The sequence below is a fragment of the Callionymus lyra genome, chromosome 1 (genome assembly GCF_982586985.1).
Source record: "Callionymus lyra chromosome 1, fCalLyr1.hap1.1, whole genome shotgun sequence".
NCBI classification, from domain to species: domain Eukaryota; kingdom Metazoa; phylum Chordata; class Actinopteri; order Syngnathiformes; family Callionymidae; genus Callionymus; species Callionymus lyra.
This window is the reverse complement of record NC_141818.1, coordinates 12,123,212-12,195,300: the sequence shown is the minus strand read 5'-3', so window position 1 is coordinate 12,195,300 and position 72,089 is coordinate 12,123,212. Positions and strand designations below refer to the sequence as shown.

General features: G+C 41.9%; 3 protein-coding genes across 3 annotated transcripts in view; 1 reads left to right on the top strand and 2 right to left on the bottom strand.

Annotated features, from left to right (window-relative positions):
• serinc5 (serine incorporator 5) overlaps positions 1 to 11,845 on the bottom strand; it is a 13,454-nt gene extending 1,609 nt beyond the window's left edge. Inside the window, exons 1-11 of the mRNA XM_087793987.1 lie at positions 11,667 to 11,845; positions 4,917 to 5,084; positions 3,233 to 3,408; positions 3,066 to 3,148; positions 2,913 to 3,006; positions 2,613 to 2,824; positions 1,171 to 1,263; positions 940 to 1,066; positions 671 to 740; positions 563 to 599; positions 88 to 232 (exon numbers count right to left, since the gene is read on the bottom strand). Of these exons, the coding sequence (XP_087650113.1) occupies positions 88 to 232; positions 563 to 599; positions 671 to 740; positions 940 to 1,066; positions 1,171 to 1,263; positions 2,613 to 2,824; positions 2,913 to 3,006; positions 3,066 to 3,148; positions 3,233 to 3,408; positions 4,917 to 5,084; positions 11,667 to 11,696 (1,235 nt within the window). The 5' untranslated portion in view covers positions 11,697 to 11,845. The remainder of the gene's footprint in view (positions 1 to 87; positions 233 to 562; positions 600 to 670; positions 741 to 939; positions 1,067 to 1,170; positions 1,264 to 2,612; positions 2,825 to 2,912; positions 3,007 to 3,065; positions 3,149 to 3,232; positions 3,409 to 4,916; positions 5,085 to 11,666) is intronic.
• Positions 11,846 to 13,424: 1,579 nt separating this feature from the next.
• Positions 13,425 to 19,016, bottom strand: cdk7 (cyclin-dependent kinase 7). Its single transcript, XM_087801781.1, has 12 exons — positions 18,911 to 19,016; positions 18,649 to 18,708; positions 18,542 to 18,575; positions 18,211 to 18,278; positions 18,075 to 18,143; positions 17,155 to 17,265; positions 16,932 to 17,050; positions 16,255 to 16,354; positions 16,087 to 16,173; positions 15,860 to 16,009; positions 15,259 to 15,397; positions 13,425 to 13,743 (listed from the first exon to the last, which is right to left on the bottom strand). Exons 1-12 carry the CDS (start codon positions 18,968 to 18,970, stop codon positions 13,715 to 13,717), a joined length of 1,026 nt encoding a protein of 341 aa, XP_087657907.1. The 5' UTR covers positions 18,971 to 19,016; the 3' UTR covers positions 13,425 to 13,714.
• Positions 19,017 to 34,039: 15,023 nt separating this feature from the next.
• setbp1 (SET binding protein 1) lies at positions 34,040 to 70,425 on the top strand. The gene is made up of 7 exons (XM_087793960.1): positions 34,040 to 34,281; positions 41,858 to 42,457; positions 59,071 to 59,492; positions 59,606 to 61,507; positions 61,592 to 61,799; positions 61,876 to 62,935; positions 66,214 to 70,425. The coding sequence occupies exons 2-7, from the start codon at positions 42,023 to 42,025 to the stop codon at positions 66,714 to 66,716; spliced, it is 4,530 nt and encodes a 1,509-aa protein (XP_087650086.1). The 5' UTR covers positions 34,040 to 34,281; positions 41,858 to 42,022; the 3' UTR covers positions 66,717 to 70,425.
• Positions 70,426 to 72,089: the final 1,664 nt, after the last annotated feature.

Here is a 72,089-nt window from a genome sequence, read left to right as displayed (position 1 = left end):
ACTACTGCAGCTCTTCAACAAGTTGTAGATGCTGAAGGTAAACTGTTGATCATCATGATCTCGAGGATGTGTTTCTGAAGGACTCACTGGAACCAGTTGGTGACGGTCATCATGACGTAGAGCGAGCCCAGGAAGAAGACGAAGTGGAAGTAGGCGTAGCCGTAGATGGTTCCTTCCCGCTCGTCGTGGATCACGTTCTGGCCTCCGCTCCTCTTCTCCTCGTCGGCATCGTCTGGACGCAAAAACCGGGTCAGTACAGGGGAATTTATGGGCGAGAGTGTGGTCATAATGTTCTGCTATGATGGTGTATCGCAGCGATAACGTTTACAAATAATATTCTCATGACAATTTAAGACTTCCGCTCATCTCCAGCAGGGGGCAGTGTGGCGCCAGCATGGACCCAGCAGCTGCTCTGGTCCACTAACCTCCTAGTAACAGTGACATCATCCGTGTTTGCTGACCAATACTTCCTCGCTCCCGTCAGCGGTGAGCGAGGAATACCAATGAGCTGCTCATGGGTGAGGGGGGGGTGGGGAGAAGATGTTGAGGAATAACTTCTCACCTGAGTCGTCTCCGCAACAGAAGCAGCAGCGAGCTCTCTGGAGGGACAAGAAGAAGACGCGGTTACAGCAGGTGAAGACACGACGGAGTGTTTTTTCGTCGTCCTCACCTCGGTCTCCGGCTCGCTGTTCCTGTAGACGCGCAGCGCCGCGGAGCTCCTCCTGGTGGTGGACGTCAGGCTGCAGAGAGTCAGTGGCGTCCAATTATTTATTTTTTAATGGAAAGTCCCGGAACAAGACACGAGGGCTGGACTCAATGAGAACCACATGCGGGTCTCGTCTCAAGACGATCTCCCGGCGGCGGCCAATCAGAGCGCAGCAACACGGCCGTAAAAACGCATAAACAGTAACGATATGAAGTGTGAGGTCCATAAAGTACCATGAGTAGAGGATGCAGGCGAACAGCAGAGTCGTTCCCAGGATCTTCACGATACGATTGTCACTCTCCATCCCAGAGTTGAAGGGAAACACACACACCGTCTGGTTGACGCCGTCCACCTCCACCACTGCGCGCACACACACACACACACACACACACATAGAGGGAATCATGAGTTGAAGCGCACACACACACAACATTAATGACGTGAAGTGATGATGTCACACTGACTTTCTTTGGGTTTGCTGGAGAAGGCGGAGAAGGTCAGATACATGACGTAGACGCTGATGACTCCGGGCTGAAGCAGACCCGACTGAGGCTGCACTGAGGACCACAAACACACACACGTGATCCTGCTGCACAATACATACCACAACACACAACATTTACTCATTCTCTCGTTTCACATGTGACCTCGTTGTTACACTTTACCTTTTATTATGCATTTACTATGTTTTTATAACTTAGTCTTAGTAGTATTTATATTATTAGTCGTGGGATTTTAACACAAGTTTTACTAGTAGTAGTAGTAGTAGTATTATAACAATAGTAGTACTACTTGTAGTATTAATCGTAATAATTGCTGTATTGGTGGTAGAAGAACTTAATATTAATATCAACATAATATTTGAAGTAGTTATTTATTGGTAATAGTAGTACTTTTAGTATAAGTAGTACTAGTACTTGTAGAAGTAGTACTTGTAGTATTAGTATTAATAGTTGTATAGTATTAGTAGAATTAGAACTTGTGGAATTGGTGGTATTAGTATGTGTATTATTGTTGGTAATAGAACAACTTGTAGTAGTAGTAGTATTTGTACTTGCAGTATTGTTGGTAGTATTACTTCTAATGTTTGTAGTATTGGAAGTATTACAACTTGGAGTACAAGTAGTAGTAATTATTGCAGTATTGTTGGTAATTATACTTCTATTTTTCATAATATTGGAGATAGTACAACGTGTAGTAAAAGTAGAGTTAGTAGTAGTTACACTTTTGGTATTGGTGGTAGTAGTACCTGTAGTATTAGAAGTAGAAGTATTGGTATAAGAAGGGCTTGTGGAATTAGTGGTAATAGTACTTGTTATATTGTTGGTATTACTAGTTGTAGTATTAGCAAGTTGTACTTGTGGTATAAGTAGTAGTACTTGCAAGAATGGTAGTAATACTTGCAAGATTAGTAGTAGTACTTGTAGTAGCAGTATATACACAGAGGGAGGGTAGTATTTGATAGGAATGTGATAATAAAGAAGTTAGATCTATAGTTAGTCATTATATAAGTCATACATGTTCATTATTTACACAATTTCAAGTAAGTATGTAATGATGACGTAATAATCCATGTGACATCTAAACACTTATGATCATGAATATGTTCGGCCGCTACAAGAAAAGCTGATCCATGAATGTCATAAACAGAAGAAAACCTTCATGATACGTGTAGTAATAATGTGTAAAGATACAACAGTAGTATTTGACACTTGTAGTAATAATGTGTAAAGATACAACAGTAGTATTTGACACTTGTAGTAATAATGTGTAAAGATACAACAGTAGTAATAGATACTTGTAGTCGTGGCAGCAGCAGTTTTCTGAATCAGAATATTAGTGGATATTATCATCGTATTATGATATTATCTCAGTGTTTTGGTGCACTCTGGCAGTGGAACCTCACGTTTTTGTATCCAGGGTGAGATGGCGAGCAGAGAGATGACGAGGCAGAGGCTTCCGTTGACGCCGAGGAACAGCTTGTTGTAGAAACACACTTCAGGGTGAGTGTAGAACATGGCCATGAAGACCACGGCGCCCACCGCGATGCTGAACAGCACCAGCGTCACCAGGGCCAGAGCTGCGTACCAGCCTCGGTTGTACTTCACCCCCGAGGTCCTGGGACCGGAACGACACGTGTCATGATGTGGACCTTCAAGACCTCGCAGGAAGTGAATGGTTCAGAAACAGGAAATGCCTCCCTCACCAGTTGGTGTTCCACCTGTGAGCGAACTCCACCAGCAGTCGCAGCTGGATCACCAGGAAGAAGAACCCTCCTACGGCGCCGATGTAGAGCCAGACTGTGGATGCACGGGGGACGGTCAACACGGGTGCGAGTACGAGTCTGGACGGGCCTCACCTTGCAGGAAGGTTTTCTCCTCGGGCAGGAAGAAGCCCCCGGCACAGCAGGCCACCAGCATGATGAACTTCAGCAGCCAGAACCTCCAGACACACCGGATCGTTCGTGTTAAAATGGAAGGGTTTTTGTCGACCATAAGTGTCGATAAAGTTTTGTTCGACTCTTACCCGTTGTGAATGGCCGCCCTGCAGCCCGTGCTGTTGCTGATGCGGATGGTGAGGAGGGAGAAGAAGAGGAAGAAGCCGGCCATGCCGAAGCAGACCTTGTAGACGGCGGAGTAGCCCACCAGGGTTTCACACTTCGCCCCCGCATTGATCTTCTCGCACATGTGGTAGAAGGGGACCTGACACACACACACACACACACACACACAAAGCACGTCAGGCTGGGACACGGTAAGCTCCGCCCCCTCCTGTCATCCCGGCACTAAAGACGCCGGTGGTGTCTTTTCAGGGCTGCCAGTGACAACAAGCTCCATCCCTCCCTGACTCTTTCCTTTCATCCCTTGTTCCCTGCAGCCTGTTAGCAAGGCATTACAAGCAACCGTCAGTGTAACACAAACAAAAGACCAGCATGAATAGATTAGCAGTTTTCATGAGCCGAGTATGGAAGTATTTCAGGGCCATCATAATATTGAACTGTTGAATTTTACATTAAAAAACCTTGTTTTGTTTTGTTTTTAACCATTTATAGTTTGAATGAAATGATATTTTAATTTAAAAAAAATGAAAATATGTTTGTTAAATGTAATATTTTTTAACGTGTAGCATTTTTTAATTCAATATAAAAATGTTGGTTTGATATGTAATACGTGTAATAGTATATAATAGTATGTATTACTTGATTGAATGATTTAAGGTTGTCATGTGATCGTCTACGTGTAGCAAGATTAGCTGAAAAGTCAATCTTTTTTTTAATTGAATTTAAATGGCTACAGATTAAAAAATATAGAATTCAGAATTACTCTTTTACTATTTTCATTCATTATATTACAATACTCAACTATATATAAAACATTTTTTATATATATATACAGGTTTTAGAAATTCTTTCTTTCAAAAAGAAGAACGAATTCATCCTTTTTAATATAGATTATTGAATTATATTGTTCAACAAAACAATTTCACCCTTTCAATCCAGAATTAATTTAATTGAAATGGTTTCACAAGCAAAAACAGTCTAGAAGGTTAAATCCAACCATTCAATATTCTGATGCCACTAATAAACTTCCATATAAGAGCCTCTTTAATTCTTAAAAACCTATTAAAACGTTGTGCAACGATGCGTTCTGTAAGAAAGTTCAAACATCTACGTCACTGCCATCATCATCTCAGAGTCTCCTGCAGAGAAGAGTGAAGTGTATCAGCGAGAACATGGAGCTGAGATGAAAGCAGTCGTCACACTCTTGACTTGTTCACATGTCCCTCCCTAGAAAGACCACAACTCTGACCAGCACAATGGCTGCTCTCTTAGCACGGACCTCCCACTTGGAAGCGCGTTTTGCGTCTGGATGCGAGTGTAAGTGAGCAGAGTGGATCTTTCAGAGGCCATTTTGAGCCTGGATGAGATTTTTTTTCTCCTATAGTTCTCTGTTCTCTCCTCAACAGGAAGTGAGTCAACGCAGAAGTGGACCGACTAATACCCGTCCTTCTGATAAAACTGTTATCTCCCTTGTTTTGAGGCCAGACAAGTCGAGTGTTGTCGACACAATAACATCACTATAAGCATGTTCATATGTGTCATGTCCTTCATCTTTATCTGGTGTGTTTGTACCTCTATCCTTATCGACTCGTACGGTCTTAAGAGCTGTGGCTACGTCTCCCCTTTGACCCCAAACATCGGTGTACTTACAGCCTCATCCAGGGCCTCTCCCACCGTGGGGGACATCATGATGCAACAGACGATGGTGACCAGCAGGAAGTAGAAGGCGTACATGATCCTGGTCCCCGTGGACTGCTTGATCTTGGGGCAGCAGTTGCAGCAGCAGGAGCAGGCGGCCGAGCCGCAGCAGCAGGCCAGCTGGACGAAGACAGGACCAGGGTTAGAGTTACAAGCAAAACATGTCCAGACAACATGCAGAGACTCACGCCTGTGGGGTGAGAGCTTGACGAGAGCACTTCTACTCAGACATGGATCGGAAAATGAGTATTCCTCATGAGAGGCGAATTATCCCGTCTCTTACTGACAGGCTCTGAAAGATTATACTTAAGTGTTTTATCATTTAAGTGTTTTTTTCATTACACGAACTTTAAATAGTGCACTATACAATAACCTTTTACTGATCACAACTCTCTCTCCTCCTGCACACATGTTCTCTTCCTGTTTAGCTGCTAATAAAAGGAGAAGATTGAATCCATTTCAGAAAGTCTGATTATACGGTGTAACATCTGCGGGCGGGTAACACCCTGCTTTTATCTGATGCTGCGTGAGGAACACACACACGGCTGCAGTGTGAGGTGGGCTACAGTCAAGGTGTGGTGCCACTGAGAGGTTACTGACTGAGGGACTTCACAGGAAGTACAAGAATAATAATAACAAACCACATCTGCTGAACTCCACGTGACTTTTGAGCAACGTATTTTGCAGAAACGGCCTTTTCATGGAGGTGTGCTACACAAAAAAAAACAAGTGCTGGACGGTTTGAAGAGTTTCATGTTGATGTCAACATCATGAGTCTGTGAGGCGTTCGAACATTAACCTGTGACTCTTGACAGGTCAAGACGCTCGATTCAGTCGCCTGATGGTTAAAGAAACAAGTAAACGGTTCATAAAAATAATGTCAACATTAATAAACTGGTCCACGGTGAAAAAAATGTTGCTTCAATCTCACATTAAATGTACTCACAGATAACAAAATGTCACTTCACTTCTTGGTTTTGGAGATCAGGCGACAACACCAAATGTTAAAAAGATAATTGTTCGCATAAGAAAATTAAATCACAAGGAGTTTATTTTCATCCTAATAACACATTGATTGCAACTTTATAAGCACTTCTGTCACGTCAACGACCCAGTTCAACAGTGTGTATCCATAACATAATCTGACAAATTCTAGATTCCAGAACAAATCTTCTGCTAAATCATTTTCTTCAGATTTGTCATCTGTTCTTCAGCGGGATCACTTCAATTTGCCTCCCGGACCAGAAAGTAATCGGAGCCCCTCGGTCGCTCGGTGTGGACCTTAAGCCCGGGACTGTAACATGGCCAGAGCCTTAAGCCAGTGTGGAATATGGTCTGATTTGTGCGATTTGCTCCAGATGCCAAGTTTTTTTCAGGGCTTCAAGGGTGTAGATGTGGCTAATGGTGTCTCCTAGTCGATTCACCATAAATAGAATGGTTGAAAAATACCCATAAAATAAACAAAATTGCATTGAAAATTATATGATATACTATTTTACATGTTAATATACTAAAACTAAAAAAGATTATTCATGAAATTTCCCCTCAAAAAACCCATCATTCATTATCCCACATGTTAAATTCATGCATCTGCCCCGCGGTCAGCGCTCGCCTTCATGGAACAGAGCGAGATAATCTGTTTCTCTTGTTTGTGCTGCTCCCACACTTCTTCAGTGAGACTCTAATCGACCCCGAAAAAACCTCCCCAAATTAAGCTCTGAGGGTGTTTAGATTTCATTAGTTAGGGGTGTTTCACTGTCCGGCCACACACTTAAGGGGGTGGTGGGGGGGCAACAAACTTAACAGAGTGGATAAAAGAAGCAGGGGCAGCACATGGGATGGTGTAAAGGAATTCCGCTACACACACATGAACACACACAAAAAAAACGGTATCCCTGGTTACAGACCCTGAACCTACCCACTTGAACAACCCCCCCCCACACACACACACAAGCCACTCCACTTTTGGCTGCCACGACAACTTGTTGACAGGTGGCCAGCGTGTCTTTGGAACTCTGCTGGATCATGTTGTTCTCAGCGAATCAGAAGAAGTTTTTGGATGTTAAGACGAATTGGATCAAATTTGAGCATTTCTTAAGAAAAAGCATTACAACTCGGTAAAACGTCAAGATTTTATTTTTTCTGAGGTTAATTTATCTTCATTTGTAAATTTGTCTTTCTTCAAAAATGTTTAAAGTCATGTTTAATTCTTGATCAGTTCCATCTACTTGGTTTTCCACTGAACTTTGTGATCTTGGGACCACCTAAAGCAAATAGATGGTCTATTTTGAGCAGAATGTTGCTCAATGTTTGGATTCTCAACTTGTTCCATCTGAGGAAGAAAACTCCTGCCTGTGCAAAGGAAAACGCCTGCAGAAACAAAAAAAAAATCTGGAAAACCAATCCAAAGTTAATCAAAACCAATAACTCCAAGGAGACCCTGTATTGCATGTATTCATAACCACTGCTGCCAGGAACCTCCTGGATCAAACACTCCCACAACCCTCCTCAGCAGGCTTCACATTTCTCCACTATAAGAGCCTCTCCGGGGACAAAAGGTTGCCTCTTCCTTGTTCCGCCTGCAGCTTTCCATGCTCTTCATCTTGTTTCCCTCCGTCTCCTCCCGCCCATAAACTCAGAAGTAGGGAAGTGTCATCTCCTCCATATTTACACCCGACTCTTCTCGTCTTCCCTCTCTCCAGAAGAAGGATGGAGTGGTGATATATATTAGGTTACAAAGAGAAGATGAGGAAAGCAGGAGTACTCCCTCGACGGCGATAGGCGTCGCGGTTCAGCTCATCCACTCACTTTGACCTTGACTTAAAAGCAATTCCGACCTACATCTGCAAATCTTGACTAACGGATCCCAGTCATTTTTCCAGCTTCAAGGACTCGACTGTTCAATCACTCCTCCGTACCCCCACTGGCTTGTGATCCCGAAGCCAGGAGGATGAAAGGAACTTCAGTATCTGGGAAGCAGGAAGCAGTGGGAGCCGACTAAACCAAACACAGAGCGGTACTTGAACCACGCTTGCACAATGCAATCACGCTCAAAATTGGGTCACTATCTATGCAACAGCAGCAGGAGTATCAGGAGGGTAAACATCCAGAGGCACAGTCGAGTGTCGAGCCTGCCAACAGTCAATTCGGAGGCTTTGATGAAACGGGTCGAGGCGGCACAGGGTCAAACTACACCGACATTCAAGACCACAGCTGCCGGACCGAGGAAGAATGTGTCCTTATCATGTTCCTTTATGTTGAAAAATAAAGCAGAGCCTGGGAATTCTTTCCAGGGTGAAATGGGAGGGACGTGGAAAACAGGTTTCGGTGCAGAAATACAGAAGCTCAGTCAGACACTCATGACTCATGCATGAATTCTGCCAAAACAACATGAAGCACATGAAGCGCAACTATCAGCACTTCCAATTACAACACATTCATTACCGTACAGAACCGAGCCGGGGATCCCTGCTGTCTCACCATCTGTATTACTGACAAATTATAACATTTACTTTGGATTTTAAATACGACTTGGCAACAACGGTAGCTTTTGATTTATGTTTAAACTAGTTTTAACAGGGAATTGCTTTCAGATAATCAAATATCATACGCTTTATGCATGAAGTTTAATGCATTTTATTAAATATTTGTATACTACCTTCTTATCAAATGAGCACTGGAGCTACTGCTGTTTTCAACTACAGAGGGCTGATCAGAAAAATGGTGGACAAACTGTAAATTTCACCAACACACAAAATAAGAACTAACAAAGCAGATCTATCATCAATTACTGACAAGTATTAAAAAAAAAAAATTCATCCAGGGTTTTTCTGAAGTCTTTTTGTATATATCATTTTTTATTATGACTTAATCTTTATTTAACCAGATAAAAAACCCACTGAGATCAAGATCTCTTCCACAAGGGCGGCCTTGCCAAGAAAAGCAGAAGCAAACATCATAGTTGAACAAGACGAAGGCAACAAATACAAAACAAACACTGAAATACAAGAGTGCACTTAGATAAATCAGTGAGTGATCTAGATATCACCAGATATAACAATTACAAATGAGGACACATACATTTATGGATCTCCTGCCGAGATGATCCAGTAGAACCTTACAGTTTAAGTATCACTTACATTATCATTATTTTTAAAAAGAGAAGTGAGTTTACTATCGTTGTAATGTCAATTTTGTCACTTTCACTGAAACCTCTCCCGGCCCACTTGCTCCTTATTGGACCCCCAGGCTGGACATGCTACGACATAATTTTGTCTTATGGAACAACCTTGAGGTTTTGCTTGAGAATAATGATCAGTTAGAAAACTTAAAGACCGGTCTGCAGGAGCTTAATGACAGTGGTCGTCCAGTTTAGTTGACCACAGTCCGCCCTGATAGAGCCACGACTCAGATGAAACCGACACACCCTTTTAGCTCAAATTACAACAACGCTTTGTGTCTCCAGGCCGAAGGAAACTGTCCGACGGAGCCAAACGGAATGGAGACAAACATCACGGACAAAAGCAGGATCTCCTCTCACACAAGTGTGTTTGGCCCGGCCAACATGCCGACAGAGATGGGCTCTTTCCCCTTTTTATTGTGACGAATGGCCCCGCTATTGTCTTCATAGCTAGGCAGCTGTATACACACAGCAAAAATGTATCGCTGCTCTGTTGCCTGTACACAAAAGAAGCGACAGTTCCTTCTATCGCGGTCAACACGGTCCAAACAGCTAAAACAATTGATCTTATTAAAGATTCATGGTAGGAATACATCGCTGAGAGTATAAAGTCTATCACCATGTGTTCTCAGCTTTAGGAAAATCTAGCAAGACTGACATATTTTCAGCCACAACATAGGTCAGCCAACACTTTTCCCCATGTGGAAAAGTATTCCAAGTGGATTTTAGGCTTGCAAGACAGGAAAGGAATTAGTTTGGAGACACACGATGACATTTCCGAGGGAGAAAAGAAACAATCTCCCGCTGCTGTTGCTGCTGACTACAGTCAAATACCCACAGTGAAGCTGGGCATAGCTTCTCAGTGGGGTCTCGCTCGCTCTCATCATGTGACTGAACTGTAGCATTAGCGCCAGACAAATATGTAGTAATAATACCACGCTTACAGTACAGACTTGTTTATTAGTTGGAGCTTTCTGCCTGTGGGTTCAAACAGCTTTTGCGAAGAGAACCGACATAAATCCAATAAACCTCTATGCCGTTTTCAAGATCCAAATACATTTTACTGAGGCAGTAATGTGAACAAAAAATCCCAAAAGATAACTTCAGTATCTATTAAAAAATAAAAGGGAAAGCCCAAAGATTGGTGCAAAAATACTTATTAATAATCTATTCAAGTGTATATTCCCTTTAAAATGTATTCCTTTCCGTACAAATGGTGAAGCCATCATTAGTCTTGTTTGTTGACTCATTTAAGTCGATCCAATTACTTTCAACATCCATTTAGTTACTCGCTGCAAGTGATTTAGCGAACGATGTGTTGCTCACACTTATGGTTTCAATTCTACCCCAGGTTTCGCAGCCAAAGCACTTTGGCTGAAGGAACTCAGCGCTGGGCTGAAGCCGACCCCCCTATCTCATTACAAGATGGCTTCATCCCTTATCCCGTCGAGGAATTATGAGAACGCTGCTCCCACACCATGCCCACTGTGCTTCTTTAAATCCAACCCAAACAATCTCTAACCAAGCCTTCATTTCCTCCTGGCCTCAGAGGTGGAAATGAAGAGTCAACACGACCACTCGGGCGTCTCTATACATCCAGGGAGAGCAGATTAAAAACCATAATGACACTCGTGGAGTCGACACCGGAGACACCGGAGGGAGATCCTGGGATGTCAAAGAGCAGCATGAAGGGACCACCATTGACTTTGTCTCCAAGTATTAATCCCAAAAGTAAAGCTTTGTTCTCCTCTGGTGGTGACAGTCTGGTGTAAAACAATATCCGGGTGGTTAAGAAGATTAGTACACAGACAGTTAGAGAGTTAAAAAAAGAAAAGATATATATATATATATATATATATATATATATACATTTTCTTCTTTTTTTTAGTTTTTATAATTGTAATATCGGACGAATGTTGTTTGTAAGTTGTAAATCTAATCACACAAATGTTCCAAATCTGTTATCTTGTGTTTATACTGCAGTAAATGATCAACTAAATTAAAACAAACATGTTATGCTAACATGCTGCTCAAATTCTGGATGAAATGCATCGGTTAGCGTTAGTTTGCAAAACTTGGTTCAACTAAATAAAATGCGAGAAAAAAAAATAAAATAAAATAATAAACTGTAAATAACGATTATTTTTATTGCACGGAAATTAATACCACACCTTGTGGGTGTTAATGTGTGGTTAGTAAGATTTAAAACCAAGGTTGTGGTGTAGTTAGCATATAGCATATAGCTTGTGTATGTTTGTGATGTTTAGCTAGTTCCGCTGCCTCGTCTCGCTTTGTCTCCCGAACCTGAACGATGCACTTTCACGTCAGCAGGAAAAAAGCGAGAGAATTGCCAATATTTTTTCTATTATTTGAGCCAACAAAACACTCCTGCAGGACCACGGTATACAATTGTCACATTTTTTAACAGGTATTCTGCTGTAAAATAGTGAATAGTATCGCAAAAAAAAGAAGAAAAAAAAGAACAATCACAACAGAGCCGAACAACAGAAAATAGTCCTCACCTGGGAAAGACAGCACGACGGAGAACACATTCTGCCAGCAGAGAATAAATAAAAAGCAGATTGAAATGAGTCGAGCTTCTCCCAGACGCTTTTCTTCTTCCTTCACATGAGATTTCCACCGGTTCAGTAACCAGCACGTCTCCCTGTTCCAACTGTTCGTCCTTCCCTCCTCCTCCGCCTCCCTCCGCCGCTCCAGTCTCTCCTCCTACCGAGCATCTGCTCCACAGCATCTGCAACATGCATGTGACACTGGAGGATCAGATGAGTCTCTTACAGTCATTTAAAAACTGTTGGTGTTAAAAATAAGTGTGTGAGAGATTGTGTCAGGATTGGACTTGACATCCGGGTCCATCAGTCACTTTAAAATAAAGTTAGGTACTGATGTGGACCAGTCTCTCTAAAAATAGGATGTCGCTGGATAACGTCAAACTCTTTTCAAACTCTTTTTCCTCTAGTATAGAATAAATCAGAAACTTTTATTCTTGTAAACAAGAAGCACAGGATTTGTTTTGGTTTTGTGGTGGCGTTACAGAATCAAATAGTTCAATAATATAAATGAAATAAAATAAGTTTAATACAAATAAAAAATACTAAAAAGGAATAAATAAGAGATACAGTAACATAAAATGAACTATACATAATTAATACAAATAAATAAACTATAAGATAATGGGTTGATCTTAAATTAAAAAGTAACAAGCTCATGTTTTGATGCATTTCTTTCCCATTTTGGTGCCTGTATTGTTTTTCCTCCACTGCTGCTAAAAATATATATCAATTCATATTAGTACTTATATTCTTTTAACAGTAATGAACAATTAGTCACTCAAAATGAAAAAGGAAATCTATATCATATCATTTTTATTTATAAAAAATAATGAATACATGATGAAATCACAGCATATATATATAGTATATCTACAGTACAGCATCATGACATAATTATTACACTTTTGAAATATCCAACTATACCATCCTACTTTTCACGGCGCCATATGCTTTTTATCGCAAAGACTATAGTAAAGCAGTTTAATGTGGCCCTTACATAATAGGTTAAAGTAAATTATCAATAGTTGTTGGTGAAAATTACAACTTGATTGATACTCTATCAAAAATGCTTTATAATCAATTCCAAAAAAATAATAATAGTTGATTCATCCCAGAGTTTCAATAATTTCATTTTCATGCTCAGTATTTATTTTGTCAAACCCACTGATGCTTACACTGATAAGACGTCATGTGGATCAGATCCTCCTGCGCAGAAGGTCTGCAAAACATCTTCAACATGTTTATCTTCAAGAGCAATCATTTAACTGCAGAAGGCAGAGTTAAGGAAGTGATCTGAAGGTTCTTTAACATGCTACGATCCAGGCTCTTATGTTACATCATACTTCATAACTTGACAATTAGTGGGATTCGAACCTCCACCTTTCTCTTTAATAGACAAAACATGCAAGAACTCAAAATAAAAGCCGGTGCATGAAGGTTTTTAAAAGATAAGAAACACTCCACAGAAGGCTCAAGGTCTGTGGAAACCATCACAAGAGGCCTAAGATTAAAATGCAATGGTTGTGGCTCTTCACTATCAGACCTGTAACCCGACCCGGTCATCCAGAGAGAGCACGGTGTAGTCTTCATGCTCCATGACTTCAGGAACCACATCACGAGAAAAACATCTCAGTCCCAACGTTGTCCATCAATCAAGAGAAATGAAAGGCGAGGGAAGAGATATGTTGGCATCAAAACAAAAACACTAAAGAAGTTTGCGCTGCACCATTTATTGTTTTTTTTTACCATAGAAAAATAGTAAATGCATGAAATAAATCAGACCCGAGTACATTTGATAGGATTCAAGTCACAATATAAATAGTTCTCCAGAGTTCAGACGTCTTTGTTTTTAACAAAGAAAGACCAAACTCAAGTGCCTCATGGAACAGAAAGTCTCTACTGTTTGAACCCACGCAGCACGGCTGCACACGCGTCATGTGACCAAAGCAACTTGAAGACATGTAGTGTCCGATCACAGCCCGCTGGTTCCAGGATCTGGGTCAGAAAATCAACTTCTTCTTCATGGAATCTGAAAGAAAAAAAAAAGTAAAGTGTGTTAAGTAAGAATCATTCATGAGCCAAACTGTATTTTTTCTCAACTTTCCTCAAGTTAACTCAAATTTTCAAGTCCAAGTTGCCAAACAACAAGAAGGTCTTGGGTTCAACTCCCAGTGATTAAACACGACGACCCCGGTACATAGGAAAGTCACACAGTCGAACACAAACATTCAAACTGAACTTCATACGAGTTACACATGCAGCACCAGGAGCAGCTTCAACACTACAATCGTCCACAGTCGTCGATCTGTGATGTTAAGAAAAAAAAAGAAGCTACTTTTTAAAAAATAACTAATGTTATACAGAGAAGCATAAACATCACAGTTTCAAACCAGAGATCGTTAAAACCACAGACGCTTTTGAACCTCCCACTCACATCAGCTACTGCAGCTGAGCCCACAACACAGTACATGTGTGTGTCAGTATGTGGGTCTATGTCAATATGGGTGTGTGTCTGTACATGGGTGTGTTTCTGTATGTGTGTTTCTGTACGTGAGTGTGTGTCCGTATTGTTGTGTGAGTGTTTCTCTGTACTTGTGTGTGTTTCTGTATGTGTGTTTCTGTACGTGAGTGTGTCTGTATTGTTGTGCGAGTGTTTCTCTGTACTTGTGTGTGTGTCTGTACATGGGTGTGTGTTTCTGTACATGAGTGTGTGTCTGTATTGTTGTGTGAGTGTTTCTCTGTACTTGTGTGCGTGTCTGTACATGGGTGTGTGTTTCTGTATGTGTGTTTCTGTACGTGAGTGTGTGTCTGTATTGTTGTGTGAGTGTTTCTCTGTACTTGTGTGCGTGTCTGTACATGGGTGTGTGTTTCTGTATGTGTGTTTCTGTACGTGAGTGTGTGTCTGTATTGTTGTGTGAGTGTTTCTCTGTACTTGTGTGCGTGTCTGTACATGAGTGTGTGTTTCTGTATGCATGTTTTTCTGTACGTGAGTGTGTGTCTGTATTGTTTTGTGAGTGTTTCTCAGTACTTGTGTGTGTGTCTGTACATGTTCGTGTGTCTGTGAATAATTGTGTTTATGTGTCTGTACATGGGTGTGTGTTTCTGTATTGTTTTGTGAGTGTTTCTCAGTACTTGTGTGTGTGTCTGTACATGTTCGTGTGTCTGTGAATAATTGTGTTTATGTGTCTGTACATGGGTGTGTGTTTCTGTATTGTTGTGTGAGTGTTTCTCAGTACGTGTGTGTACGCGTGTGTGTGTGTGTGTGTGTGGTTTTCTTTACGTATGCGTGTACGTTGTGTGTGTGTGCGGGAGTATATGTGTGTGTGTGTGTGTGCATGTGTGCTGCTTCTTCATATGCTAAATGTTTCCTGGTGCAGCCGACACCCACTGGATTGCTACCTTCATCTATTCCGGGCTAAAGAGCAGAACTCCTATAAACATCCAGGGAATAGTAAAAATACACAACATGTGATTTGTGTGTTTCCAACATAAAAGTGAAACAAAAACTCAGAAATGTAGGAACCACAAAGTTTGTTTTTTTTACTTGTTTTTGAATCTTCTATTTTCCTCTTGAGCCCCAGTGTGTCCTTTTCTCTCAAGGCCTCCACGGAGCAGTTGGGTCGAGGCAGCTGGGGACCAGGAGTGGGACCCGGTCGGTTACTGAAGTACCTCATCTTCAGAGCCTGAGAGGATGAGACTCGAATAAGCAGGAGGCCAACATGTGCAGTTCAGACGGGAGCCTGGACGTCACAAGTCTTTCTGTTGTCATCCGTGGAAATGATGAGGACTAGATTCATCACATGCTGTCAAAGTGAACTAGTCTGCCTTAAGGAGCATATGATAAACAATCTAGCAAAACATTATGACCACCACTTTTAATGGCAAACACAGGAGAGGTTGTTTTTTTTTCTTTAAAATAGTTGTACATTCATTGTAAGAATAAGCAGGTGAATGACTAATTAACAAATTTAGAAAGGAATAAAAATCTTACAAACTAAATCCATGAGGATATTCAAGTTTTTAAATCACAGTTGTAAAACCCACTTCTCTTCTGATTTTTGGATCCTGAGTAACAATAATACATCAAGATAAGGTCCATTGCTAACACGAAAATATAATTCATAATTCCATTTCTTAAGCGTCACCTGTGAAGCTGTCGTCCGTGTCAGAGGGTTAAAGGTGAAGAAGCCTTGCAGCAGCTCCAGCAGGTCGTCTCCGGCTGCAGTGAAAATATGCTCCAAAGGTGTTCCAGGGAATAATTTGAAGGACACAAAGTCTGGTAGACTACTCATTCCCTGGAAGAAGACGAGGAGACCAATCATGGAGACGCTTGGGAAACACTAAAAGAAGGCATAATGGAGGAGAAACCGACGGGCCATGTCTCTTCTGTAGGCGTGCCCAGCGCTTCGAAGATCTTCGTCAACTGGTCCAGGTCCGAGTCCCCAACTAAGAAAGGCAACTTCAGATAATAAAAATAAAACATTTGGGGTTACTATACAAGACATGAAATAGAAGCACGTCTTAGAGAAGAAAAGTTCACCCGAAGAAGCAGCTCTGCCAAGATGCAGCCGACGGCCCACATGTCGACCCCAACACCGTACATCCTGGATCCAAACAAGAGCTCCGGTGACCGATACCATCTGAAATCAACACAATTTATATCGTTAACACAACAAACTGGGTCATGATTTTTATCAAAGCAGAAAATTAAGTATTTAGAGGGTTCAAATGTTGAAGTCTTCCTCTCTAAGATGCAGTAAGTCCTTTATCAAGACCAGGATTTGAACTTATTACTTTATAAAGTTCTCCCTCATCTGAAATCTCAGCGAACAAGAGGTTACAAGAGTGAAGTCAATTATGATGTAATAATGGCTTCAATCCTCTTCCAGTCAGCAGTAATCACACCCCGCTTTGTTTATACAACAAGTCCCTTGGAGGTGGAGACTTCCTGGATTGATGAAAAACCTCAATGCTTGACCAATCAAAGCACAGTGGCTATTGTTATGGTAAACAAGATTCCATCTCCAGAAAATCAAAGCATTTTCAGTGGGCAGGGCTAAAGATAATTTTCTAATGAATATTCAAATTAAAAGAGTTTTGTACAAACAGACACATACTGATGACTACAATGGAGGTCTAAGATCCATTTAAGAGACACTTAAATCAACACATTAGTTGAAGTTTAAGTTGAATGAATGGTTGGAACAAAGTACAAACCTGGTAACAACCTGATGCGTGTAGACCCTGTTAGGACTCCCGAACGACTTAGCTAAACCAAAATCAGCTAACTTCAGCACCCCGCTGCCGTCCAGGAGAAGATTGTTAGGTTTCAAATCCTATAGAAGAATAAGTCAAAATACAAATGGTTAATTTTAAATTAATTTTCTTTATTGCTGCAAAAACCCTTCTTTCCATGTTCATAGTTCTTGTGCATGCTCACCCTGTGTAACACCCAGTGTAGATGCATATACTCCAATCCCTGCAGAGTCATGAGGATGTAGGCTTTAATATTGGCCGGAGTCAAGACCAGACTCGTATCCTTGATGATCACCTTCAGGACGGAAAAAAAAAGACAAAAGGCGTCTGTGAGAGGAGATCGAAAACACTTTACATCCGAGAAGACGGTAAGGACATTGAAGCTACTACCTACATTTCAGAGCTATAAATATGCTAATCAGACCATCATCACATTTCGTCCTCCCCTGTCCGCTACCTGGAAGCTGCTAATGGCATCAAATCACTCTGCAAACCAAATGTAGAGTGCTATTGATTTCCTCAAACGTGGTTATATTGTTTTGCCTGATTGCATTAGCGCCAGATGTACTGGTGCCAAACCTGAGAGATGAGAGGGACGGAGATAATTCAATCGAGGTGGCCTCCCGTGTGTGTGCTTGTCTATACTGTAGGAGGGGTTATGTAGTGTCTCTGTCAATTAACTGCTGTCCATTGGTTTATTTTGAACTTTTGTTTTTTTTTAAATCTACACCAAACTTAATTATTAAATTGTGGAACTGTGCTGCAAGAATTGCTTGAATAGAAAATACTTGGTAAGAAGGGGAAAAAACAGCCACAAATCAATATAGTGAATAGTAGAAAGGCGCTTTACAAATAATCTTTACTTACTTACTAACTAATAATTAACCAGGCAATCAAATCAAAATAATAAGTTGAGATGAGGTGTGATGTGGCAAAAAAAGCATTAAATTACACATAAAACATTTTGTACGACTATAATCGTGGGGCAATGAACTGCCAATAGAAAATAAAGAGTTCTATATTGATCCCTCTGGAAAATTATGAATATTATTATAGTATTGATCATAATTGGATTTTCAATAAGTAAAAAAGTAAACATTTTACCTCCAAATCAGTTTCCATGAAATCAAAGACCAGGCTGATGTTAGATTTGTGTCCGAATGCATCCAGTAGCTACAAACAGAGTTAGTCAATAAATCACATCACCTACTACTTTTTTTTTATATATATATATAGTTACCCCAATAATATTTGGATGATGCAGTTCTTGTAACAGTTTGATCTCCCGAAGAGCAGTTCTGTTGATTCCTAAACAAACACAAAGACATACCATACTCAAAAACAAACTCAATAAATCAAGTATCACAACAAATATCAATTCAAAACTAAGCCGATTCAATGTCCAAGTTAATGGTTGTAGACAAACTTAAAACACGGTTTTATATAAATCGATTTAATATGTTCCATTTTTGGGAACTTATATTTATCAAGCTTAAGTGTAGTATAATCGAAATCGAGTCTTTCATACATCATGTAATAAAAATAGACTTTATGAATCTCCTTGAACCTACCATCTTGCGCTTCAGCTCTATGTCCAACTTTAATCTGAAAAATAAATAAAACAGCCATTTAAACATTTGGTTAAAGTTGTGCAACTTCAGCTAGTGTGAGCTGTCACCTTTTTAATCGCAACAATTGTGTTTGTGGTTTTGTCTCTTGCTTTGTATACGGTAGCAAACTGCACGAAAGGAAAAGAAAAGAGAGAAAAAAACATTTAAGTGAAAAGTATTTGATAAAATTCTGAAACCTCATGCACCGGCAGCGCTTTGTTGACATTAGCAACCGGCTAACGCTAGTTAGCTTCCACGCGCTACACAGACCGGGGGCTTCAGGGTTCAGAGAAATAACGACATGTTGGATAGTATCTTTCTCGTCGCTACCTGTCCTTCTCCTAAAAAATCCAGTTTTTCATAGCGTTTGGCTCTTGACTTGACATCCATTGTTTCTGTGAACTGCAGCAGGAGCAGCAACAACTTCCTCCAACTGTTTCCGGGTCAGCGCAGGTTTTTAATTGCGCAACAACACCACCTACCGGCAGAAAACCAGGGCGTTTTATATATTAAAGCCGGGATAAAATACTTATTAAACTGATTTTATAATCAAAAATATAATTGAATAGAGAATTATATAAATATCCAAGGAAAAAACCCCCACATAAATTGTATTTTATTTGTTATTTTTTGTATTGATAAATTAATTTGCAGTCTTTTTCAATACCTATCAGGAACAATATTTCCATCTAAATTAAGCTAAGCTCTATCTTTTATATTTTTCTGTTCTCGTGTAGCTTACATGCATTTTTTGTTTCTTTTCAACACTTAGCAGTTTGACATTGATCTCAAGGGAATCTCTGTCAGCGTGTGAGGGTTTTAAATACATGCACTGCTGAACACGTCACTACTCCGAAACCAAAGTAAATGCCCTCGCATCCCACAGGATTAGGCAAGCTCCCGTCTCTTGACCACCCTCACTCTCTCGCTCTCACAGAGACACACACACATGAACGCACGGATCGACTTCCATTTTCATGTTAAGTTTGACAAGGGAAGTGTGAAGGATCAGCAGGACTAATACACGCTGTGCCATCAGATGTATGCACATCCATATCCTGACAGCCCACAGATGTGACTGACAGAAGCGTATGTGCGCATGCAGCCATGCAGGGAGAAGAGAAGACAAAGACAGGCGGAACATAACTGTCCACCGGTGGACATAACTCAGTCTCAGTTACATCAGCGGCTCTAAAACCAATGTGACACGTTGATGTCCTCCTCTAATTCCGAGATGATTTGAGGGCATTCGCCCGCTCGTTCCTTTAAGCCTTTTGTCTCAAGCCGTGGATGAGCAGAGGACTCGCTGAGTTATGGAGGTGTAAGTGATTCTGGTGGCGTTTATACAGTTTGTAGTAGTAAATCTTGAAGCACCAGGAGTTACATTATGCACAATAACTCACTCAGGTTGCATGTGACATTAGCAGATGTGTGTGTGTGTGTGCGTGTGTGTGTGTGTGTGTGTGTGTACTTCACTTTGACAGGCAGTGAAACCACAAAGCTGTTTATCAAACTCATAGGAAGTGGGTGTTTGTGCGAGGACAAGTCACATCACCACATCCTGCTGCTGGGAAACAGCTTCAGACCCAAATGTGTTCTCTTTATGTAGAGAAAGAAGTTACTGCAGGCCCGGTGTCATTTAACGCGTCTGTGTGAAGGATGTGGTCCTGCGCGTGACTGTCCGCAGACTGAACAACAGCTTCAATCTGAGATCTGAAGCCATGAAGGCAGCCTCCTGAGTGGGAATGTAGCTTCGTCGATAAATATGATTGACTTTTGGATGAATTTTCATAATGCATTCAATTAAAAGTCTTCTTGGATCTGATCCTTTCATCGCCCTCTTGCTTAGGACTAGACAACAACAACAAGGTCAGCAAAGGAAGATGATTTCTTTAAAACAGAATGAAATAAAGGTACTGAATAAACATATCATAGAGAAAGAGGATTCAGTCATGGTGAAAAATACGTTTTTTTCACCTAGTATGTCCAGTGTTAAAACTTTCTCCATATATAGGTTCTTTTTTTTCTTAGAACATTTATGACTTTGTATTAAGATTAACGGACATGAATAAGTGAATTTAGGGCACCGGTTTTCTCCAACAATCAAACAACAATATCAAAGATTCAGCGGAACACGATTGAATGAACTTTAAAATTCAAGTAATAAAATAAAGCAACATCCATTCTTAGATAAAAATCTGCTCCATAATTAGTCTACTAGTAAAACACTGACACCCACAATGCACTGCAGCTGTTTTATGTTTTCAGATATAAAAGGCCTAATCCATAGGATTAAAAATGATGTTCGTGGCTCCCCCTAGTGTCAGAAAAGTGAAACCGGAATGTCCTAAATTCTCTGTTTTGTTAATGTTCTGGGTATAGTTTTGTATACAAGTAAAACTCAATGTTTGTTTTAAATGCATGGTAACTTTAACAGTCTCTTAGTACTTCATAAGAAAACACTGTCTCTGAACCACTGACGTAAAGCAGTTTGGTGATCACATGGTTCTCACAGACACTCCAAACATCCATAAAAGAACCGTAAGCAAGTTCTACAGCGCAAATCATGACTGTTTAAAATTGAATAAATCATTACAGATAATATTTGTTGATAACGTTGTTACATAGTTTTTGCTTTAAAACCCTAGATCAGTGGTGCTCACACTTTTTCGGTTTGCGAGCTACTTTTCTAATGATCAAGTTCAAAAGATCTACCTTCGTCAAATTTGCTCAACGTAAGTAAGAACATACTTCACTCAGATGACTTGCAGTGAATGAAGTGAATGGACTGATAATCAGTCATAATGGAAGGATGTGTGGAATTAATCATCTTCATATAAATACTGACTTACATAAATAACTAGAGTCAGTCAGTGAGGAGCATATTTCCTCATAAGAAGATACTTTTCCTCTGAGAGTAACTTCCAAAAATGTCCATGAGACCTGGTCTTAAGCTCAGTGTCAGCCTGTGTTAAATCTCATCCTCCACTGCAGACAAGTTCAGACTCGTATATACTAAGAATTGCATTGATTTCCTAGTAAAAATGGTCATTCATTCGAACTCAAATGGTGCCCAAAAAATATTCATGTGTAAGAATCTGTGCTTGAATTCAAGCCCTTTTCCTTTGTTCATCAAAATCAACAGAATTCAGACGGGTTCATCCCTTTCCATGCCTCCATTTCAATATGTCGATCATGTTTAAATGAAGCACAAGACTTACATTTCTCCATTTCTGTGATCATGAAAAAACAAAAACAAATGAAAACATGAATTGAAACTAACAGTTTATATTTGTTAATTTTAAACATGTCTGATATGAATCACACAAGTGGATTATTTAAAATTTAAAACATCTTCAGATGAAGTTTAACGAGAATAGAAACTGTTAACCAGTAACTTATCATCATAATCGCTTTGTCTGATCGTCTCTGACGTCATTAGAATGTGTGGCTCACCTGCAACTGTTTAACGTGTTTGGGTTTCAGCGTATTCTTATTATATTCGTGAGATAAAGGTAATTTACAAATAGTCATCATGTGATGTTGTATTAATACAAGTGTTTTAAGGACGCGATCACAAAAGGTTGGAACCTGCAGCTTGACTTTGATGGAACTGACGTCATGTTTCTGTGACTCTCGTAGCGATCAAACGCGCATTATTTTGTTCGATATATATATATTTAAACAAGCTTATAATTCTATATCGTTTTTCTGAATTGCGTAAAATGACTGTCGCACGTTTTGCTCTTTATTCTCGATTCATATGAACTTTGCCATGCGTTCAGTGGAAGAGGCGGGAGCTCTGATTGGCTGCTGTGCCTGTCAATCAAATTGTCAACCAATCGGCGCAATAACCATTTGATTGACATGCACAGCAGCGAATCAGAGCTCTCTTTACTATTTTTCTTATATCATATTTTATTAAATCACGCGATCTACTCGCAACAGCTTCGCGATCGACCGGTAGATCGCGATCGACGCATTGCCCACACCTGCCCTAGATGTATTCCTGGATAAAGTGGTTTGACATTTCAGAAAGTTAAACAATAAAATGTATTTATTTTATTGTCGTGAAAATTGAAAAAGTTTCCCTAATGTTAGAAGAATAAAGTTGTTTCAATAAGTTGTTTGTCATTGTTATAAATCAGGACTTTGTATCTGTCCTGCTCGCATCTGTCCCAGCACCCCTTCTGTGCATTAGCTTCAACCAGGAAGTGGAAGTGACAGTGTTGTGACATTCAGAGAGTATTCCTTTCACTTTCTGTTTGTCAATGTGATGCATGCACCGAGCACACGGTGCTGCACGTCAACTCTTGTAACAGGATGTTGGTGTTGATGGTTTGAAGGGCAGCCAAGTCACGTATGCTCTCCTTCAGCCTCTTATCTTTCTCTCTGTAGCTTATCTTTAAGCATTTTAAACCCAGGAAATCTGAGCCAATATGTTTCACATCTTTCTCAGTGCTATAAAAACAACCATTAACACCTACATTTGTTGCATCAGAGTGTGAATGCAAGTGTTAATGAAGTGACATGAGAGAAGTTGAAGCCATGTGCAAAGAAAATGCACAAAACAAAATGAAAATAATGTATCCCTATTAATAATTGGCTTAAGAAAGAGGCAGAAGGCAGAAGGTACCAGTAAACCAGTGGTGGATACAAATGAAAACATATTTGAATTATACTCTGAAATACTTCAGAACAACAGAATAAACCTAATTATTAAAAAGAAAAACTAAAGGAAAGCTATTAACAACCTGACCTTGGCACCAGAACATCAGTGAAACTTTCTACCAAAGTATCACAAACACACAAATACACTGCGAAGAAAATATATAATTAAAAAAACTATTAAAAAACTAAAAAAAAACTCAAGTTAAGTGAATCGGGAATCGAACCGGCAAAACCTCACGTACCCATGTACTTCCAAAAAATGTGTAACAATTGAGCTAACTGACCTTATAATGAATGCAAACATTTACTGTAATGTGTGACAATCATCAGGCTCGCTTTTTCTAGCACCTAAAATCATATTCAGAGATGACGCTTCTCTGTTGCTTCTGCAGCGTGTATGAGCTACAGAAGCGTACGTCACTGATGGACTCTTCAAAAAGTGACACCTAGATAGACCGGATATGACGAATGATGACACAAACAAGGACTGAAATCAGAATGAATGAATCAATGCAAATGTAGTTCACTGTGAGGACTTCTACAAACATACAAAACTTCTAAAAACATACAAAACTTCAAAGATCTATGTTGGACCATGTATGTATCATGAAAGACAATGGAGAAGGTATCATGAAACACAACAGAGAAGGTATCATGAAACATAAGGCAGAAGATACCATGAAACACAAGAGAGAAGGTATCATGAAACACAAGAAAGAAGGTATCATGAAACACAAAAGAGAAGGTATCATGAAACACAACAGAGAAGGTAACAGGAAACACAACACAGAAGGTATCATGAAACACAAGGGAGAAGGTATCATGAAACACAAGGGAGAATGTATCATGAAACACAAGGGAGAAGGTACCATGAAATACAACAGAGAAGGTATCATGAAACACAACAGGGAAGGTATCATGAAACATAAGGGAGAATGTATCTTGAAACACAAGGCAGAAGGTATCATGAAACACAACAGAGAAGGTATCATGAAACATAAGGCAGAAGATACCATGAAACACAAGAGAGAAGGTATCATGAAACACAAGAGAGAAGGTATCATGAAACACAAAAGAGAAGGTATCATGAAACACAACAGAGAAGGTAACATGAAACACAACACAGAAGGTATCATGAAACACAAGGGAGAAGGTATCATGAAACACAAGGGAGAATGTATCATGAAACACAAGGGAGAAGGTACCATGAAACACCAGGGAGAAGGTATCATGAAACACAACAGGGAAGGTATCATGAAACACAAGGGAGAAGGTATCATGAAACACAAGGCAGGAGGTATCATGAAACACAAAAGAGAAGGTATCATGAAACACAACAGAGAAGGTAACATGAAACACAACACAGAAGGTATCATGAAACACAAGGGAGAAGGTATCATGAAACACAAGGGAGAATGTATCATGAAACACAAGGGAGAAGGTACCATGAAACACCAGGGAGAAGGTATCATGAAACACAACAGGGAAGGTATCATGAAACACAAGGGAGAAGGTATCATGAAACACAAGGCAGGAGGTATCATGAAACAGAAGGGAGAAGGTATCATGAAACACAAGGGAGAAGGTATCATGAAACACAACAAAGAAGGTATCATGAAACACAACAGAGAAAGTATCATGAAACACATCAGAGAAGGTATCATGAAACACAACAGAGAAGGTAACATGAAACACAACACAGAAGGTATCATGAAACACAAGGGAGAAGGTATCATGAAACACAAGGGAGAATGTATCATGAAACACAAGGGAGAAGGTACCATGAAACACCAGGGAGAATGTATCATGAAACACAAGGGAGAAGGTACCATGAAAGACCAGGGAGAAGGTATCATGAAACACAACAGGGAAGGTATCATGAAACACAAGGGAGAAGGTATCATGAAACACAAGGCAGGAGGTATCATGAAACAGAAGGGAGAAGGTATCATGAAACACAAGGGAGAAGGTATCATGAAACACAACAAAGAAGGTATCATGAAACAGAAAGGAGAAGGTATCATGAAACACAAGGGAGAAGGTATCATGAAACACAACAAAGAAGGAATCATGAAACAGAAGGGAGAAGGTATCATGAAACACAAGGGAGAAGGTATCATGAAACAGAAGGGAGAAGGTATCATGAAACACAAGGGAGAAGGTATCATGAAACACAACAGAGAAGGTAACATGAAACACAACAGAGAAAGTATCATGAAACACATCAGAGAAGGTATCATGAAACACATCAGAGAAGGTATCTTTTAGAGAAGGAATAGAGAATAGAGAAGGAAACTTTTATAAAGATCGAACAAAATAATTGTGATGGTAACTCAATGTACTTTCTAAAACACATAAATCATGTATTTTATAACATATAATAACAAAATATTGTTGATTGAAAATCTATCTATTTTTGTGTTTTAACACCCGTAACATTTAAGCTACATAGGCAAAGATTATCTTCAGATGTTTCCTCCGTGTTAGTAACTTGTGACAAATAGTAACATTCTCAACCTCAAATGGTGAGTTTTGTCGCAAAGCATGAAGTGATGAATATATATTTGAATACTGTACAGACGCATGTGTTGAAGTTCTTGTGTAGTTGTTTGTGTAGCTGATGCTGTGCACAGTTGTCAGCATCAGTAAATCAGCGGTGCTTGTATACAAGCGTGTGATTGCTTCATCTGACGGAGGAAACATCACAATCATGTTCCATAAGTAGCAGGACGACGTCTTATCTTTGGATCGTCAACACCTCGGAGCTTGACGTCAAGTGTGTCGAGTGTTGAGTTTCTCGTTGCCATAGAAACCAAACCGTCGACGACGCTCCGTCAACGACGCTCCTTCGTCCGAGGGTCTTTTTCATAGACAGCCTGGAAAAATGTATTTTGACAATAAGTGTAAATCTCACATTTGAACTGACATAAAACACAATGCAAGTATAGCACAAATACTTCTCAGATTCATTTTCAAACGGTGCAAATACACGACGTAAAGACAACGCTCTGAAGGTTGAAATGAGCGAGGCGGTCGTAGTGATGTGACACGCCGTCCTTGAGCAAGACTCTTAAACCTAAATTGCTCCTCGTGCTATAGAGCAACCGGTAATGACATTTCCATAATACTGTCCTGTGAGGTGAACTTGTTTTACGCTTAACTGGTTTTATTTTCTATCAGGATTCACATACGTGTGTCCGACTCAAAGTTCTGGGTCTGAATCATGTACTTCCAGTCATTCCATAGCAGGTTAAAAAGTATAAAGTTACTTCAAGACTTGAAAACTTGATCAGCTCCAAAATGGGTTAATTTGACCCACAGTAATTAAGAATGAAACATAGATTGTCTATAACCTCTTTGATATGGTATGTTTATTGAGGTATATCAGTTCCATTAAAATATTGTAGGGTTGAATTTAATATGAAAAAAAAAAAAATTGTGAAAGGATGAGTTAGTTTTTAAAAAAAACATCGTTTTAAAATGTATGATTTATTTTATACAGATTTTGATATTCTAATTCCAAAAAAACGTTTTTAATTGAAAAGAAAGGCTAAAAATAAATAAATAAACATTGACGGTTAAAAAAAAATCTATTTTTGAAGTATTGTATTTGAATATTAAACTATATGTGTAAAAAAACCCGAATCAATTTATAAAATATTCCAATTTTGAATTCAATTATTGTAATAAAAAAAAAATCTACCTTTCCCAAAAAATAATTGAAACTAAGTATTCAGTAACAAAAAGTCCAACCTTGTTGTCTTGACCTTTTAAGTATTTATTTTATTTGGTACTTTTTTGTTTGTTTGTTTAAGCGCTTTGTGACCCTGGTCTTCAAAAGCGCTCAATAAATACTATTTTTTATTTACTTACTTACTAACTTATATAGAAATGATTGAATTGAATCATTCAGAAAATATTCAATGCCTGAAAATTCCAACATTTGAAATGTTAAATTGATTGAATATTCCGATGACACTGATCTACTCCCGTATATATTTCTTATCCCCTCATCATTAGCCCCATAATACACTACAACAGTTAACCTCCCAATGGTTTTTAAAGCCAATTTGTACTGCTGATTAAACGCGAGTCAATTTCGAGTAAATTAAATGATTGTTAACCTGGCGTGACCCCGGGCCCTCCTTTTAGATTACAACTCCAACGACGCTGTTCAAGTCCCCGCATTTACCCACCTCTGCTCTCGGGTCAGATTGAAGCGGGTTGATACTGGTGTGTGACTCCTGACGACTGCAGCAAAGGTGTGCAGAGTCCCGGGGCCACAGATCACCGGTTGTTATCCGCGTGCATCGGGAGCGGCAGATAAACCCAGCGGTGTCTTCTCCAAGAAGTCGTTTACTTCATTAACCCAGCCAGATCGCTGAGGCCTCAGTAATCAACCTTGTCACTCGTCCCATTAACTTCTCACTCTATCAGCGGGCCCTTGCTGCTGCTCACACACCGTCACACACACACACACACACACCTCCTCGTGCGCACATTAGCCATCTCGCATGCAAGACACGCTTTATCACACACAATTGCATTTTTATCCTTCTCCTTCTCCTGCACTTGCAGCTCCTGCCTGCACCTCCTCCTCCTCCTCCTCCCGGGCCACGCTCAGCCCATTAGCTCTGTCGGTCCCTGGGGTCCGTGGGCTCTGATGGACCCTCTGCTGCCCTCCGAGATTAGTGGACTCCCCGAGAAAAGCCCCTCATTGATTGGACCCGAGTCTCCGCTGCGCTCAATGTCGACTGAAGGTTACTTCCTTTTCCTGCCACTGCTGGAGTGCTGAAGCTTTGTTGTGAACACGGGTCGTGTCTCCAGGACTGACCTTCACCTGAAGGATCTGCATGTTCCTCATCCCTCTCCAGGTTTTTCATTCCTAAAATATTTCAACTCTATATACACTTGACCAGACAAGTTTACAACAATCTAATCTAATCTGTATTTAGAGATTCAGAGCACGTGTAATACTGACCACGAGTTGGTCGGAAGCTCCAAACACCAACTTCTGTATTCGTAGAAAGTCATTGTTTACTAATGAAAAAAAGAGCTGAGCTAAAAGGCAACTCACATCTAAGCCGATTGGGTTGTCAAATGAAGAAGATCGTGGACACAGACTCTCTATGGTGAGAAGGTCACGGTGGAATTGATTCTCTTCTACAACAAGAAGATACAACGAGTGTGTATTTTGTCAGTACAGTTCAAGGGAGCATGTCTGAAAAAAAAGAAAACTTTTAAGAAACTTCCAAGACGCTCATATTATCAAAGTCATAATCCGATCGGACAATATGCACTTGAAAAATGATGTCGTTCATATTTTCACTCTTCACTTTGATATTATAAATTAAAGGTTCAACATCTCATTGGATATCCACAGAAACTACATTCTAATTTATAAAAGGATAAACATATTACAGGGTGGTATCAGGGTCAAGGTGACCCGAAAACAAATGTGTTTGTCTTATCTGAGGGTCCTTGAGTCCTGAAAACAAATGTGCTTGTGTTATCCCTTGTGTTATCTGAGGGTCCTTGGGTCGTGAAAAAGAATGTGTTTGTGTTATCCCTTGTGTTATGAGAGGGTCTTTGAGTCCTGAAAACAAATGCGTTTGTGTTATCCCTTGTGTTATCTGAGGGTCCTTGGGTCCTGAAAACAAATGTGTTAGTGTTGTCCCTTGTGTAATCTGAGGGTCCTGGAGTCCTGAAAACAAATGTGTTTGTGTAATCCCTTGTGTTATCTGAGGTTCCTGGAGTCCTGAAAACAAATGTGTTTGTGTTATCCCTTGTGTTATCTGAGGGTCCTTGGGTCCTGAAAACAAATGTGTTAGTGTTGTCCCTTGTGTAATCTGAGGGTCCTGGAGTCCTGAAAACAAAGGTGTTTGTGTAATCCCTTGTGTTATATGTTATATCTATTTATGGAACGACAACACAAGGGATACCACAAACACATTTGTTTTTGGGTCACCTTGACCCTGAGATAACCCAGGGGTTAACTATAGATTACAGTTGAATTTATGATTATTTTTTAAAGGAACAGTTCATCTATTATTAATAAAAAGCAATAATGTTAAACATTACATAGTTATTTGTTATGTAACTTAAAAAAAACATGGTCTTTGTATCAACCAGAAAATGGAAGCATTACAGGGTGGTATGCTCAACTGCGGTATGGGCGTCAATCAAGATTATAGTTAAATAAATTATAATTTCAAGTAACAAGTATAATTGATACATAAATATTTGTGAAAATATGGTTAAAGAACACAAACTGAATTTATAGGACATTTGTCTACACCCATAATGTATTTACATATACAATTATTAACCGTTTTGATCCTTTAAATACGTTATTATACTTTCTTTGGGGTATCAAGAATTCAATCAGCGTCAAGATTTGAATCATGTTTTTCTTTAGGTGCAGCCTTCTTTAGTGTCAAAGGTGTCTGAGATGCTCATAAACGTACATCTCTACAAGCGCTCGAGTCTATTTCTTGATTTATGTCATCAATATTTATTCATGTGATTGACAAAAGCAGGGAGCGGAAGCCGCTCTAATCTGACCCCATTGAGGTAATAGAGATCTTCCCGAGGAAAAAGGCAGAGCGAGATGAAGGAATGAGGGCAGCAGTCGCTCCGTGGAGGAGGGAGTCGTATCACCGGATTGATCTTTTCATGCCGAACTGATGAACATGAATGATGCACCAGATTTCGTGTCGAAGTGAATAAAAGATGAAAAGATTATCTGCTTATTTGGAGCTTTCAGGCGGGAACATGGCCCCGCGCCGCCGTCTCCTTCCTCCCCGTCATAATTCAATATTTACAGTTAAAGCTGCAAAAAACTGCTCCCTCTTGGCTGCCTGGTATCTGGTCTCCATGGCAACAGATTTAAGAACAGAGCGCTGTCTGGATGTGTCCATGTGTCTGTCTGATATTCTGTTTGCTGATATACTGCCATTGATTGGTTGTTGAGGAGCAGCTGTTGACCCCTCGCTCTCTGGGGTCTCTTTGTGTTCTTGCGCACATCCTTAAATCAATAGAGAGCGCAGACGTACGAGGATGCAAACATACACACACACACACACACACACACACACACACAGGGCAGCAGCAGAGCGACAAAGAGGCCGTCTCACCACAGGAAGGTCCCGGGTCAGAATCTCACAGGAGACGTTTCCTCTGAGCTGTTTACATATTCCACCTTTGCTAATTGCCCACCAGCCTCGGAATTAGCATCTCGCTCCGAGAGTGTTTCGCAGACACAATGGATCTCGATCAAGGCTTGGAGTTATGATCGGGATGACGCGTTTCACCGACATTTATCTCTGGAAAATATCATTTTGAAAAGTTAAAAAACTCAAGACTCATAATCGCAGAATAGAAACTTTAAATGAATATAATGGAACGTATCAACCTGTACATAGCAGACATAAAAACAACATTAATAAATATTGCCTAATATTATGGTATATTAATGTTTATTCCCTCACAACATAACCCTAAATCAGGGGTGTCAAACTCAAAGACACAAGGTGAATCGGAAATCTTTTCGCAGACTAAGAGTGTGTCCCAAAACTACCCCTTAGCCCTGACCCCTAACCCCTTCTAGTTTGCACATGCCCGTGAGACGGAAGGTTGTCCCAATGCTCTGTTGGATGAAGGGGTAGAGATCTGACGGTGGGCCAGATAACCCTTGAAAACAAGGGAGGTCTAAGGCACACTTGAAACGGAGGGGTACGATGGATTTAAAAACAAACACTGCGAGTGAAAGTTAGCAACAATGCTAACCGATCGCTTCGATGCTAGTGACAAATCTATTATTTCACATGAAAACCTTCGCTTTTTGTCGATATTCTTTGATCATAACTATCTGAAATTATATTATATACTGTAGATAGTATATATATAGTGTACAGAGGAAAAAAGTCAAATATTGTGAAAACATATTCAAATATATTGAAAAATCTTTCTTATCTCATCTTGAATATTTGCATCTTTATAGGTCAACATGAACCTTTATATTTTGAGACAACCATCTGGTGGACCTCATGAAATTACTTGGTGGGCCAGATTTGGCCACCGAGCCTTGAGTTTTTATATCCCCCAAAAACATATGATGATGATTTCATTGTTGGTGTGAAAGAACAAAAGTTATTATGAAAACATGTACAATAATAGATGTGATATTCAACTGTAGACCATTAAGTATAAAAAGCAAATAGTAAATAAAGTGAATAAATCCACTTTGTGTCGATATTATGAGAAGAAGAAAACTCTTAAATATTAAGTATTGCGATATATGCAATATATATTTTAGAGTCTCCATAGATATGCAATCTAGAATCTCTGTATAAATGTATTGTTGAAAGTATCATATTCTGCTTATGTGGGGCCAAACCAAGGCAGACAACAGTCCATAAGTGGCCCCAAACGCACACAATGCACTTCTCAAGTACATTGTTTACAAAGATGGTAAAAAGTTAAAATTACTTTGTAACTTTAGCAAAAAAACACTAAACGTTTACACAACCTTAAATCAAAAAACATGCCAGCCTACCAGGAAATACTGTCATCGGTGCCTGCACACAAACACACAAACACACACACACAGACACACACCAGGGCTGAGGAACAAATATGAGGCATGTAAAGGTCACCATTTGCATCTCTCGCTAATGTTAAAGAATGCTCTCCAGATAATGAAGGTCAAGTTTCACTCGGAAAACACGGTACAAACCCGATCTGTGAGATAATGGAACAACTGCTTTCCACGCTGATGCGAGGTGACATGTCAATGAGGAACCAGCGCTACACACAAAAACCCACGCTTGGCTCCGCTCGCCCACACGTCGGCTGTTTATTGGACGATCTAACATTTCACTGAACACATGTGTTAGTGTTATGGGGACTCAATTATCCCGGTTCAATAGCCAGTTCATTGGCAGTTAGTGGCTGTAACAATCATGGTAAAATAAAGGTTTAACCTCACGCCATTAACGTCCGCCTCTGGCTGGCAACAAGAGTTTTAGGGACAACTTAACGGTTTGTCATTAAAAGTTAAATCTGTATTAATGTGGTTTTTCATGTTAACACGCGTCATGTTGCTGATGCATGTTCAAGACTGACGTGGAGTCAGTATGTTATATTTGTGTGCAGTAGTGAAAGAGGCAGGAATTCAAAACCCTATAAATGTCAATTGGTTTATTTTGCCTAAAAAAGTCTGTTTTTATTTAAAAAACACTTTTTTCATCATGAAGAAAGATGTTGTATTTGCTATAAATTATGTAATAAATATGACCGCTTGGTATTATAAGCACATTACGACCTAATGATGGGTTTAACTTCCTCAAAAAAAAATGTCCCAGTCGAAAAAAATCATATTAAACTTTTCAAAAATGTGTTTTACTTCCCGAAGATGAAGGTGTTCATGCTTGGATCAGTTAGAATGTTTCAAATGTCACTACACTACCTTAAAACTCATCTTTTTAAACTGTAATTTCCTTGTTTTGTAGTTCCCTTTAAGAAACTTTTTTTTTTTTTTCGTATCTTCCTCATCTTTAAAACATCAGTTTTACTGTTGACTTTTTCACTGTTGTTTTTATAATCTGTTTGTGTGGTGTCTTTGTGTGTCTTGTAAGGCGCCTGATAAATAACATTTTATTATAAACATTATTATTATTTATGACCAAATTATCATCTGCGTGCTGGAAGACGTCCACATTGTAACCAAGACAACAGAGTAAGAACACAAATATGTTTGTAAAGGTTTTTCTGATCTTGAATGAGCCGCTTGTTCAATACGGAAAACTCGATGAGGGTATTAGAAAAAGAGGAAGACAAAAACAAATGAAGTTCATGAAAAACAGTAAAGGAAGTCATGAAGACAACTAGGGAGGATGAGCAAGTTAGGTTTACTTGGAGGGGGATTTGGTTGGTCATGTTATTCTTGCACGGTGTGTCGGATTCTTAAGTGTCTCGGGGTCTAAATTGTCAACCAGGAACCATGACTCACGACAAGTTTCTTTCCAGAATATGGTTCAAAGCTCATTGGACGAAAACTAGGATCAAACTCCATCTAAGGAGAATTTGACTTTAGACCATCCTTGGATTCCAAATAAAAAAAAAAATCAGGGTCAAGAGGGGTCTCTGACAACGACATGGAAATCGCAATAAATGTGATAAAGTCCTTTTAAGAAGACAACTATTCTCTTATCATCTCAGCCACATTCCAGGGGATCCTGCAGCGGGAACAGGGGGTTGGATCTGTACGAGACTCGCAGGGCGCGCGAGCGACCAGGTGGAGGCGATGTCGCTCCTCCTCGCTCCTCCTCCTCCTCCTCCTCCCTCCTCAGCTCTCCTCGCTTCTCCTCCTGAGCCCTCACTAGTGCTCTGGCTGAGATCATAACCAGACACCAGGCTCCAGGACCTGAACACTCGCCGATCGACAGCCACTGGAGCCACTGACTGCGGTTCTTCTTCCAAAAAAAACCGAGAGCGTTTGTCGCTGACATTTCTCCACCTTCACCACCTCCACCCTCTCGACGGATTCTAGTGCTGGATGTTGGATGCGGGCTTGTTTTGACTCCAGCAAACACCCTCCCCTCTCCTGCCAGACCCACAGAGTAGCGGATTTGCGAGGGATCTAATCGCCGCGCAAGAACCCCGAGCGACCGGTGAACCCGCAGCGGCAGCAGATCCCATTTCTCCGGAGAAACAACTGGACATACCCGCTTTTTTTTTTCTTCCTTCCTTCTATCCCCGGATCCCCCTCCGTGCTGCTTCCTCACAGGAGTCATCGGATCGGGTGTAAAAATCCTATTTTGATTTTTTTTTTTCACCCTCTCTCCTCGTTGACGCCATTTTTCCTCGAGGTTTTTTTTTTCTGTCAAAAAAAAACAACATTCCGGGGGTTCGTTTTTGACAGCTCGCCCAGGGAGGCTGTCATCCTCCATGTGAAAAATGTTTCTAAATGGATTGTAAAACGATCGCGATAAAATATTTACACAAGTGTGTGACAACATTAGACATGGGTAAGTAGTCCCGGCTGACTGGCCACATTCCACACCTGACTGCTCCTCGTTTTGTTTTTGTTACCATTTGTGACTTTTGTGTTTCGATAAATACAGGTTTTATATGTTGCGTGTGCCAACATATATATTCGCTCGACCTTCCAGAACAGAGTCCTCCATTCATCGCACCTGAGTCGTTACTAAGATCCAATTAAGTCAATGGGATTAAAGTGACCACTAGACAGTGATCGTGGACGCGCTCCACTTGTGTTGCTCACTTCCTACTCGACAGTGTTTGCGGTGCTGGAGGGCACTTCCTGCATCTTCACTGACATTGAACTGGTTAATCACATAGCATCACAGCCGTGACCTGGAGATGGTGGAGGATGTGTTTGTTGGAAGCAGTCGTTTGAATTGGGGGATTTTTTTTTTGGTTCCCTTTTTTTTCTGTTGGTCAAAGTGTTCTAATTTAGAAGCTGCGTGTAATTGAATTAGGAAGAGCAGCTTGCAGCTCCCCACGGGTAATGGCCTTCCTCGTGCAGGCGACCTGAAGGAGTCTGCAAATTGAGTAGAAGAGTGCTTCATCATGACTAACCATGAGTTTCATAAAAAAAAAGGGTTGATGGACTTGTTACTTGCAGCTCACACGCTGACATCCTTCCAATCGTTGTTGCTCGATAGTGATCGTTTGACTTGAATGTCAATAAATGGGTTATAAGATTAAAAAAAGGTGATGATATAGACAGGTAAAGGGTTAAAAAGTTCCACACCCAGGGTCATTCCCCTGCTGTGAAAATGCTCTTTTTAAATTTTTGCAAACCCATGTTCTCCTGTATAATTCGACTTTTGGTGAAATTGCTGCGATTACGTGTTACTGCGAACACACTTCTGAGCTTAAGTTCCTGTATTTACTGTTAGAATTGAAGGAATTCCCCTTCACAACTGCCATTATTGGTTTGAAATTACTTTTTTTGTGTTCCATGTGGCACCGTGCAATTCATATCTGAATCATTGTAAATGATGAATCTTCAAAGTGTACTCATGCAAAGGTAGTATTGATCTGTAGTCGCACCTGTAGAGCTTGTTTTACTCGCAAGAAGTATATCAACCCGAATGTCAAACAATTGGGGGTGTAAGTGCGTAAATATCGATACACTTAACACGATTTCTTTTCACGATACAGTATCGATAACCATTGTATACATTTATTTAAAGAACTAATAACAAGCAAATACAGTATTCCCTTGATTCGGCTTGTACTTCTTCTCTTCTGAAATACAAACATGGATCCCTCTGTTTGCGTTCAGTAAGCCGTTGTTAAGCTTCAACTCCAATGTGTGTTTACTGTGCAATCACAGTTTACCCCTAAACTATCGCTTATATGTTGCGATATATCGCATCTTTGGCCCTGTATCGTGATAAGTATGGTATCGCCAGATTCTTGCCAATACACATCCAAAGTAATAATAGTTAATTTTTGCACCGATTCTGTGCTTATAAGTTTGCTACAATCTGACCTTTTCAGTATGTTTGACGAATAGATACAAATATTTTCTTCACACCTCAAGCGAAACATCAGGAATCAAGCTAAGCAACATGACTTCAATTACACTCAAGTTACATGGACAGTTCAATCGATCATCTTCTCTCCATTTCTCCCCTGTCATCAATAAACTTATATCTGCTTACTCAGCAATTACAATGTAACCAGAAGGCAATACGGTAAATAAATTGTGTCTTAGTTTGAGTTCTTCTCCTCCAGGGGCACATGTTTAAGGGGTAATGTTATTTGTCAGTAGCAAAAAGCTAACAAGGTATTTGTATTAAAAAAAATACAATAACCTTCATTAATCCCAAACCGAGCAAGAAGTTAAAACTGTAGATGAAAATCATTTTAGTAACAAAAACCGGAACTGTGAAATAAGCACATCTGGTTTAAAAAGATAAGTAAATTTGAGTCTCTCACTGTCTCAAAGTTGTGTGAAGCTGGAGATAAAAACCCCAAAACAGAGTCAAACTCACACCAGACTATTCATCTTCAGGCAGTCAAACATACTATTTGACACGGAAATGTTGAGAGTTTCGACGACTGCATGCAAACTGTATCTTTGGTGTTTCTCAGATGGCATTCATCATTACTTTGCCAAAAAAAAAAAAAATCCCCCTCGGTGCGGTCGCAGCACACAGATGTCAGCCCCGCGATGCGTTCAGGTCCTCCTCGTGAAACCCGGTGATTAAATCAGTTTGGGGTTTCATATAGCTCAAGATGTTGTGGTGGAGAGAAGTCGTCGGGCTGTTCAGAAGGAAGGTGAGGAGGAGTGAAGTGTACAACAGCAAGTCAGTAATCCTGCAACCGACACACATCTGGGTTCAAGCCTCGAGATCCAGAAGATTAATAGATAAACCTGAGAGAGAAACGCGTAGAAACGCTGCCAGGCTTCGAAGATAAATAGGTTTAAGAGGCTGGAAATGAACAGTGGAAAAAAAAAAAGAAAAAGAAGAGGCGATTGTCAGGGAAGTGCTCGACGAGGTGGAAATAAAAGGACTTGAGAGATTGATAATTGAGGTGACTCAGACTTGGATTGAACCATCGATCCTCTCTTGTTAACAGGCTTCCACGTCAGTCGTAGAAAAGTGTGAAGCCGGGGCGGTCGAACCCTCCATTAGGTAATGAGACGACCCATGTCAACACCTGAGATTAAGGGAAACGGTCGAGGTGTATCCTGTGGATACCACAGCGAGCCGGAGAAGGGAATTCGAGCGCCAAGGACGAATCCCACTTGATGGCCGGCTCTTTTAGGAAAATATCAACACCTTTTTGGACGAGCTCACAGAGCGGAATGAGAGGGAAAAAAGGGAAGAGGTAGCCTACGAGGGAGGGGGAGCGAACGGAGGTTTGGGGGGGTGAGGAGAGCGAAGAAGACAGTTGGGGAATAGCAGAGGTGTTTTTGCTGACAGCCATTTTGTAGCTTCTGCTGCAGTTAAAATGGTTTAACATTCATCTTCGGTTAGGTGAAAATGCCTTTAGTGCTACCTAACATATGGCTGGTCCAGGGGCAGCGTGGCTTTAAGTGTGCGCACACACGCGAGAGCAGCTTCAAGACCATCATTTTCTATTATGGTCTGCACACACATGGCACTTTATGATCATCCTTCTAGCAGAACACATGCTGCTGCCATCCCCGAGTGTGAGCCGCATGCAGAACACTTTTCATGCTACATTCCCTGCTCGCTTATCCACGCACAGGCTCTTGCTCTTCATTAAGCACAAAATACTTTTTTTTTTTACCTTTGGAAAGAGGGAAGGTAGAATTATTCTTAAAAATGGAGGTGGATTAAGAAGTATATTCAAAATATAGTGAGTTAAATTTTAACGTGAATATTGGTCACATTCATTTGAAACATTATCTGATGATACTATATATTGCGATACTGTATCAACAAAAATCGCATGAAAACGGTCCTAGAAAACTTACAACATTACATGCCTAAAATCAACTAATTGAATTCAAACAGAAGGATATGTGTCTTGTATTTCACAAGAGAAGAAATACAAGCCCAATCTAGTAAACACCTGAACATTCATTTTAAATTATTAAATCGATACAGTACTGTATCATGTAGTAAATCATTATACCGATATAGTTGGAAGTTGGAATCAGAAATATTGTGAGAAAGCGAAAAAAGGTGACACAAAATCAACCTGAGGATCTTTGTATACACATTAGTGATGTGTATTGGAAAAATATTGGCGATACGATGCGTATCACGGACATCGTTGTTTTGTCGCACCGACCAAAATGCTTCGGTAGCATAAAATGCTTCGGTAGTAATGCTTGGTCTTTCTGTGCTAAGTTTCGGTACCACTTGCATGAAAACTGAACTATACTTCACTTTTCTGAAGAAGAACTGATGAGTGACAAAGTCAGTGAACATCAGACTGATTTGTCAGTTGATCTATTGAACTGGAAATTAGTTATTTACTTTTCCAGCTTGGAGTGAAAATCTAGATTTAACTTTTTTTATGTTTTACTATGTGTAATGTAATTTACTTTTTGTTAGAAATTATCTTGTGAAATCGGTATCAGAAAAAAGTGTTGTACAGGAACCGGTATCGAACATTTAATGTCGATACCCAGCCCTTATCACGATATAGGGGCAACAATATTATCGTATTGTGCAATAGAACAGGTGTCTCAGCATAGAAAACACACAATGCGATGTTTAAGTGTATCGATATTTTCCTAGACCCCCTAGCTGGAATTGGAAAAGCTACACAAAATCAACATGAACCTCTTTGTATTCGACACAAAGAGGATCATAAGACACATTTCTACATGGCAAACATGGAGGAGAAAACGAAATTGCAGACAGTCTCGTCATCTCTCCGAGGTACTCAAGTCCAACCAGGGATTGTCGAGGCTCCAGACTCTCATCAAAGCAGAAAGTGGAGAGAAGACTCCTCACCTTGTGCAATCACACATGTGCTGGTGAGCTATTTGTGAGTCCACCTCAGGCTGTGGAGCTGCTGGGTATGCAGCCTTAAAAGGTTGTGTTCTGCTGCCATCAGTCTCTCTCTCTGCAGTCTTTCTGTCTGGGGCTTTTTTTTTTCTCACTCAAACACTCTCTCAATCCGCTGTTTTGTCTGCTCATCTTTATCACCCGCTATCTCTGCGCTGTCCATCTGTATTCCCTTATCAAAGCTTTATCATAATTGTTTTCGGAGGACGGGCAGAAGAGGAAGAGAGCCTCATTCACGGCTGCTTTCATATCCAGCTCAGGGAATAACCTGCTTTCGAGAGCTGGCAGTTTCAAGAACATAATAAAGCTATTTATGCAGCATGTCTGGCCTCCTACAATCAGCCTGCTGTCTGAGGCCGCTTGAGGTGTGTATGTGTTAGTGTGTTTTTTGTGCGAGAAAGAGAGAGGGGAGACAGCTAAAGCTTAGCCTCGGCGAGGGAGGCCCCGACGAAGGGGTCAGTCTTACACAAACTCTCAGCCGGGGCTGCCAGCAACAGAGAACCAACAGAGCTTAGGGCAGTGGGGGAGGAGAGGTAGCCATGACCCAGCTAAGTAGTTTACACTCTCACGGCCCAAAGTGAAGCTCGTCCCCCTCCTCCTGTACCACACCGGGTTTCGTGCCGTCGAACGGCGTGTACCGCGGGGGTCTCTTTCGATATGTGCTCGGCTCAAGTGTGGGATGTTGTGGTTGGCAGCTGTTCCCCCTTTTTCCTGCGATTGTCCCGGGTCACATGACGGACAGGGTGGCTTTTCGCAACATGCCATGAGGGCGAGTCACCGAGCTGACATTAGGAACACGAAGGCTCTCGGGAGGATCATGCGACGTGAGGGAAGTCAGTGTTAGCTGATCTCCCGGAACGCTCGGATTGTTCAAAGTTATTAGGAGAAATACCAAATATTAAACCGGCACCATGTCAGCTGGCATCAAACTATCTCGGCACCGCGTAACGTAAGGTTATTAAGTACTTGTTGTAATATACGGTTAAGTTTTAAGACGTCTCACGTTTCATGACTTTATGAAGCCACAACATGCAATAAAATTAACACAAGCTCACATTGTCCAGTGATGCTAGCTTTAAAACGGAGGCGTCAAACTCCATGACACAAGGGGTCGAAATCTTTATTGGTGTTTTTTTGTATTAAACACTGGCCTCTTTATCATCATCTCAACATGGACAGTAATCTACTTTTTATTTTGAGCCAACCATCCTACGGGCCACTTTAAATGACTCGGCGGGGCCCGATTTGGCCCCTCGGCCTGACACATTTATTCTTAAGCAATCCAGAATCTTTATATCTTAAAATCTTATCACAATGCAGTGATTTATTCCATTTATCGTATTCATTATTTTGTAAACATTTCCCATTTTTCGTAATTTTTGAACATGCTGGCAGCAGTGAGAAGCCATACAAGTGAATAGTGAAACCTTCAAAACCTTCCTGAATTGAGAGTAAAATCCAGAATGTGACCAAAATCAAATAATCTTTCTAGATTACTTCATTTGTAACTCCTAGAAATATTAAAAATCCATCCGAGTGGGGCAACACAGTTACAAAGACGAAGCTCACTGTTTGACAAAGCTATGTCAAACTTTCGAGAAAACAATGAATCATAAATGGTCTCCAAGTTCACAATAACAACTATTAGTTAACTGTTTAAAACGTCATGCAGTAGTAATCTTCTAGCCGAGTGGTAGCATAGTTTGCTTTTGAGAGAACTTGAAGAAAACACTGCTGATAGTTAAATATAATAAATAAACCATTATTACGTAAATATTGTGAAAAAATTGAATTAAAAACTTAATGAGTGTAGGAACATTAGGCACAATAAGGATGTGAACGGCTATTTGCTTGTAAAATGACACCTGAATTTCACATTGATGTGAATAAAACTTTGAACAACAAATGATTGTATACTAACTACAGGCGAGCGTGTTCGACTAGAAAGTCCAGATTGTATCAACGTCTATTAAATCAATGGTGGAACAAGGGAGGGTTTGTTTAAACATGCTGGAAACATTGAAATGGCTCTCTTTATGGAATCAAACCAGCTTAAAAAGTAAAACTCCGTGGGTGTTAAAATACTGCTGCGGCTTATGAGCAGTCAATCACACTGCGAGCATGTGCTTTGTGTCCTGTTGGGTATTACAGGCGGAGATCAGCTGTTAGTACAGTGGCGTGGGCTGGCACAAAAGCGACGACTCACACTGGAATCTAGAGGTGTAGTGGGTGGGCATGATCCTTACAGCACTTTTCTCTTTTAATGGTCCTTTTAAAATTGTGGTCTACACTCCGGGGTTGACATGGGTTTTGAACGGTGTCAGACCGAGCCGTCTGTGAGACAGCATTCCCCACTTTCCAGCTCAGTCATGCCTCGTGTCATATTGACTGATGGGATTCCCTCGAGATGAAGTGTGTAGCGAAGGCCAATGTTTGTTTTGGTATGCTTTCCATCTGTGTAAGCGTATACATGGCGGCGGGGGTGCTTCCTTATGTATCGCGTAACCAGGCGTCTAACCTTAAAGAGTCTTAAATGATCAGGAAAAAAAGACGTCATCTCAGACGACGACACTGTCATTTGCGCGGAGATTTATGTGCCGAACATCGTGTATCTTCTGCATGTACGCAGAAGCCTCTCCGTCCATGTGTGTGAAACAGTTCAGACGTTGTTTTTTTCCACACGAGCTCGTAAACCACATCTGGTAAAAGAATTTAGATTCCTTCCCTCCGTCTCTCTCTCTCTGCCACCTTCCCTTTCCCTCACCCCCACCACCCCCACCATGTCAACCCCCTCCTCCTCCTCTGCTCTGGCCAAATGAAAAGGAAAGAAAAAAAAAAAACAGAAGTCAGCGTCTTTCTTTTTTCTTTTCATACGAGTGTCCTCAGGGTAACTTCAGCCTCCTTTTACAGCCGAGAAGACGAATGTCTTACTTTGGGCAGACAATAAGTGTGTGTTTTACTAATTTTAAGACCAATGTTTGATTTCGTGACAGTTTCATGTTCATAAATTAATCAAAAATCTATCAGTTATGTCATCGTCGGCATCCATTTATGACTCTCGTTCTCTCTCCTCCAGAACGTCCCGGGCACATCTCTGTGGGTCAACCCACCCAACCGCAGTAGCTCATCGAGGAACCACCGGACCACTCAACGCACCTCTGTCCTCTCTCTTCCCATTGGCTGGCTGCCACAGCTTCCCCCCCCCCGCCCCCCATCCTGACTGGCTTCGGCGGGAGTGTGGATGGAGCCAAGAGATCCGGTTGGCTCGGCCCGACCCAAAGAGGGGGAGTTACAGGGAGTCAGGGTGGAGCTGAATAAAGAAGGTCGTGATGGAGCAGGGGGCATCAACCCGGCGCGAAAGGACGATGTGATCGGCGCCGCCGCCGGCGAAGGGGAGGCCATCGAAGAACACGGCGAGCCGCTTCTGGAGGAGCAGGAGTTCTCCATCAAGGAGGCCAGTTTCCAGGAGGGAAGCCTCAAGCTGAAGATACAGACCACCAAGAGGACCAAGAAGCCCCCCAAGAATCTTGAAAACTACATTTGCCCACCTGAGATCAGGATGACCATCAGGCCTCCCGTAGGGGAGGGCAAAGGGGGGCGGCAAGGCCGAGCAGGAAGTGGCACGGGAGCGGGCCGGAGTCAGAAGGATGACGACCGGGGACCCCCCAGGAAAAGAGTAAGTCGATACCACAGCCTTTTTTAACACCACTTCCCCTTCTCCTTTAAATTGAAGTCTAGCCAGATTATTGATGTCTGTGTGTACATCTCTCCTGGCCACTCCGCTTGACCACTCGGGGGGTCAAAGTTTGCCCCTGTAACCGAAACCAGCGGTGACTAGCTGGGAATAGGGTCTGACATAAGCGAGTGACAGCTGGTGTCGGCTATCTCCATTTGTGGACTAACACGCTCAGACCTCTCCTCTGTAGCTACTAGCCCTTGGGGGAATCTAGTGTTTGCAGAGTGTGTTGACCTACACCGGCGGTGTGTCCAAACTGGACTGGCCGTCTCAATGTCACTAAGATCGAGCGGCGGACCAGCAACAGAAACAGACGAGATCCCCAGCTGCCGATATAATGGCTCGGGTGTTATACGCTCTTGATATCTGGATTACTTTTTTTTTTCGCCCCCGTTTACAATCGGTATCAGTGTCAGGAGGAGACCAGTAATGTAGTAGTTAAATGAAGCCCGAAAATACACGGGGGGGGGCTTAGCATTGCATAACAATAGCTCGCCACACACACTTACTTTGATTCTTGATCTATTGCTCTTCTATGTCAACAACAACGTTCATTTACTGGACCTGCAGGTATTGCCGAAGTGTACTTCTCTGCAACAACCTACAGAAAACCCCTAGTGAGCTAGTTTTCATTTGGGTTTTACTACAAAGGCTCAGTAAAGTCAATGACCTGCAGTACCTACTGCAAAGTGACAGAGGAAATTCCCACCAAAAATGAATATATTTCCCCCCCCGGCTAAGGTTACCGCAGACAGTCAGCCTGCTGCACTTTAACCTCTCGAGACGTGTCTCTTCTTGTTTCTGCACCTTGTTCCCCATTAGTCCACTTTCTTCTTTAGGTGTCCACACCATCTGTGTCTAGGTGGAGCTTCCTGGCGCATTAATTTAGATTCACCTGTCACTGAAAAAACTTTGATTTCAATCAGTATTTTTTCACTTTCCTCAATCTTACATCTCTATCGCTGACTCTTTGACCAGCTTTCAACTCTTGTCAGGTATCAAATGTGATGCTATTGGACCCAAAAAATAAAGACGAGTCTCAACTTTCTGTCCACGTGGGTACGCCACCGTAACTGTATGATTGACAGAGGTTGTCATAGAGATGCCGGCTTCAAGCTGATCCCCGTTGAGGTTTTACGGAAGGGAACAGGGGCAAGGGTTGGAGGATGTGTTGGTCGAGATCACTTTCAAGCCTTCATCCCTTGTCCCTCAATCATACCAGACCCTCCCTCCCATCCTCCCCCCATCCATGCTTTCCCTCCATCCACTCATCACCTGCCAGCCCAAGGGTGTAATACAGGAAGGCTCACTGGAGAGGAACGGGTTAAAGAGTGAGGCTGGACTGCTCTATGTCTAGCTGGGTGTGTGTGTGTGTGTCTGTTGGGGTTAAATACTCTCTTTGTGGTGTGTGTGTCTGAGGCGAGGAGGGGCAGATTCGAGGCGAAAGGGGGGAGCAGATGGACAGCCTCTCGTCTCTCTATTGTAACTCGTCCACTCGCTCTCTTTTTCGCGCCTTTCCCCGTGTCTCCCACCTTTATCCCTCCATCTCTTCGCTCATGTCTTCCTCCTTTCAATTGCTCTTTTTCATCACCCATTTTCTTCCCTCCACTTTTTTTTTTTTTTTTTTTCCTCTCTTTCAGCCACTGTTGTCTGGTAGCAGATGGCAGCGTGGGGCAGCAGCAGCAGCCAGAGTGTGAGCAGGAGATGGGGAGAAGAGAAGGGGGTTGTGAAAGAGGAGGAGGAGGAGAAAGGAGGTGGGGGTCAGGCATATGGAGAGCCTGGTTAAGGGGCCCTCTCAGAGGGAGTGTGTATGTGCGTGTGTTGCTCTGGTGAATAGAGGGAGCGAGGCAGGATACAATAGATGCACATTAAGATAGAGATTTGACTCTAATAGACAAGGAAGGAAAAAGGGGAGGATGGATGAGGACACAAAGATGCAGAATGGAAGAGAAAAACAAGGAAATGTATGTTGAGCATTTTATCAAATTCTGTCTTGAAATTGGTTCCATTTTTATCATATATGGGACAGGAATGAGCTGTGTTTATCCTTGAGATGGTACACAATGGTTTACAATTATTATTGTTCATGGTTGATGTTATATTATCTTTGAAAGTACAGAACATACGTGATGGGCTCAATTGTGAATAAATATCAATGTCAGTTGAGATAGTAACTATCAAACTTTTGGACTATAAGGCGGCCCGGATTGTAACTCTTATTTCTTCTACCACATGACTGATAGCCACGTAGTACCTTCGTAGTACCTTCGTAGTACCTTCGTAGTACCTTCGTAGTACCTTTGTAGTAAGGCTCCTGACTAAGAAGCTAGCTTGGAGTAATACCACGAAGCCTTGCGGAGTAATACTACAAATCCTCGCAGAGTTATACAATGCGGCCTTACATACGTAATACTACTAAGCCTCATGGATTAATACTACGGAGCCGTGTGGAGTAATACTACGGAGCTTCGTGGAGTAATACTACAGAGCCTTGCTGTGTAATACTTCAGAGTTGGAGAGAAATTCTCCGAAGCCTAGCGTAGTAATACTATGAAGCCTGACGGAGTAATTCGCTGGACACGTGCGGAGTAATACTATGGACTGGTCCGGAGTAATACCACGTAGCCTCACAGACTAATACCACAAAGTTTCACAGAGTAATACTACAGAGCCAAGCAGTATTATACTGCGAGCCTGGCGTAGTAATACTACGGAGCCGCCCAGAGTAATATTATGGAGCCGCAAGGAATCATACTATGGAGCCTCGTTTTGTAGTTGTACTAAACCATTTTGACACATTATGTAGCACTGTGTACTAAATAAAATCGGTTCAAGGTCAGTAAGTACAACATAAGATATTACATAAGGTGCACCGGATTTAAAGGCAAACTGTGGGAAAGTTTTGGGAAAGGAAATTATTTAAATTTCATCATAGATGAAAGATATGGTAAAGAGTTGCACATCTTATATAGTAAGCTACAAATTACATCATCACACATCATATAATATATATTAGTCTTAGTCCAAGTGTGTCGTGTTGAAGGTGTCAAGTGACACTGAGTGAAGACGGATACATGAAATACTAGAATGATATTTGGTGTCAGTTCTATACCTGTTTTTCTCCATCAAAGTACAACTAGTTCTCCGGTCGTGAAAGGAATGATTGGAATTCTGTTGCAAAGTGCAGAAAAGTGTGTGGGTGGGCACTTCCTCATCATCACAGCCGACACGATAACCTGGGGCTCGATCAGGCAGCTCATGTCGGGGGACAAAAACCCACACACAGACATGAATTAGAAGCGATGGTCTTCCCTTCGCTGACATCACACACATGCTGGACGTCTCTACACACACACACACACACAGGTCTTTGTCCGGGGCATGCCGTGTGTGTGTGTGTGTTCGCAAGATGAATGTGCCGCTTTCTAACCGATTGGGTTTTGGGTCAAGCACCGCATCACTCTTTTCAGACGCACATGCCTCGCACGGACGCGGACGCACACAGTTATCGGTCCGGTGCCGACACACAGGGGAGCGCACAACCGACCCCTCCGCCTCCCCATTCTTTCGGACTCGCTTACGCACAAATCATGAAGAGCGGCGAGTGCGTCTGGAGAGAGTGCTTCCTTGGTTTATCTGCTTCTCTTGGACGACCAAATGTGGCTCTTAATCCATTTCGCTATCTGTGAGGGGAGATAAGCCGACCACTATTCCATGAGTCCGGGGCCGGCCTCGCACGTGGTGTGTTTTTTTTTTGTGTGCATGTTGAACCCTGATGGTAGACACACACACACTTATCTTGTCCTGACAGCCTCACTGCTTGGTGGTCCCCCTGGCTGTGTGTGTGTGTCTGCCTGGTGGTCCCCCCCCCCCACACCCCATCAGTATTTGGGAGTATTATACGTTAGTCAAGTGCACCGACAGGGAAATTAATGCATCGACAAATGCGCTGCCAAATATCTGTTTGTGTGTCTGTGCTTGTGTGTGTGTGTGTGTGTGAAATGTCTCGCCTTTTTTGATGTGAACTTTTTTTTTTTTATCCTTGGCCGAGATGGCGGTTGGTGACCTGAGGGACTTGATGAGCTCATAAAAAAAAAGAAAAAAAGTGTGTGTGTGTGTGTGTGTCAGTCTGTGTGTACGTGTGTGAAGTGCTAACCCACTGAGAGCGCTCCTGATTTATGAAGGTGTGCGAGCATGAAATGATCACCTCTGTCACGGCCAGATCAATCCTTGGCCCCGGACCCTCTTGCCAGCGTCTCGGACGAGAACTAAAAGAGTTTCATCCTGACTATATTTGTCCAGTTTTTTTTTTTTTCAAGTCTTAAGAGAGGAAAAAGAGAGGAATGCTTTAAGGGGCGTTTCCTTTTGGGGAATGGGGGAAGGGAAATGTGTATGTATTTGTGTGTGTGTGTGTGTGTGTGCATGTGCATTCATGCTGGGGAGGGGTGAGTGATTTAGCACCGCTGAAACACCAGCTGTCCATCTGTGTCTGACCCCCATACACACACACACACACCGCCCCGTACACATTTTGAAACGCACACCGACACCCAGAGTGACACACACATTCACATCCCAACGCATCTAACCTCTGCAAACCTGAAGAAAGTCCAGACAAAACACATCACGTCCATCTGTCTCCCCCCCCCCAACGACGACGGTGCAGCGACAAACAGACGCACACATACTACACTCGGCTCAGTTGCCATGTGTGCATGTCAATGGGGTCTTCGATGAATGACTCCGCAAGGTCACAACTAAACTGTTACACAAAGAAAGCGGTAGACCGACAAGATAGGTGAACTTTGACCCCTCCTAGCTGGACATTCAAGAGGTGAGGGTAATGGGCAGGTTTCAGTTGTCCAGGCCTCTGTGTGTGTGTGTGTGTCTCCTGATGTGTGTGTGTTGTTGTTGTTGTGGGCAGGTCAGGGTTTACACAACTGCAGTCTAGCCCCTTTGCCGTCCTTACCCTCGAGGGCTGGATCCGATCCGCGAACCGTCTGCGAGTGTGTTTGTGCTGACCATTTGGTAGGAACTGTAGCTAATTTCTCAATCAGACACACACACATACCGTCCTTCTCTATCCGTCCCAAAAGGTCAAGCCCTATTCAAGCCCTATTGTGTCCGGTCTCAGTGGGTCGCTGTCCCTCTTCAGGCAGATGTAGGACGACTATAATAGCCCCGGTCTAGCTGAAGGTTGCTTTTAATGAAGACCCCGGGCAGCTCCTTTACACTTAAAGAAAATGCCATTGGCTCAGGCTTTCAATGAACATGAAGGTTGTCACCACACATCTTGCTGAAGTAGAAAATAATATGCTTCAGCTTTTTTTTTTTAAAAGACGCATAAAAGATTGACAGAAGAAAATGAATGAAGACATTTTTTTAGGCAGTGAATAAAAAACTTTTTTTTTCCCCGACTGTTCCGTCTCACTTTACTGCGGGAATAATGTGAAGGATGGTCTTATGGTCACGGGATCTCGTATGTTTTCGTGGCCGGCGCTCGTGTTGGTTCTTGAAGTGCACGTCAGGAAAGTGTAGCCTGAGGTTCAACAGGCCTGACAAGAATGATGAAGACTCTCGACAACTTTCACCGGGTCTCTAGATTTGACTGTCGAATCCTAATGGTTGTCAGCTGTCTGGCGGCGCGTCGAGCGTGTTTGTGTAATAGTTGAAAGGTGGAATCCTCGGTAAGCGTCGGGCGACTTTTCCTTCCAAAAACAATCCTCCGTCTAGAGTGAATAAATAACTCGACTCGGAGCTAATCCTCAAAAGGTTTTATGACTCATAATGAAGAAAGACGCCTTTGCTTTAAAATGCCTTCTTTATTTAACTTTGTTTTGGAAGCCTTATAAAATGACCGTAACAAGCGCCAGTACAAATTGTGCCTGCGCTGTTTAACGACCTGAACGGAGCCAGTGGGTCCCACTGAGGATGGACGCCGTCCAACTTGTGATAACGTCAGCAGGACTTTGGGATTCATAAATTAGATCCTACACAATGAAGAAGAAGTGAATGAAAAAGGACGGACAATGAACACTGTTGACATACTTAACGCTCTAGTTGAACCTCTATGTAGATGTAAGTGAGGGGGAAGCGTTGAATACAAGTTTTCTTCCCATAATTAATAAAACGCTGACTTTCGCCTGTTCAAAGCTCCGTATTTAAGGCTTTAGGCAAATCGGACAGAATCCGGAAAAGATGTCAGAGGGAACATATATATATGCAAACACAGCTTATCCGTATTGGACGTTATGTATATTATTCTATTATTATAAATGCCTCGAAGGTTTGGGGCCCTGCAGACCAGAAACGTTGCTGTTTAAAGTCCTAAAAACAAACTTTTATGACTCGACCTGGCATCTGTTTAATGTGAGCACGATGAGGACATTTTTACTTGTACAAATGATGTCAATAATGTGTGATTTGTTAAAGAAAGATCGTTCAAACCCTTAAAGGAGGAAGCGGGATCGAACATACAGAACCAGAGAGAACTGAAAGTTTATCCCTTTCACTGGACAATGTGGGGAAATGAACATCTGACGATACATGTGCATGAAAGGTGTTGAGAATCTCGTTTCTTGGATGTGACTCACTGTCATTAACCTCAGATATAATCATTTTTTATAATCAACCAAATGTTCAATGAAACCTTTGTTCACTAGTTATTAGTTGAGCTTTATTTTATATGTTTATCTTAGTGGATAATTTCTTTATTTTGTCTGTTTATTTGCTGTTATTTTCTGTATTTGCTATTGACCAATGGACAGCAGTTATTGCTGAATAACTCTGATGATACAAATATCTGACTCTGAGTTCTAATATCAAGCATTTGTTATCATCATAGATTTAAATAAAACTCCTCTACATGTCAGGTCAATGGTATACTTAAGTAGCGAGAGCCATAGTGAGAGCAAATTAAAGTCCAAAGCACTTAGTAGTCGACAATATATACTGTAAGTATTCCACGACAGTCTTTTATGACGATTACGAAAACATTTCTGCTTCAATCAGTCAGATTCCCGTATTTTAAATTGTATTTTGACTTTTATTTTCTATGGGAATCAATGAAAAAGCAAGGACGGCAGAAAAAAGTTATCAAAAATTTGACATTTCCATTAAAACCAGCCAAAACTATATTCAATATTAAGAAAAACAAAAAAACATGATCCAAAGTGCAGGCGGAAAAATAACTCTTTAACCAGGTCGTCCCACTTAGAGCTGACACCTTTTATTAGGATTTTTTAATTATTCCTGATAAGAGTTTATTCATCTTGGAAGCAACTATAAAAGGATTGTGGTCAAGTTCAAAGAAGTCTGTGTTCTTTCTACTGAAAGTCGTTCCACGTAATAAACAGAAAGTCCTTGCATGTTGACAGTTGTCCTCTTGCTATTATTAACCATCCTCATCTTATTTATTACATCTTTTAATGGACAATTCTGAGATTTAATTGTACATACAAAGACAGTGATCCTGATCCACCAGACCGGGAGCACTTGAAATTCTAGCGCCCCCCCTGGTTAGATCCCCCGAAGCCTTGTACCTCAATTTGTCTCCGTGTACCTCTGCTGTTTATTTATGCTTGATATCTTGTAAGTATGAATTTTGTACATGAATAAATGATAAATGTGTCTGTCTGTCCCGCTGTCTGTACGTCTGTCCCTCGGGGGCCCGGCTCAGACTGAACCAACAGCTGTGTCTACGAAGCAGAGGGAGAAGCCACGAGGGTCTTATGTTTAGTGGTCCGTCTCTACACACACATGCTTACATGAAAAAAACACCCGGCATCCTCTATACCTGCCCTGCTTTGTTGCCTCCGTGTGCCCCCCTCGTGTATTCCCATTTTCGTTTCCCCCGGCCCCCCTTTGGACTCACAGCGAATCTTGCTCATTCTCCAACGATGAGGAATGCCACTCCGTGTGACCTCTCACCTACAGCGAGGAGGGGTGCCGCCTCAGATGAGGGAGCGAGGGGGCAGCTGCAGTCATGTGCCCAGGTCTGGAAACACAAACACACACACAAGTGAAAATGTGCACCGTTCTAGGGTGATTGCACAGTTCTAGCTTAGGTTCTAAAGCCCCCCGCCTCCACCACCGCCACCTCCCCCCCCCCCCGCCCAGACGTGTATGTGTGTATCTTTATGTGATTGTGCAAGTGGAGTGCCGCCTCGACAAAGCCGTTATTGTCAACGCGAGGGAGGCCTGGAGGGAGGCAGGCCGCCTGATTGGTTAAGACTATTGTGTCTCACTTTGCCCATTCTGCTGTCACCGAGGATGTCATTACAGCTGCTCCATAAGGCTCACCCTCTACCTCCTGCAGGTTTTGGATCATGTGAGGACTTGAGACGTACGGCACCGACGTCAAGAGGGAAATTAGTTCGATCAAGCTCTGCTTCGTAGGTTTCGGTTTGAAATTCAAAACAACGCTGATTTTAAAATATCACCATTTGCCAATAAAACTATTATAAATATATATGAATACATATATATATATATATATATATATATATATATATAAAAGGGGTGTGTGTCGGCAACAATCTGGTGATACAATGAGTATCATGATACAGGGATACAATGCAATACTGTAATTAAAAGAATACATTTGTAGTATTGTTCGAGTACTTGACTCTAGTGTTGCAGAATATTTACAGACTCTTGAAGTCCTAACTTCTTTGTTTTGAAACCAAAGTATGTCCAAACATCAGCTTTATAATATGAGTCCACTGTATCCTCTCGACCTCAGTCATCACTGGTATATTTTAGGATTTTATTGTCCGTTTAGCTGCAGAGAACAAACGTTTCTTTGCCGTACAAAAATGAAAAAAACGCTGCACATTTTTGCATGTCAAAAACTACACTTTAAGATATGAAACAATAGAGAACTATGATAAAAACAAAGGTTTTGAAATTGGAAAGCAAAAAATAAATAAATACAGCGCTTTTGAATATCGATATGGAATTGTGAAAATGAAAATGAATCATTATTTTCTTACACCCTTTCTTACACTGGTGCGACGCAACTTAAGTACAAAATTAAGTAAATTTGTGTAATATTCAACTTGTCGTATAAGTATTATTAGTGCTTTTTACTGATGCGCCATAAGCTACAGATCATGATAAAAAGGTTGTCATGGGTGATTCTATCATGACACATGGGCCTCTCATTTACAATACCTTGAGAGCCGATAGTTTAAAATCAAAAGGGCTGAAAATAAACTTCAAGTCGTGTATAAAGTAGTGGTTTGGAATGGACTACACATGTAAGTTAGCTAGCAACATGAAAGATTTTTTGAGACTAATGTTATCTTGTGCATTGATATAAATACATGAAAAGGGTTGTAAATAGAAACAAATGTATAGAGAAATAAGAGAACATAATATGCTGCTATATATGGTTGAAAATACTGTGATTAACACCTTTTGTTCATATGCCATTAAAAGCCTTTATTGTTGGTGTAATTACCCCGACAGAAGTGCTTATTTGTAACAGGATTATTTTTACATGTGCACGTGACCGAGCTAATTGTTAACAGCCACATTTTACATGTCGTGAGGGGCTTTTCTTCTCAGGCCCGCTTCTGAGAGAGGAAGTGTTTAATCTCGGCACAGCTTCTGTCTTGAATTACCCATCATTCTACACAGGAAGTCATCCCTTAGGATTTAGAGCAGCTCATTGGCTGTTAATTGTTTCCTGTTTTACAAAAGTGGAATGAATGGGTCATATGGTACGCAGAGGAAGAGCAACAACTCTTGCAGGGCATGCTGGGATTGTGTGTGGGAATATGCGGTATTAACGATAATAGGCTTGTGGTTTCCAAGATACTAGAAACATAATGTTTAGAACGGTCAGGTGTCATCGTTTATAATCAGGGGATCACATGTCGCAAAAATCGGCCAATCGCAGGCTTGGGTTCAGATTGAGTCCTACACACTTCGGCGTGTGTGACAGGGAGACTCTTGGGTGTCTATCTTTAGGAGCTCTCCAATCTGAAGGATTACCGCTGTAGACGTAGGAGAGAACGTTTTACAGACGACCCACTGCGGTGCATTAAATCGGACCGCTGCTTTACAGTGAGCGAGAGCTCACGAGTGTGGATGGAACGCTGGAGGAGAAACCACAGGGAAAGTGTAACACATCCTTAATTGAAAGACGAGAAAAAAAACTTTTTAAGTGTGTGGGGTTGATCGAAAAAGTGACAGTTAACCTAAAAATAAACGATGGCAATATTAACAAGGGAGTATTGAAAATAATCGATACGATATATAGTGATACTGTAGGAACGAGGATATATTTGTAGTATTGTCAAGTACTTGACTCTGGTGTTGCAGAATTTACAGACCACATGACTCTTGACGAAGTCGTAACTACTTTCATTTGTTTTGAAACCGAAAATATTTCATCAGCTTGAGTCGACCGTATCCTCTTGTCCTCAGCCATCGCCGGATTTCATTGTTGTTTTATTGACCTGGTGGGTTGTGGTGAATGCTGGAGGTTTACTTCATTCATTCATTCGTTGACAACCGCTTTATCCCGGGGTCGGGGTCGCGGGGAAACTGGAGTCTATCCCAGAATCATAGGGCGACAGGCAGGGGACACCCTGGACAGGACGACAGTCTGTCGCAGGTTTACTTGCAACACAAAAATGAACGAATGCTGCGAAATTTGTCGAATTTAAAATTAAAAAATGTCTAAATAAATGACTTCACATACATTTCATATAAACCATAAAAGAGCTAAAAAAACAACAATTAAAATTGGATATCTATACGGTTTCTTGATAAACCCCCCCCCCCCCCCACAAACAGTATGTTTTTACACCCTAAATTGTAGTGTAGTGTAATCATATTTTAGTCACCAGTGTAGACTTGCCTCCTAAACTTTCCCCCGTTCCCAGAGAGTACTTAAGCTGTCACAGCGTTGGAGAACGTTGGCCGAGGCCCACATGGGTTTTTTAGCACAAGCGTCCCTGCCTGATCCAGGGATCCGCGGAAGCGTACCACCTTGACACCCCCTTTTCCTCCACCTCCTCCCCTTTTGCTCTCCCCTGCTGTGGGTCTCCTCAGGCGTATGAATGGAAGTCTTTATTCCCCAGAGAACTGGTGGGAAGAACGGGAAAACGAGAAGCCGGGATGAAGGGGGGGTAGGGGGGGGGTCAGAGGGGTTGGACTGTGAGAGTGTCCACTAGATCAACACTGCGCTCCTCTTTTTTCCTCCACCACTTTTCCCATCTTTTTTTTTTTTTTTTTTTCCCGTGCATACTCCTTTTCCCACCCCCTGCTCTTCTTCTATCCTCTTTTAAGTGCTGTGGACACAAAGGCTTGTTAGTATTCATGGTGTTTGTTTGCAGAGGATGTAAGTGTGTGTGTACGTGCGTGTGTGTGTGTGTGTGTGTGTGTGTGTGTGTGTGTGTGTGTGTGTGTGGGGGTGTGTGTGTGTGTGTGTGTGTGTGTGTGTGTGTGTGTGTGTGTGTGTGTGTGTGTGTGTGTGTGTTGCTAGCTGTCAGAAACAGGGATCACAGGGAAGCGGCGTCCTGAATGGAGCGAGGGATGTGGGGGGGGCGGGGGAGAAAAGATGAGGTGGCAGTAGTTCCCACAGGGGGAGAATGGTCAGATCCCGAAGAAAAAAGAAAAGAAGAAGAAAAGGAGGAGGTGAGGGGGGGTGTAAAAAAAAAAAAGGGGGAGTCGGCGGCGGGGGGGGGGGGGGGGGGGGTTGGTATGTTGTCAGTGAAGGAAAGTACGGATCATATTTGATGAGGAGTTGGAGGGAAGTTTGGGTCGTAAGTGTTGTCGGTACCCTTCGCTTGTTTTTCTGCCTCTCCCCCCGTCTACCTCTCATTCTTTCATTACCCCCCCCCCTTCATTTTATCCCTCTCTCCGTGCCTCTCTCCGTCTCTTTGTGTGTCTATCTGGACAGCTGCCCACTTCCATACACAGGGAAAAATGAAACACTCTAACCACCGGGCGTGCTGCCAAATAAAAGGCTGCGAAAAACTATTTGAAGGGCAGCATGTTTGTGTGCGTCTGTGTGTGTGTGTGTGTGTAAGTTTTGTGTGTGTGTGCATTTGCTGCTGTAGATGTGTGCAAGGTTGTGAGACTTGGGTGTGCCTGTGTTTCGGGTATTCCTTCCTGGTCGGGCCCAAGTGCTCGCTGAGTGAGGAGAACAGTAACACTCTTGAGTTCATTCACTGCTGCAACAAAACAATAGTGGGATCGGTAGCAAGGGTCAGACCTAGCATGGATTATTATGGTATTTAATCAACGTCAAAGATTGTAAAAAGATAATCGTAGTCGTTGATGTCTGCACTAATGGCAGGTTGGGTAAAAATGTCCCAAAATGCCATAATTCCAGCATTTTACAGTCAAACTTTAAACTTTTTTATGTTTAGGAAATTCAATATATGTCTCACCAGTCCTACCCATATATATATATATATATATATATATATATATATATATATATATATATATTTACACCCATATAGTGTTGCACCTGCCGTTTCGTAACACCTGTCCCACGATGTGTTTCTTATATAAAGATTTTCTTTCACCAGAAATTGGCTCAACCATTTTAAGCTTGTCTGACCACACAAAAAGAAAACCCTCTCATTTAGCATATCAGAAATGATTACAACGAGTGTGTAATTGGATGTCACAGCCCCAACAAACAGCAGTGTGAAATTATTCATCAAGACTCAACAACTAATGAAATCAAACAATTGTATCATGCTTTTCTGACTGGAAGAGTAATTGAGATTTGACTTGTTTAGTTGTTTAAGTTCAACTAATGTGTGGATTTAAGTGAGTCTTAAGTAGATATTGACCTCTATTGTATCCTCAGTATTTGTCTGTTTGTACAAAACTATCTTTTCATTGAAATATTTACATTAGAAAATCAGTTTTTCTGGAAATTGAATCTTGTTTACCATAGCCACACCCACTCTGCTGACATTGGTCAAACATCAAGGTTTGTTACTGCATGTCATCAACCCCAGAAGTCTCCACCTTCAAGGGAATCATTGTGTAAACAAAGTGGGGCGTGATTACAGCTGGCTGGAGGAGGAGTGAAGCCACTATTACCTCATAATGGACTCTCGTAACCTCTCGTTCGCCAAGATTTCAGACGGGGGATAACTTTATAAAGTAATAACTTCAAAACCTGGTCTTGATGAGGTACTTACTGCATCTTGTGAGGGAGTCAGGAGAGTTGAGTTTTCACATTCTTTTAAGAATAAGGGGCAAAGGAATTAAGAGGTATATATATATTTGTACCCAACAATTATTTGCACTTCAGTGGTTTTTTTGTGTTAATGCAATTTTCCTCTATCATACGATTTATACCTTGAGGCAAATGAGAGAGTAACTGGAAATGATATAATTGAGTATCCATGTTCATTATGTCAAGTTTATGTTCCAGTTACTATACAGAGAAGCTGTCGCTAAACACTTCTCCATTTATGTAACACGTAGCCACGGCCACACTTTTCTGAAGAACACAGAGAAAACGTAATCAAATTCACCCAAATTCCCATATTTGTATATTAAAAACATCCACAACCGTCTGAAATATGCTTTAACTGATACATGAAATATACCAATACACCCTCCTCCAAGTCCCATGTGGACTATAATGATCTCTTCGAATCACTAGTCCTAGTTTCACTCTGTCAGGACGATGCCATCGTCGCACGTTGACATTTGACAGGAAGTATCTGCTGACTCATTCGATCCATCACTTCTTAGGGCAGCACTTAGTCACTTATTACTCACCCTAACCTCTTTACGGCGCTCTGACCTTATCTCGTTGTTACATCAGCCGTGGTCAGGAATGCGTGTGACTCCATACGTCTGTTGTTTAGCAGCTCGAGCAGATTCAGTTTCCCACCCGGATGAATCAGAGCTAAAACTTCTCGCAGCAATGGTTGTTGACCTGGCTGCGGGCTGTGACCTTTAACCTCTGATCACAGCAGTGACGGCCCTCAGGGCGTGTGGTCTGTAATGCTATATTACATCAAATGGGTTGAAAGGTAAACTGGCTTTGGTCGTGTCTGCTCGTCTGTGTTTGACCAGAGGGGGTTGTAGTCGAGTGCAAGTGTTGGGTGAGTCTGAAACCTCATGTGGTTTGCTTCAGGGTCATAGTCCAGACTTATAGTGCTGGTGTGATGACTGTTGCCCCCTGCTGTCACTCAGCGACATTACATCACCCTTTGGTTTAAATATATATAGTTACTTCAGTTTAAATTAACTTAAAATGGACATTTCAGATTAGCAGCAGTATACAAAAGTAACAAAGTTGGTCCTAACACAAGAGTTAACCTCAAGAAATGCAAAAATACATCATAAAATTAAAGAAATACACCACCCTAGTGAAAATATTTCATAGAATAATTCGGTTAAAAGTTGTATTTACCTCTACCACACGAATCAATTAAATAATAGAGGTTTCTAAAAGAAGTTTATTGTAGTAACAGCAAGTGGCAATACTTTTTTTAATGTTAATTTTATGTCTGACCATTTTCTTAAAATAATGCAGGTAATCTCTGGCACTGGCAAATACATTTGTATCTTGAATGTAAACGTGTTGTTAACTGTGTGTTAAGATATGGAGAAACTACATATATTTTCAATCTGTTTTTTAAATGGAAAAGTATCATCTTATAGCCTCACACCGTGTCCAATGGTCAGAATACAATGTTTGATGACGAACTTTGCACTATTTGCTTTTCTTCTCCTCCGACATCGTACAAATAGCAGCTTTGAAGTTGAAATGAAAACATAGGGAGCTTTGGATATCTTTCATTTCTACAGATGCTATCATCCTTTTTTATGTTTCATGGGGGATCAAACTTGTTATTTATTGTTATTTCTGACTACGGCCAAATGTTACATTTACATAAGTATTACACAAGTGTCACTTTAAGTCTACTTTATTAGAAAGCGAAAAAGGGTGTTTCTGAAGTGGTCCCTGTGACCCAACTTCCTGTGAAAAGTAAAGTGTAGAGTGTGGCTCTCTTTTGTTCTTATTTTTCCTTCCACTCTCTCGAAGAGGTCTGGTCAGTGTGTGTTTGGTGTGAGGCAGCTGTAACACGAGGACAGGTTAAATGAGAATGCACGTGTGTATCAGTTGTCCGTCATCCGATCCAGCGCCTCCTCTTTACTAACCGGGGATGAATTCAAGTGTGCGTGCGCTCACATAATATCAATCATTTAAACAGTTCAAGGGTGGCGAGGACTCTGTTTTCTCTTTCTCATTGATGGGACAAACGGGCGATGGAAACAACGCTTGATTTTTCATGGCGTTTATAAACAACGTTATCGGGTCAAAGGTCAACTGAAATACATGGATGTATAGTATAAGGAATCTAAAAGGAAACAGTCAAAAATATCTGTATTTCTGCACGATTTATTCTTCTTGTCGTCCAAAAATATCTGATGTTTCTCATCACCGCCTTCTGTTCTTAGTTAACTAGTGTAAATTGTTCAGTTATCATGATCTGATTAATAGAAATCAATTACACATTCTGTCGCTTAAAGTATACGTGTAATGCAGTTGCTGATAACAGAAAAAGCTGGTTGAATATGCAGTATATTGTACATTTTCATGTTCTGGTCAAGTTATACCAGCAGAGTATCTTCATCACTGTCATTTTTTAACATGCATCCAGGTTCGAGCTCTCGCTGCGGACTACAGCGCGGGGCTTGTTAAACGGATCATGGTTAGATATACGCATTAATGCACGTAGAAAACAATGTATAAATCTGAGATGCATGTGTTCCTGAGTGTGTCTGAGTGGTTGTGTGTGCAGGCGAAGAGGGGAGGCCTGCGGTTAGGTTACATCTTCCTGCAGTGCAGCAGAACTGTGTCTTGTTGCGTCACACTGAGTCTGTTAATAACAGGCTAAACCACAAAGGCCATCCTCTGCTCCATTTCCCCTTCCCCAACACTGATTATGTGGCAGTTATACAATGAGCTGGATGGTTATACAATTCAGAATGTCAGGTTTTTGTGGTAGGAGGTATAAAAACAAACAAGTGGGAAGGTTAGTTTCGAATGTTGTCAATCACTGGGTAATAAATGAAATGCCAATTGTCTCGACGATGACCACATAGGTTTCAGAGTGATATATCTAGATCTGCAAACGACTGTTTACCAGAGATATGATGGGCTTGATACCACCTGCAGTCAATCCCCCCCCTGCTTCGTTCCCCTCGGCTCCCACAGCATGCAGCATCTTTCCTACGTGAACTTTTAGCACTCTGTAAACAACCTCTTTGTGTTGTTGTGGACTGTTTACACTTAAATAGAAGCTGTCCTAAAAGCCTCAGTCCTGCCAGGAAGAAAAAACAATATACAAATGGATTAAAGATGATTAAGACTCCTGCTACGGAAATGGATGCATTGCTATTTTTCCGTCTGTTGTTGGACTGGATTGGAGAGGTTTTTTTTAATGAATTTATGGCCACATTATCATGTCTCCGTCTCTAGATGGGGCTCTATAAAGAGTTGTAATGATAGCCGTATCAGTGCAGTAATGTCTCGTCTGTGTTCTTCCCAGACATACGAGCGCCAGTTCCGAGTTCCCGACCAGCGAGAGGGAGGCCTCCTGCAACTCCTCGGAGACGGCGTTCCGGCCAAACACCAGTCCCGCAGTTCGCCTCTGTCGGCGCTCGCGCATCACCACGCACAATCAACCCAGAGCAACCTTGCACAACAGTTCCATCAGGTCCACGGACACCAACATCAAATCCCTTCGGACTGGATGATGTCCTCGGCACCTTCTGCTTCTCCTGCCAATCAGGCGGAATCAGAGTCGACCAGAGACCCAACAGGAGCCTGTAAAGCTCCTCTGCTTGATCCAACGCAATCCTTCTCAAGAACACTCACGCAAAGTCCATCGCCGCAAAGATCTTTAACCCCGGATCTGCAAATGCCCGTTGTCACAGACGCCAGTATTCTCAACCTGACTTCCCTTAGCAGGTATGTACATTTTACACTAGTTCACTGCAATGTTTATTTTGTAAATGCATCTTTAAGCAGGTATTATTTTCATGGTATTTGAAATATGATTTTCTTTATCTATATCTCTCCAGGGGAAAGGGTTTGCCAGAGGATTCTGAACACCTATTTGGGAAGATCAAAAGGAAATATGGCAGGAAAGACTCTCAGAGGACGCTCTGTAATCCCCACAGCGTGGATACACCGTGGGGAAGAGTGCTGGAGAATAGTATGGAAAGGCCAACTAATCTAGAAGAGAGACAACGGTTTAGACAAGAGGAAACGGTCGAGCATTATCATCAGGATAGAGAGGAGCGAAGGAAAGATGAAAAAGAGGTAACCATTTCTGGGAGGAGAGGAGATGAAGAGGACAGGGAGATGCCCATGCAACCGGAGGAAGGGAAAGGGAGGAAGAGGAGAAGGAGGCCTTCTTACGACGATTCATTTCCCGTGGAGGAGCCATCTCGGCAACAGCAAGACTCCGCCACTACAGACAAGCACCAGCTGAAACCCCCCGAACCCAAAGTAGCACACAAACTGGACAAGCACGACTCTCGTCCCAGCGGTCGTGTTGATGTCTTCGCGGAGAGAAAGGATAAAAAAGACAACTCAGACAGGGCAGAAAAGGAAGATAACGGAAGGGAGGTAGCCAAGGGAGTGGTGGATCCAGAGTTAGCTTCAGGTTTGAGTATTATTAAGACTGGAGTAAGTCGCTCAAAACCCAGTTCAGACACCCTGAGACACGCAGAGCCTTCTCAGAACCACACGAACAAAGCTAACTTTACCGCTAATCCCCGGCTTCCCAGTCCGATCCAGAGCCCCAAGAGTGGCATCAGCCCGAGCCCCAGCCCTAAACCCAGGGCTTACCTTAGTCCCAGTCAAGTTCTGAGGGCTACCCCAAGTCCGAACCTGAGCCACAGCGCCAGCTTAATGTCTGGCTCCAGGCAAAGCAAGGCCAAAGATAGATGGTCCTATCTAAAATCTAAAAGTCACACCAGCCTTGAGTTATCCCAGCAGAATAATAATACACACCCGTCCACATTAGCTGATCCACCCTCAGCCTTCCCGATCACCCCTCTGAGTCCTCTCTACACAAACACGGACAGTTTGACGGTGCATACCCCCATCAAGAGGAAACGTGGGCGCCCTAAGAAACAGCCTTTACTCACGGTGGAAACCATCCACGAGGGAACCTCAAATTCTCCCCCGAGCCCACTCGCACGGGAACCCTCCGTTGGACAAAATCGATTTAAGAAGACGCACACCTTTAACACGATGGGGCAGATGAGTCCGATGAGCTCAAGGACAAACTTTGAGAGTCTGAAGTTGATGCACGCGAGAAGCCTCTCCAAGCCAGAGCATAAATTACAATTTGGGAAAATGCAGAATATTCTTAGTTCAATCATGTCAGATTCTCATCATGGTCACACGTCAATGCTAAAGTCCTCTTCTGCACCCGTCATGTCCGCCATGAACGCGATGGCGTCCACCATAGACAACCGTCTCGGCAAACAAATAAATGTCAGCAAGAGAGGAACCATCTACATTGGCAAGAAGAGAGGGCGGAAGCCAAGGGTAGAACCACAAATCTCTAGCACTTTAAAGGGATCCAGGGACAAGACCCTACATTCTGCTTCGACACCAAGCCTCTACGATAGCCCGCTAGTGCCTTCGGTTAGCTCTTCTCCAAGCTCTGGGGCTCCATCTATGAAAGCCAGCCAGTCTGATGCCACTATGCCGAGCCTGCAACCGATTTCCGCACTGCCTTCCAAGCCAATCAGCAGGAGCCTCTTATCCGGGGGCTGGAAATTGTCGCCGCCACGTCTTTTAGCTAATTCTCCCTCGCACCTGTCTGAGGGTGCGTCGTTGAAAGAGGTGACATTGTCCCCCATCAGTGAATCCCACAGCGAGGAGACGATTCCCAGTGACAGTGGAATTGGCACAGACAACAACAGCACTTCAGATCAGACTGAAAAGGGTCCTGCCTCTCGACGCAGGTAGCGATTCGTTCCTCTCTTACATCTACCAGAAAATATGCTTTTTTTTACCTGAGCCAACTTTATTTTGAATGTTCTTTTCAGATACTCTTTCGACCTCTGTGGATTTGAGTCTGCAGAGGCGCCGGCGCTGGAAACATCTGGAAGGAACAACAGAGCGCGATGTGAGAGACAAGTTGCCGCTGTGGATAATTTCCTTTCACAGCCAGAGAAAAAGCAAAAACATCACAGACGAAAGAGGAAGTGCCTACCGAGCCGGGATCAACTACACTTTCTTGCGGAACTGGAGGAGGTATGAAATTGTCGCTCTGCCCTTTGTAATTTTTTTGAGATTTGAGTTCTTCAAACACTTGTGTTTCTTTGTTTAGGTTGTAATAAAACTTCAGCAGCTCAGAGTGTCTCACAGAAGATACACCTGCTACTCCCAGCATCCATACCCCTCCATATTCCGCCTCAACTTTCATCACTATTACCCCGTCACCTACGACTCCTACCCCTATGATTCCAGTTCATACATCCGCAGAAGTGCTGAGTTGAAGGCCAAACGACGGCGTGGTCGCCCGGTGAAAGCCAACGAGCCAATCACATCAAAGCTGCCTTTTGTTCAAGGATATGGTTACCCACTGCCAGGGGGGAATTACTATGCAGCACCATATGCTGTGCCTTATGCACCACATTTGAGTCTCGGCTACTTTCCCCCTGGTCCACCCTTTTACCTGCCCCACCACTCCCTCGGACCCACACCTCCATCACCCTTCATGAGGCCGGCGGTTCCCCCTCCGAAGGCTTTTCACGCAGCTGGACACACAAAGCTCCAGCCAGGACTAAAGCTCTGCGGGGTCAGCGGACCACCTCCGAAACCTTCCGTAAGAGGCGAAGGGCTAGGATCGGTGAGCAGCGTCAACGCGGGCGGCCTGGCCGGGGTGCGACTCCATAAGAGGAAACACAAGCACAAACACAAGCACAAAGAGGAGCCCCTACTTTCACAGCGAGAGCGGCAGGATTTGGGCGGACTCTTCAGCGGGGCGAAGACCAGCTCACATCACAACATGATGAGCGACAGGAGGGAGTTCAGCAGTCAGGGCACTGCGAAGCATCAGGAAATCCAACGCGGCAGAGGGAGAACCTCGAGCCACGGCTCCGGTCTGGGGTTGTTCGAGTCGGACCAGCTTAGCCCGCATTCTGTAACGGACAACCCGTTCCACTCGCGTCAGACCGGACAGCAGATGAACAGCTTCATGAGCAGCTACACCAGTCAGTCAAAACGTTCGGAGTCGTCCCCGGCTCTCTTTCTGGGAACTAAGGACGACAAGGGTGTCGGGAGGAGTAAGAAAGCAAGGCACTCTGTATTTGGAGATCCGGACTTGATGTCAGTCCAAACCAGCAGGCCGGTACCGGAACAGAACGTATCCACTTCGCCACTCTCTGGTAAGACCATATAGAAGATTTTCACACTAAATGTCTGTCAGTAACTGACTATTGTCCCCATGATACAATTGACCCAAAGAAACTGTTTAGAAAATAATATGTTTTTTATTAAGATCTTATGATTCCTTAATACTTTATATGGATTATTTTAAAATTGTGTAAACAATGTTGAGAAAAAAAAACCTTGATACTTTCACCCTTTAAAAATTGTTGTTATTTTTGTAGCCGTCACAATTTAAATGCCAACCCACTGCACGCTTGTTATTAACTGGTGTCTTTTAATTGAGGCACGCCTTGTTATTTCCTGGTGTCTTTTAATCCCTTATTTTGTTTTGGTTGGGTTAAATGAATCGTTGATGAAGCCAAAATCTTCAAGTTAATTTATGTTTCGCAATCTGCCGCCGCAGTTTAACCTCGCGCAGACAAAAGACGTCGGCTAATGCCTTTTGTGCCAAAGTAATGCGAAAATTTCGCTACATTCTGTAATCGGCTGTCTTGGAGCACATCTGGTCGGGGATAGAGAAAACGTAATGCATGGATGGAGACAACCATAATTCACCAATCTCCCTCTCTCCCTCCCTTCTCTCCCCTCCTGCCAAAGCCTTCGCCAGAGATATATTATTCACACAGTGTGATTTATTTTCTACAGACATGCCGTAAAAGGCCCTTGCCTGTGTTAAAAGAGCTGGCTGGCGGCCAGAGGTTTAATGACTGGGGCCTAGTCCAGTGGCGGGGAGGAGAAGCCAGGGGCTCAGTTAGAATATAACCCCCCACCCCAGGGGATCCAGCATAGATGACTCACTGCAATCCGGAATAACACATTCGGTTATTTTTCCGTGCTTGTTCCTACTCCGCACGTCATCGCCCTCTCTTGAAATGTACACTTTTTTTACTTCCACTCACACGTTCATTCCTTCTCCCATCTCGCTCTCTTTTCCCCCCCCCTTTTTGCTTTCTCTTTCTGTTTTTCCCATGTGTCCCCTCCCCCTTGCTCCCCCATTACCCTCTCCTTTTCCCTATTCCCGCTTCCCCTCCTCTGGCACGACTTACTGCTTCACTGCACAGCTTTTGCCCAATTAAAATACAGGCGTGTGTACTTATATATGTGCGTGCAGAATTCGCCAGGCATGCACGCTGACACACGATTCCGAAAGAGCGCACATATAGTCGATTTGCACCTTTCCACTTGACGTCTTAAATTAGAGTCACAAGTGTCGATGCAGTGACCCTAAAAAGAAAAAGAGAATAATCCGAAAGCTCGCCCCTGCAGTAAATTCTTCTTATTTCCCTTTTATTTCCGGGAACAAAATGTTACAAATGAAGGATGATTTTATATTAGTCGTATCGCTTTGTGTGTACTGAGCGGTATTTGTGCGTTTGTGATGCTCCTTCGCAGAGAAACAGGTCCTCGCTGCTTTATGGTCCCTCACACCGCTGAAGGTCACCGGTTTTATGTTCCGTGTATGCAGCTCATAAATTTCAGCTACTTTGTAGTGGGGTGTGTGTGTGTGTGTGTACGTCTGTGACCGTGAGTGTGTGTGAGACGGTGTAGTCGGGCTGAGAATGTGTGCAGCTCATAAACTACTGATAGTTAGTGCTTTCTGCATTAGTCTAATTTCACCGTCAGCCCTTGGATCGACCACGAACAATGGCTTGTTATATCCCCTCTCGTTCTTAAATGGAGGGTGGTCTGGTCCTACTTTATCACGCTTCCTTTTTTTTTTTTTAAGTTCATTAACAAATCCTTAACTCAGACGCTCTTAGTGTATTTTACGGGTCTTTACAAAGTCTTGTTAAAGATCTTATGTTACACTTCTCCGGATTAAAATACTCGCAATAATGTTTATTTAAAACGACACGCCTAAACTGTGGTTTTTCGTCAACCAGACACCAGAACAATGAGTTTTTGGATCTTAAACCTCACCAAAAAGCAAATTTACTAGAAAAAAATGACTTCAACGATTGACGAATTGTGTCGGATCAGACCAAAAAAAGTTCCCTGACCAAGAATCAAGAAATCACTTGAAAGTTAATTTATTTCGATTATATTCTGGGTTTTATTAGGTCCATTGGTTGTTTTTTAGCGAGTGCTAAACAAATCTAGGCAACTGCATAAACCGTATTTTCCACACTATAAGGCGTACCGTCATTTTTTGAGAAAATTAAAGGCTTTTTAACTGCGCCTTATAGTACGGAAAATACGGTAAGTGAATGACTGAACCTTCAAAACTATTCTGAATCCAGATGGGACACCAAAATGTTAACGCAACAATGACAAAACGTACTCTTGAGATGATGATCGGTATTAAAGCATTTAGAGCCTTAGCAATAACGTTCGTTTATACAAAACCAAGTGACATTAAGCAGATGTTTGGTACATGAATTCAAATACATTTGTAGGAAAGTAATGAATCCAATCTCACCAATTGAATCAACCCACACCTATTATTCTATATTGAACAAACAGACTGAGAGCGATAGAGAAAAAGGGGATGAAGCAAATCGAAAGGACACAAATGTTATTATTATTATTATTAAACTGCCTCCATATTCTGGATTAAAGTTCATTTGAGTAGTGTAGCATGCTCTGGGGCGTGGAAGGGCAGAGTGGTAACGGGAGAAGGAAAGTGGTGGCAGAGGGCAAAGGAAGGAATCATAGAGGAGTGTGAAAGGGCGTCCAGCCCAGTTCTCCTGAGCAAAAGGGAACAATGTGTCTCCACTCTGCTCCTCTCCAACTGCTGAATTCATTATGTGTGCAATTTGGATGTGTGTGTGTGTGTATAAGCAACCGTGTGCGCTTTCATCTGTGTCTGTTGTGTATGTGTCGGTCTGGTTTCGCGAGGGTGTGTTGTGTGATTTTGGCTTCTTGGCAGGCTGTGCCCCAGATGCACAGGGTTGTTATTGTGTAGCGACACATTAAATGGTTGAAGGAGACATTTCTGTGGGTTTCCTGCTAACGGTACAGTCCCCCCCCACCCGTCCTCGCTGCTCTCCACTAGACAATTACAGGATAGGATCTGCTCTCTTGGCTCAGCTGGGCTTTGAAAGGCTTACATGAATATGTCAAAATTAGCAGGAAGCTCTTGAAGTCAAAAGAAAGAAAAAAAAAAGATATTCTCTTCATGAGCTAAATTGGCATGATGTCTTTCCTGGCCTTTCTTCGGGCTTATCGTCTTGAATGGAACACTGGAATAAAACCCTCTTGCTCTTTTTTTTTTTAGGAAATTCACCTATTTGAGTCTAACCTCCGTGGATTTCCCTCTCTCTCTCCCCTGCAGGTGCTCCTACTAAGCGGAGATATAAGCGTCGAGAGGTGGAACAGATCCAGAAGGATGTGAGGAGGATGCATTCTTTGAACTTTGAGCATGTGCAGAAGATCCTGCGCGCCAAGCGCCTGCAGCGACAAGCCAAAACGGGAAACAACGTCATCAAACGGCGACCCGGACGGCCTCGGAAACAGATCGCGGTGGAAGCCGAGGAGGACGAGCACCGGGCGGACCACCGCCGTGGCGGCGCTCAACTTTTGGCGGCGGGCGGACGAGGTAACGGTCGGACGCTGGGGATGCCGGTTCTGGAGAGGTGCGATGACCTGCCAGGTAGGCAGAGCCTTAGGCCCAGTTTGACCCCGGAGCCTCGGGAATTCCCCGGTCAGGACTCCGTCTCCGCTACCATCGAGACCGTGGTTCACAAGGCGCGGACGGTGCCCCCGCTGGCGAAGGCGGGTAAGCGCAGGAGCAGGGGCCACAGCAGGGACGAGCTATGGGCTCCCTCTAGCAAATAAAGACTCTCAAGAGAAAGCGGACGGAGATTTTCTCGAGGAGCCGATTCTGTCTTAAGCCATTAAGATGCAGTGACCTTAATTCTAGAAACTCCTCCGTTGCACTTGTACTCACCGGTTTTTTCAGACAAGTCGAGCCTTTCCAGCATTCAGTGGACCTTCATTCTTCGCGGCACTATAACGGTTCTCTTTGATACTGGATCTGATAATATTCTGTGTTACTTTAGTAGCGTAGGATCTTCTGTGATTCTTTATGTATCTCATACAGTCAAGTGTATTTATAAAACTGTATCTGAATGTGGCTTCAGCCATATATTTACCAGCAAGGGGGAAGGGAGGGGGGGGCAAATGTTAATATAAAACTGTGCAGCTCTGCTTATTTGCCTTTTTATGTGGATGTCAAAGATGTGGGATATTACAGAAAAAGAAGAAATGAAGCCACCTCACTTATTTTTCACCGTTCCTGCGCAAATTGTTCTTTCTTTATCTCGGCCTCTCTAACCCTTGCTTCCCCCCCCGCCCCCCGTCAGACGCTCGACACAATCCTTTTCGCTTTCTCAGAGTCATGTGACTTGCATTGCCGTTTTTTTTCTTCATTAACCCCTGCGATTGAGTCCAAACCGTGTCATCGTTCTCCGTGACGTAAAGGGCAATACGGTGGATGAAAAAGACTGTACATAGAGATCCACTCCTGCCTGCTTCGTAAAGTGGGGACACACCAGCTCATAGAAATGTACCGACCTACAGGACATCATCGACTACAACTGTACTATAGACAATGAAAGTAATGTGTTGTTCAATAACCAAAAAAAAAAAAGAAAAAAAAAAAAGTATGTGGACTCAAGACAAGTTTGTTTTTAGACAGAAAAAAGCACCACATATTATCCATTCATACTCTCATTATCGTGTTTATATCCAGGTTGTGTTGCGTACAGTGGAAATTATCAGGCGTGTCTTTTAGATGAACCTTGATTTTAATGCACTATGAAAAAAAAAAGACATACACTTGCATCAATCAAAATGCAGCACTTACATGCTTGTTCCCGCCTTGGCCTTCGATGGTGTGGACACACATGCCGTCGAGCGTGCTTTACTTTTAATCAATTCATATATATGCAGGCTGCGCAGCCAAAAGCGTCAAACCGAAGCCCAAATCTGAATTGACTGCACAGTTCAGCAGCAGGGGAGGGCTCGCTGTCAGTATTTTTTTAAAAAACCTAATCCCAGTTTTAAAATTCTTCGCCCTTGGATTTTTTTTTAGGATGGAATCAGATTTTAAGGAAACCAAAGTCTCAGTGTAAGGTTGGATTTCGTTTCTTCTACGATGAGAGTGACTGTTAACCACGTCTTCTCTGAGCACCCTGGAATGTAGACACCTGAGGTTTTTATTTTTCTCTCTTTAGTGATGGATCAGTGTTTAAATTACTTTTTTTTTCTTCAGATATCTATGTATATTTTGCCTGGATCCTCAGTTGCAGTAGTTGGAAGTTGTGCCTTATGTTTGTTTCACTCTCGCATTGGCATTTGAATAGAGCAACCATATTTTGGAACTGAAATTAGCCGTGAATTGTCTTAAGCCTGAAATACACTGTGCCGTGTCCATAAGGGATGTTTGACAACTGGGGTCATAGGTCGTCAACGACCAACTTTGTCCCAGTGTTTTCCTCTGGTGGACGTCAAATATCCCTCTTGGAAGGCAAACAACGGGCTGCGGTGTATTTTTAGCTTAACCCACTGCAACATCAACTGTGTATCTTCACAGCTTCTCCATTCTCCTGTGGACGAGACTCTAAAAGTTTTGTCACTAGATTGGCCATCTTGCCCAGTTACGTCCCATGAATAGGTTTCGTGCGAGGCGGACGGTGGAGCTTTCGGAGACATTATAAGCTATGCATCAGGCTGTGCCTGGCAATAACCTTAAAATAAATCTGGGTCCAAGTGAAACAAGTGGTCTTATTTACTGAGTAAAGAAAAATGTAAGAAAGTGTAAATATTGCCAGTAATAATTTGTGCAGAAAGTGACTATCATTTCCAGAAAAAAAAAAAAACTATAGTTACTGCGACTCTATGCAGTGGAGCCTTAACCAGATGTAAGACTACAGTATTGAAGTGATCGTTGTAAATCATTTTTAGTTCGTCATTCATGGCCATTTTGGGCTCAGATTAGCTCTCTTGTGTTTGTTCTTGAGATGTTCTCCACTCTGGACAATTAAGTACCGACAACCATCACTTCAGAATGCGAAATTTATTGCCATATCCCAACGGTGAAGCTTATGAACACAGAAAATTGTGGTAGGCTTTTAAAAAAAAAAAATAATCCCTGCCAGCCACCAGCTACTTTCACCCAGTCAGGGCAATATGGTTGCGTAAACAAAATGTGAGAAGCTAGTGTGTGGGTGTCCTCAGAGGAAATAGCCAAAAATACATGTGCTTAACCTTGCTCCGCGAGATGACTTTTCCGCAGTCTGTTGTGGTGAAGTTTAGAGTCTAGATGTGTTATTTGTGAGGTGCGGGGAGTAAACACGTGTACCCCGTGGCCAGTCAACCACTGCTAGTGTGAAAGTTTAGGTCTGGGGGAGTGTCGTCTGTCCTGTCCGTCTCTTCTACCAGCCAATGTTCCGGTGCCTTTCTAACACTGACGAGTATTGTCCCCATCCTGGGCTTTTAACCCTCTCCAGAGACTACGGGGAGGGTTTGAGAAGGGGGTCTCTCTGCTGATGTCCCGGGCGGGCCAACATGGACTCAACCGGGGCACTGATGTCAAGACCTTTTTTTTTTTTCTCTGAGCACCCAAGGCAGTGAACGCAAACAAGTTCACGAAATACGATACAATGGCACCTAAATTTGATCGCCTCCTTAAGGCCGCGTGGCAGTCAGCCCAAACGTGCACACACACACACACACGCACACACACACACACATGCACACACACACACACACACAAGTCATATGAGACAGAGACTCATTAAAGTACTTGTCGTCATCCCCACAGCATCCATCACACGTCTAAGCTATCATGTTCAAAGCCTAAAGTGCAGATAAAGCATCGACAAAAAAACACAAAACAACCAATAGATGTATTTTGTTAGAGCACAAACGGAGCTCTTTCTGATAGCGTGGGCATATTTTTGTTTGTATACATAGTGTATTTAAACCTTTTTCTAGAGTGAACTTCCTTTATTTGCATGTTCAACTTGATTGTACGCATAAATATTTTAGACAAACTGAAAGTTGAATTTGAATTAAATTTGGAATCAACAGTTGTACATTCTTTGATATGTTTTTTTGTAATGGATTTTTTAATTCATGAAGCTTTTTTGTACATTGTATGAATATTAAAATCTGCAAATATTTGACATATAGAGTAAATAACAGATGCGCATGCATATGCATATATTCTTCACAGTATGTATGTGTAAATGTACACATATATTTTGTATTTGCATCAGCTGACATACAGATATATGTCATGAGTACATATATACATGCAATATATATATATGTATATCCATGTCTGCTGGCATGCTTTTTGGTCAAGTTTATCTTTTATGATCTTGTAGGTATTTTTTATTTCTTTCCTCAGAAAGAGAAGCTCATTATTTTGCTATCCATCTGTTGGCTGGCAGCTTTGAGCACTTATTCAGAAGAACTACCGTTGAAGTTGTTCATGTTATCCATTGTGTGAAATAATAAATGACTTTATTGACAACTACCAGAGTTTATTTTTATTTTTTTGTGTGAAAGAGAAAACATTTGAACCATAATAAATATACTTAGTTCATTAGCAAGAGGCTAATGACAAGCCAAACACACAAAGTTACTTCTATAAAATAACTAAAATAAAATATATTTATATATATATTGTGTTGATTATTACTGTCTGAATTGTGTCAGAATTTCTCCCCAAATCATAAAATATGATTCTTGATTCAAAATGCTATTTTGGTCTAGTTTACTAAAAAGTATTTAATGAGTGAAACCCTAAATGGGTTACATTACACGTTGTGCCATTTTATTTTCATTTGTTCTTATCCGTTGGCTAATCTGTGAAAAATAATGCCAGTCATTGGTGCAAAGAAAATTGGGGATCTTTACCTCATAATTAACAAATTAAAAATCTTCTGTCGGTATATAATTGTGTCACGTAGAATTACAATATTCCAACGTTTCATCCAAACAACCATCATACTTATCGCTAAATTCCAGTTTAATTAACAGCCATTTGCTACAAAATACACCCTAAGCTAACTAGCACGTACTGTTCTCATTGGTGGTGAGACTTCATTTGTTTTGTCTGATGTTTTTTGACGCCGTACACTCTTCGTTCCTGTCGAGACGTTGATGCTACATTTTCACTCCTGACTCGACTCGTAGTGACAATTCTGGGACACGAGCTTTTACATCATTTATGAGTCGAAGCAGTCCAACTGAGGTGAAGTCTGAAGTCATTTTTAGGCTAAAAAAAAACAGTCCTAAATTCAACATTCTAACAGGCTAAACATAAAGTCGAAGGCATCTCTATTTTTTCAAATAAGATGCGACTCTTTATTAAAAAATGTATATCTTTATCAGCAGAAAATAAGAAAGATATTGATGTAGCGAGATTCGTTTTCTGGGTCAGGCGTCTCACAGCAAAGGCAAGAAAGTCATGTGAGGTTAATCGGAACTTGACATGGGAACAAATCAACTAAAATTTGTCAAGAATTTATCTATTTTTACTGAAGCTAATCTAATTTCTTTGAGATCTATGCCATTCCTAATCGAAAGGTTATTAACAAAAAATGAAAATAAAACTTCGGCATCAGACGAAGGAAAATGCTTTGTTAATTATTACCACATAAATAAGAAAAGCTTGATAATACACGAAAAATTAAATCGATTTTTATCATGCTTGCATTTACCTGATCAAAACAATGATGTGAGTGCCTTAAAAAAGGTTAATTTCTGATCAAAAACTGGTTAATGTTCTTAAATATACCAGCAAAAATGAACATCCATTCTGTGTTCAACCTACTGAGGTTCGCTTGAACCCCCTGCAGTGGATAAGCAAGGCTTCTATTTTCGCTGCAGCAAAAGCACAAGCGGGCGAGGAAGTAGAGCACAGACCACCTGTAGAGCTGGAGATCAGCAACAGAACAGTATGAAATACTGTAGCAATCCATGCTTCAGAATTGTCCTTCCCCCCCCCTACAAGCGTGTGATCCTTCAATCCTGCTGTGAACCATGAACACAAGAGGAGATTCGGATCATTCCACCAGCCTCCCATACAGGACCTGATCTGATTTAATGTCATAAAAGCTCAAGTGTTCTCTAGTAAAACTCACATATATGAGGTAGTAAGAAGAAAAAGTGGGTCAAGAGTATGACGTAGGTGTA

Excerpts from the sequence above, each read along its gene's own strand:
- cdk7 (XM_087801781.1), bottom strand. The coding sequence starts at position 18,970 with ATGGATGTCAAGTCAAGAGCCAAACGCTATGAAAAACTGGATTTTTTA. Across the intron at positions 18,279-18,541 it reads TAGAGCTGAAGCGCAAGATG|GAATCAACAGAACTGCTCTT; the intron begins GTAGGTTCAAGG and ends GTGTTTGTTTAG. Across the intron at positions 16,174-16,254 it reads TGGCAGAGCTGCTTCTTCGG|TTGCCTTTCTTAGTTGGGGA; the intron begins GTGAACTTTTCT and ends TATTATCTGAAG.
- setbp1 (XM_087793960.1), top strand. The coding sequence starts at position 42,023 with ATGGAGCCAAGAGATCCGGTTGGCTCGGCCCGACCCAAAGAGGGGGAG. Across the intron at positions 61,508-61,591 it reads GGTCCTGCCTCTCGACGCAG|ATACTCTTTCGACCTCTGTG; the intron begins GTAGCGATTCGT and ends TGTTCTTTTCAG. Across the intron at positions 62,936-66,213 it reads ATCCACTTCGCCACTCTCTG|GTGCTCCTACTAAGCGGAGA; the intron begins GTAAGACCATAT and ends TCTCCCCTGCAG.